This window comes from Oncorhynchus masou, chromosome 19 (genome assembly GCF_036934945.1).
Source record: "Oncorhynchus masou masou isolate Uvic2021 chromosome 19, UVic_Omas_1.1, whole genome shotgun sequence".
Classification (NCBI taxonomy): domain Eukaryota; kingdom Metazoa; phylum Chordata; class Actinopteri; order Salmoniformes; family Salmonidae; genus Oncorhynchus; species Oncorhynchus masou.
The window spans coordinates 41,092,302-41,164,390 of record NC_088230.1 but is presented as its reverse complement, the minus strand read 5'-3'; the positions used below and the strand labels follow the sequence as shown (position 1 = coordinate 41,164,390).

Below are 72,089 nucleotides of genomic sequence, written 5' to 3'. Positions count from 1 at the left end.
TGTACTGTTATAGGAGAGGTGGGATACTGTACTGTTAGAGGAGAGGTGGGATACTGTACTGTTAGAGGAGAGGTGGGATACTGTACTGTTAGAGGAGAGGGGGATACTGGTTAGGAGAGGTGGGATACTGTATAGGGAGAGGTGGGATACTGTACTGTTATAGGAGAGGTGGGATACTGTACTGTTATAGGAGAGGTGGGATACTGTACTGTTAGAGGAGAGGTGGGATACTGTACTGTTATAGGAGAGGTGGGATACTGGGATACTGTTATGGGATACTGTACTGAGTACTGTTATAGGAGAGGTGGGATACTGTTATAGGAGAGGTGGGATACTGTACTGTTATAGGAGAGGTGGGATACTGTACTGTTATAGGAGAGGTGGGATACTGTACTGTTATAGGAGAGGTGGGATACTGTACTGTTAGAGGAGAGGTGGGATACTGTACTGTTATAGGAGGAGAGGTGGGATACTGTACTGTTAGAGGAGAGGTGGGATACTGTACTATTAGGAGAGGTGGGATACTGTACTGTTAGAGGAGAGGTGGGATACTGTACTGTTATAGGAGAGGTGGGATACTGTACTGTTATAGGAGAGGTGGGATACTGTACTGTTATAGGAGAGGTGGGATACTGTACTGTTATAGGAGAGGTGGGATACTGTTATAGGAGAGGTGGGATACTGTACTGTTAGAGGAGAGGTGGGATACTGTACTGTTATAGGAGAGGTGGGATACTGTACTGTTATAGGAGAGGTGGGATACTGTACTGTTAGAGGAGAGGTGGGATACTGTACTGTTATAGGAGAGGTGGGATACTGTACTGTTATAGGAGAGGTGGGATACTGTACTGTTAGAGGAGAGGTGGGATACTGTACTGTTAGAGGAGAGGTGGGATACTGTTATAGGAGAGGTGGGATACTGTTATAGGAGAGGTGGGATACTGTACTGTTATAGGAGAGGTGGGATACTGTACTGTTATAGGAGAGGTGGGATACTGTACTGTTAGAGGAGAGGTGGGATACTGTACTGTTATAGGAGAGGTGGGATACTGTACTGTTAGAGGAGAGGTGGGATACTGTACTGTTATAGGAGAGGTGGGATACTGTACTGTTATAGGAGAGGTGGGATACTGTACTGTTATAGGAGAGGTGGGATACTGTTATAGGAGAGGTGGGATACTGTACTGTTATAGGAGAGGTGGGATACTGTACTGTTATAGGAGAGGTGGGATACTGTACTGTTATAGGAGAGGTGGGATACTGTACTGTTATAGGAGAGGTGGGATACTGTACTGTTATAGGAGAGGTGGGATACTGTACTGTTAGAGGAGAGGTGGGATACTGTACTGTTATAGGAGAGGTGGGATACTGTTAGAGGAGAGGTGGGATACTGTACTGTTATAGGAGAGGTGGGATACTGTATACTGGGATACTGTACTGTTATAGGAGAGGTGGGATACTGTACTGTTATAGGAGAGGTGGGATACTGTTATAGGAGAGGTGGGATACTGTTATTAGGAGAGGTGGGATACTGTACTGTTAGAGGAGGGTGGGATACTGTTATAGGAGAGGTGGGATACTGTACTGTTATAGGAGAGGTGGGATACTGTACTGTTATAGGAGAGGTGGGATACTGTACTGTTATAGGAGAGGTGGGATACTGTACTGTTATAGGAGAGGTGGGATACTGTTATAGGACTGTTATAGGAGAGGTGGGATACTGTACTGTTAGGGAGAGGTGGGATACTGTACTGTTAGAGGAGAGGTGGGATACTGTTATAGGAGAGGTGGGATACTGTTATAGGAGAGGTGGGATACTGTACTGTTATAGGAGAGGTGGGATACTGTACTGTTAGAGGAGAGGTGGGATACTGTACTGTTAGAGGAGAGGTGGGATACTGTACTGTTATAGGAGAGGTGGGATACTGTACTGTTAGAGGAGAGGTGGGATACTGTACTGTTAGAGGAGAGGTGGGATACTGTACTGTTATAGGAGAGGTGGGATACTGTTATAGGAGAGGTGGGATACTGTACTGTTAGAGGAGAGGTGGGATACTGTACTGTTAGAGGAGAGGTGGGATACTGTTAGAGGAGAGGTGGGATACTGTACTGTTATAGGAGAGGTGGGATACTGTACTGTTAGAGGAGAGGTGGGATACTGTACTGTTATAGGAGAGGTGGGATACTGTACTGTTATAGGAGAGGTGGGATACTGTACTGTTATAGGAGAGGTGGGATACTGTACTGTTAGAGGAGAGGTGGGATACTGTTATAGGAGAGGTGGGATACTGTACTGTTATAGGAGAGGTGGGATACTGTACTGTTATAGGAGAGGTGGGATACTGTACTGTTAGAGGAGAGGTGGGATACTGTACTGTTATAGGAGAGGTGGGATACTGTACTGTTATAGGAGAGGTGGGATACTGTACTGTTATAGGAGAGGTGGGATACTGTACTGTTATAGGAGAGGTGGGATACTGTACTGTTAGAGGAGAGGTGGGATACTGTACTGTTATAGGAGGGTGGGATACTGTACTGTTATAGGGAGAGGTGGGATACTGTACTGTTATAGGAGAGGTGGGATACTGTACTGTTATAGGAGAGGTGGGATACTGTACTGTTAGAGGAGAGGTGGGATACTGTACTGTTATAGGAGAGGTGGGATACTGTACTGTTAGAGGAGAGGTGGGATACTGTACTGTTATAGGAGAGGTGGGATACTGTACTGTTAGAGGAGAGGTGGGATACTGTACTGTTATAGGAGAGGTGGGATACTGTACTGTTATAGGAGAGGTGGGATACTGTTACTGTACTGTTATAGGAGAGGTGGGATACTGTACTGTTATAGGAGAGGTGGGATACTGTACTGTTATAGGAGAGGTGGGATACTGTACTGTTATAGGAGAGGTGGGATACTGTACTGTTAGAGGAGAGGTGGGATACTGTTATAGGAGAGGTGGGATACTGTACTGTTATAGGAGAGGTGGGATACTGTACTGTTAGAGGAGAGGTGGGATACTGTACTGTTATAGGAGAGGTGGGATACTGTACTGTTATAGGAGAGGTGGGATACTGTACTGTTATAGGAGAGGTGGGATACTGTACTGTTAGAGGAGAGGTGGGATACTGTACTGTTATAGGAGAGGTGGGATACTGTACTGTTAGAGGAGAGGTGGGATACTGTACTGTTAGGAGGTGGGATACTGTACTGTTAGAGGAGAGGTGGGATACTGTTATAGGAGAGGTGGGATACTGTACTGTTATAGGAGAGGTGGGATACTGTACTGTTAGAGGAGAGGTGGGATACTGTACTGTTATAGGAGAGGTGGGATACTGTACTGTTATAGGAGAGGTGGGATACTGTACTGTTATAGGAGAGGTGGGATACTGTACTGTTATAGGAGAGGTGGGATACTGGTGGGATACTGTACTGTTATAGGAGAGGTGGGATACTGTACTGTTATAGGAGAGGTGGGATACTGTACTGTTATAGGAGAGGTGGGATACTGTACTGTTATAGGAGAGGTGGGATACTGTACTGTTATAGGAGAGGTGGGATACTGTTGTTAGAGAGAGGTGGGATACTGTACTGTTAGAGGAGAGGTGGGATACTGTTGTTATAGGAGAGGTGGGATACTGTACTGTTATAGGAGAGGTGGGATACTGTACTGTTATAGGAGAGGTGGGATACTGTACTGTTAGAGGAGAGGTGGGATACTGTACTGTTATAGGAGAGGTGGGATACTGTACTGTTATAGGAGAGGTGGGATACTGTACTGTTATAGGAGAGGTGGGATACTGTACTGTTATAGGAGAGGTGGGATACTGTACTGTTATAGGAGAGGTGGGATACTGTACTGTTATAGGAGAGGTGGGATACTGTAGGAGAGGTGGGATACTGTTGTTATAGGAGAGGTGGGATACTGTACTGTTATAGGAGAGGTGGGATACTGTACTGTTATAGGAGAGGTGGGATACTGTACTGTTATAGGAGAGGTGGGATACTGTACTGTTATAGGAGAGGTGGGATACTGTACTGTTATAGGAGAGGTGGGATACTGTACTGTTATAGGAGAGGTGGGATACTGTACTGTTATAGGAGAGGTGGGATACTGTACTGTTATAGGAGAGGTGGGATACTGTACTGTTATAGGAGAGGTGGGATACTGTACTGTTATAGGAGAGGTGGGATACTGTACTGTTATAGGAGAGGTGGGATACTGTACTGTTATAGGAGAGGTGGGATACTGTACTGTTATAGGAGAGGTGGGATACTGTACTGTTAGAGGAGAGGTGGGATACTGTACTGTTATAGGAGAGGTGGGATACTGTACTGTTATAGGAGAGGTGGGATACTGTACTGTTAGAGGAGAGGTGGGATACTGTACTGTTATAGGAGAGGTGGGATACTGTACTGTTATAGGAGAGGTGGGATACTGTACTGTTAGAGGAGAGGTGGGATACTGTACTGTTAGGAGGAGAGGTGGGATACTGTACTGTTATAGGAGAGGTGGGATACTGTACTGTTATAGGAGAGGTGGGATACTGTACTGTTATAGGAGAGGTGGGATACTGTACTGTTATAGGAGAGGTGGGATACTGTACTGTTAGAGGAGAGGTGGGATACTGTACTGTTAGAGGAGAGGTGGGATACTGTACTGTTATAGGAGAGGTGGGATACTGTACTGTTATAGGAGAGGTGGGATACTGTACTGTTATAGGAGAGGTGGGATACTGTACTGTTATAGGAGAGGTGGGATACTGTACTGTTATAGGAGAGGTGGGATACTGTACTGTTATAGGAGAGGTGGGATACTGTACTGTTAGAGGAGAGGTGGGATACTGTACTGTTAGAGGAGAGGTGGGATACTGTACTGTTAGAGGAGAGGGGGGATACTGTACTGTTAGGAGGATACTGTACTGTTAGGAGTGGGATACTGTACTGTTATAGGAGAGGTGGGATACTGTACTGTTATAGGAGAGGTGGGATACTGTACTGTTAGAGGAGGTGGGATACTGTTAGGGAGAGGTGTACTGTTATAGGAGAGGTGGGATACTGTATAGGAGAGGTGGGATACTGTACTGTTATAGGAGAGGTGGGATACTGTTAGGAGAGGTGGGATACTGTACTGTTAGAGGAGAGGTGGGATACTGTACTGTTATAGGAGAGGTGGGATACTGTACTGTTAGAGGAGGTGGGATACTGTACTGTTATAGGAGAGGTGGGATACTGTACTGTTATAGGAGAGGTGGGATACTGTACTGTTAGAGGAGAGGTGGGATACTGTACTGTTATAGGAGAGGTGGGATACTGTACTGTTATAGGAGAGGTGGGATACTGTACTGTTATAGGAGAGGTGGGATACTGTACTGTTATAGGAGAGGTGGGATACTGTACTGTTATAGGAGAGGTGGGATACTGTACTGTTATAGGAGAGGTGGGATACTGTACTGTTATAGGAGAGGTGGGATACTGTACTGTTAGAGGAGAGGTGGGATACTGTACTGTTATAGGAGAGGTGGGATACTGTACTGTTATAGGAGAGGTGGGATACTGTACTGTTAGAGGAGAGGTGGGATACTGTACTGTTATAGGAGAGGTGGGATACTGTACTGTTATAGGAGAGGTGGGATACTGTACTGTTAGAGGAGAGGTGGGATACTGTACTGTTATAGGAGAGGTGGGATACTGTACTGTTAGAGGAGAGGTGGGATACTGTACTGTTAGAGGAGAGGTGGGATACTGTACTGTTATAGGAGAGGTGGGATACTGTACTGTTATAGGAGAGGTGGGATACTGTACTGTTAGAGGAGAGGTGGGATACTGTACTGTTATAGGAGAGGTGGGATACTGTACTGTTATAGGAGAGGTGGGATACTGTACTGTTAGAGGAGAGGTGGGATACTGTACTGTTATAGGAGAGGTGGGATACTGTACTGTTATAGGAGAGGTGGGATACTGTTACTGTACTACTGTTAGGGAGAGGTGGGATACTGTACTGTTATAGGAGAGGTGGGATACTGTACTGTTATAGGAGAGGTGGGATACTGTACTGTTAGAGGAGAGGTGGGATACTGTACTGTTAGAGGAGAGGTGGGATACTGTACTGTTATAGGAGGAGAGGTGGGATACTGTACTGTTAGAGGAGAGGTGGGATACTGTACTGTTATAGGAGAGGTGGGATACTGTACTGTTATAGGAGAGGTGGGATACTGTACTGTTAGAGGAGAGGTGGGATACTGTACTGTTAGAGGAGAGGTGGGATACTGTACTGTTAGGAGAGGTGGGATGTACTGTTATAGGAGAGGTGGGATACTGTACTGTTATAGGAGAGGTGGGATACTGTACTGTTAGAGGAGGTGGGATACTGGTGGGATACTGTACTGTTATAGGAGAGGTGGGATACTGTACTGTTATAGGAGAGGTGGGATACTGTACTGTTAGAGGAGAGGTGGGATACTGTTATAGGAGAGGTGGGATACTGTACTGTTAGAGGAGAGGTGGGATACTGTACTGTTATAGGAGAGGTGGGATACTGTACTGTTATAGGAGAGGTGGGATACTGTACTGTTATAGGAGAGGTGGGATACTGTACTGTTATAGGAGAGGTGGGATACTGTACTGTTATAGGAGAGGTGGGATACTGTTATAGAGAGGTGGGATACTGTACTGTTAGAGGAGAGGTGGGATACTGTACTGTTATAGGAGAGGTGGGATACTGTACTGTTATAGGAGAGGTGGGATACTGTACTGTTAGGGAGAGGTGGGATACTGTACTGTTATAGGAGAGGTGGGATACTGTACTGTTAGAGGAGAGGTGGGATACTGTACTGTTATAGGAGAGGTGGGATACTGTACTGTTATAGGAGAGGTGGGATACTGTACTGTTATAGGAGAGGTGGGATACTGTACTGTTAGAGGAGAGGTGGGATACTGTACTGTTAGAGGAGAGGTGGGATACTGTACTGTTAGAGGAGAGGTGGGATACTGTACTGTTATAGGAGAGGTGGGATACTGTACTGTTATAGGAGAGGTGGGATACTGTACTGTTATAGGAGAGGTGGGATACTGTACTGTTAGAGGAGAGGTGGGATACTGTACTGTTATAGGAGAGGTGGGATACTGTACTGTTATAGGAGAGGTGGGATACTGTACTGTTAGAGGAGAGGTGGGATACTGTACTGTTAGGGAGAGGTGGGATACTGTACTGTTATAGGAGAGGTGGGATACTGTACTGTTATAGGAGAGGTGGGATACTGTACTGTTATAGGAGAGGTGGGATACTGTACTGTTATAGGAGAGGTGGGATACTGTACTGTTATAGGAGAGGTGGGATACTGTACTGTTATAGGAGAGGTGGGATACTGTACTGTTATAGGAGAGGTGGGATACTGTACTGTTATAGGAGAGGTGGGATACTGTACTGTTATAGGAGAGGTGGGATACTGTACTGTTATAGGAGAGGTGGGATACTGTGTTAGAGGAGAGGTGGGATACTGTACTGTTATAGGAGAGGTGGGATACTGTACTGTTATAGGAGAGGTGGGATACTGTACTGTTATAGGAGAGGTGGGATACTGTACTGTTATAGGAGAGGTGGGATACTGTACTGTTAGAGGAGAGGTGGGATACTGTACTGTTATGGGAGGAGAGGAGAGGTGGGATACTGTACTGTTAGAGGAGAGGTGGGATACTGTACTGTTAGAGGAGAGGTGGGATACTGTACTGTTATAGGAGAGGTGGGATACTGTACTGTTATAGGAGAGGTGGGATACTGTACTGTTATAGGAGAGGTGGGATACTGTACTGTTATAGGAGAGGTGGGATACTGTACTGTTATAGGAGAGGTGGGATACTGTACTGTTATAGGAGAGGTGGGATACTGTACTGTTATAGGAGAGGTGGGATACTGTACTGTTATAGGAGAGGTGGGATACTGTACTGTTATAGGAGAGGTGGGATACTGTACTGTTATAGGAGAGGTGGGATACTGTACTGTTAGAGGAGAGGTGGGATACTGTACTGTTATAGGAGAGGTGGGAGTTATAGGAGAGTGGGATACTGTACTGTTATAGGAGAGGTGGGATACTGTACTGTTAGAGGAGAGGTGGGATACTGTACTGTTATGGGATACTGTACTGTTATAGGAGAGGTGGGATACTGTACTGTTATAGGAGAGGTGGGATACTGTACTGTTATAGGAGAGGTGGGATACTGTACTGTTATAGGAGAGGTGGGATACTGTACTGTTATAGGAGGTGGGATACTGTACTGTTATAGGAGAGGTGGGATACTGTACTGTTATAGGAGAGGTGGGATACTGTACTGTTATAGGAGAGGTGGGATACTGTACTGTTACTGTTATAGGAGAGGTGGGATACTGTACTGTTATAGGAGAGGTGGGATACTGTACTGTTATAGGAGAGGTGGGATACTGTACTGTTATAGGAGAGGTGGGATACTGTACTGTTAGAGGAGAGGTGGGATACTGTACTGTTAGAGGAGAGGTGGGATACTGTACTGTTATAGGAGAGGTGGGATACTGTACTGTTATAGGAGAGGTGGGATACTGTACTGTTATAGGAGAGGTGGGATACTGTACTGTTATAGGAGAGGTGGGATACTGTACTGTTATAGGAGAGGTGGGATACTGTACTGTTAGAGGAGAGGTGGGATACTGTACTGTTATAGGAGAGGTGGGATACTGTACTGTTAGAGGAGAGGTGGGATACTGTTAGAGGAGAGGTGGGATACTGTACTGTTATAGGAGAGGTGGGATACTGTACTGTTATAGGAGAGGTGGGATACTGTACTGTTAGAGGAGAGGTGGGATACTGTACTGTTATAGGAGAGGTGGGATACTGTACTGTTATAGGAGAGGTGGGATACTGTTATAGGAGAGGTGGGATACTGTTATAGGAGAGGTGGGATACTGTACTGTTATAGGAGATACTGTACTGTTATAGGATGGGATACTGTACTGTTATAGGAGAGGTGGGATACTGTACTGTTATAGGAGAGGTGGGATACTGTACTGTTATAGGAGGAGGGTGGGATACTGTACTGTTATAGGAGAGGTGGGATACTGTACTGTTAGAGGAGAGGTGGGATACTGTACTGTTATAGGAGAGGTGGGATACTGTACTGTTATAGGAGAGGTGGGATACTGTACTGTTAGAGGAGAGGTGGGATACTGTACTGTTATAGGAGAGGTGGGATACTGTACTGTTAGAGGAGAGGTGGGATACTGTACTGTTATAGGAGAGGTGGGATACTGTACTGTTATAGGGAGAGGTGGGATACTGTACTGTTACTGTACTGTTATAGGAGAGGGATACTGGTTATAGGATACTGTACTGTTATAGGAGAGGTGGGATACTGTACTGTTATAGGAGAGGTGGGACACTGTTAGGGACTACTGTACTGTTATAGGAGAGGTGGGATACTGTACTGTTATAGGAGAGGTGGGATACTGTACTGTTATAGGAGAGGTGGGATACTGTACTGTTATAGGAGAGGTGGGATACTGTACTGTTAGAGGAGAGGTGGGATACTGTACTGTTATAGGAGAGGTGGGATACTGTACTGTTATAGTACTGTTAGGAGGGTGGGATACTGTACTGTTATAGGAGAGGTGGGATACTGTACTGTTATGGGAGTTAGAGAGAGGTGGGATACTGTACTGTTATAGGAGAGGTGGGATACTGTACTGTTATAGGAGAGGTGGGATACTGTACTGTTATAGGAGAGGTGGGATACTGTACTGTTATAGGAGAGGTGGGATACTGTACTGTTATAGGAGAGGTGGGATACTGTACTGTTAGAGGAGAGGTGGGATACTGTACTGTTATAGGAGAGGTGGGATACTGTACTGTTATAGGAGAGGTGGGATACTGTACTGTTATAGGAGAGGTGGGATACTGTACTGTTATAGGAGAGGTGGGATACTGTACTGTTAGAGGAGAGGTGGGATACTGTACTGTTATAGGAGAGGTGGGATACTGTACTGTTAGAGGAGAGGTGGGATACTGTACTGTTAGAGGAGAGGTGGGATACTGTACTGTTATAGGAGAGGTGGGAGTTAGAGGAGAGGTGGGATACTGTACTGTTATAGATGGGATACTGTACTGTTATAGGAGAGGTGGGATACTGTACTGTTATAGGAGAGGTGGGATACTGTACTGTTATAGGAGAGGTGGGATACTGTACTGTTATAGGAGAGGTGGGATACTGTACTGTTATAGGAGAGGTGGGATACTGTACTGTTAGAGGAGAGGTGGGATACTGTACTGTTATAGGAGAGGTGGGATACTGTACTGTTATAGGAGAGGTGGGATACTGTACTGTTATAGGAGAGGGGGATAGGACTGTTACTGTACTGTTATAGGAGAGGTGGGATACTGTACTGTTATAGGAGAGGTGGGATACTGTACTGTTATAGGAGAGGTGGGATACTGTACTGTTATAGGAGAGGTGGGATACTGTACTGTTATAGGAGAGGTGGGATACTGTACTGTTATAGGAGAGGTGGGATACTGTGGGATACTGTACTGTTATAGGAGAGGTGGGATACTGTACTGTTAGAGGAGAGGTGGATACTGTACTGTTATAGGAGAGGTGGGATACTGTACTGTTATAGGAGGAGAGGTGGGATACTGTACTGTTATAGGAGAGGTGGGATACTGTACTGTTATAGGAGAGGTGGGATACTGTACTGTTATAGGAGAGGTGGGATACTGTACTGTTATAGGAGAGGTGGGATACTGTACTGTTATAGGAGAGGTGGGATACTGTACTGTTATAGGAGAGGTGGGATACTGTACTGTTAGAGGAGAGGTGGGATACTGAGGTGGGATACTGTACTGTTAGAGGAGAGGTGGGATACTGTACTGTTAGGAGAGGTGGGATACTGTACTGTTAGAGGAGAGGTGGGATACTGTACTGTTATAGGAGAGGTGGGATACTGTACTGTTATAGGAGAGGTGGGATACTGTACTAGGAGAGGTGGGATACTGTACTGTTATAGGAGAGGTGGGATACTGTACTGTTATAGGAGAGGTGGGATACTGTACTGTTATAGGAGAGGTGGGATACTGTACTGTTATAGGAGAGGTGGGATACTGTACTGTTATAGGAGAGGTGGGATACTGTACTGTTATAGGAGAGGTGGGATACTGTACTGTTATAGGAGAGGTGGGATACTGTACTGTTAGAGGAGAGGTGGGATACTGTACTGTTATAGGAGAGGTGGGATACTGTACTGTTATAGGAGAGGGGGATACTGTACTGTTATAGGAGAGGTGGGATACTGTACTGTTAGAGGAGAGGTGGGATACTGTACTGTTAGAGGAGAGTAGGGAGAGGTGGGATACTGTACTGTTATAGGAGGAGGTGGGATACTGTACTGTTATAGGAGAGGTGGGATACTGTACTGTTATAGGAGAGGTGGGATACTGTACTGTTATAGGAGAGGTGGGATACTGTTATAGGAGAGGTGGGATACTGTACTGTTATAGGGTGGGATACTGTTAGGTGGGATACTGTACTGTTATAGGAGAGGTGGGATACTGTACTGTTATAGGAGAGGTGGGATGCTGTACTGTTAGGGAGAGGTGGGATACTGTACTGTTATAGGACTGTACTGTTAGGAGAGGTGGGATACTGTACTGTTATAGGAGAGGTGGGATACTGTACTGTTAGAGGAGAGGTGGGATACTGTACTGTTATAGGAGGTGGGATACTGTACTGTTATAGGAGAGGTGGGATACTGTACTGTTATAGGAGAGGTGGGATACTGTACTGTTATAGGAGAGGTGGGATACTGTACTGTTATAGGAGAGGTGGGATACTGTACTGTTATAGGAGAGGTGGGATACTGTACTGTTATAGGAGAGGTGGGATACTGTACTGTTATAGGAGAGGTGGGATACTGTTATAGGAGAGGTGGGATACTGTACTGTTATAGGAGAGGTGGGATACTGTACTGTTATAGGAGAGGTGGGATACTGTACTGTTATAGGAGAGGTGGGATACTGTACTGTTATAGGAGAGGTGGGATACTGTACTGTTAGAGGAGAGGTGGGATACTGTACTGTTATAGGAGAGGTGGGATACTGTACTGTTATAGGAGAGGTGGGATACTGTACTGTTATAGGAGAGGTGGATACTGTACTGTTATAGGAGAGGTGGGATACTGTACTGTTATAGGAGAGGTGGGATACTGTACTGTTATAGGAGAGGTGGGATACTGTACTGTTATAGGAGAGGTGGGATACTGTTGTTATAGGAGAGGTGGGATACTGTACTGTTAGAGGAGAGGTGGGATACTGTACTGTTATAGGAGAGGTGGGATACTGTACTGTTATAGGAGAGGTGGGATACTGTACTGTTATAGGAGAGGTGGGATACTGTACTGTTATAGGAGAGGTGGGATACTGTGTTATAGGAGAGGTGGGATGGGATACTGTTATAGGAGAGGTGGGACTGTTATAGGAGAGGTGGGATACTGTACTGTTATAGGAGAGGTGGGATACTGTACTGTTATAGGAGAGGTGGGATACTGTACTGTTATAGGAGAGGTGGGATACTGTACTGTTATAGGAGAGGTGGGATACTGTTATAGGAGAGGTGGGATACTGTACTGTTATAGGAGAGGTGGGATACTGTTATAGGAGAGGTGGGATACTGTACTGTTATAGGAGAGGTGGGATACTGTACTGTTATAGGAGAGGTGGGATACTGTACTGTTATAGGAGAGGTGGGATACTGTACTGTTATAGGAGAGGTGGGATACTGTACTGTTATAGGAGAGGTGGGATACTGTACTGTTATAGGAGAGGTGGGATACTGTACTGTTATAGGAGAGGTGGGATACTGTACTGTTATAGGAGAGGTGGGATACTGTACTGTTATAGGAGAGGTGGGATACTGTACTGTTATAGGAGAGGTGGGATACTGTTATAGGAGAGGTGGGATACTGTACTGTTATAGGAGAGGTGGGATACTGTACTGTTATAGGAGAGGTGGGATACTGTACTGTTATAGGAGAGGTGGGATACTGTTATAGGAGAGGTGGGATACTGTACTGTTATAGGAGAGGTGGGATACTGTACTGTTATAGGAGAGGTGGGATACTGTACTGTTATAGGAGAGGTGGGATACTGTACTGTTATAGGAGAGGTGGGATACTGTACTGTTATAGGAGAGGTGGGATACTGTACTGTTATAGGAGAGGTGGGATACTGTACTGTTATAGGAGAGGTGGGATACTGTACTGTTATAGGAGAGGTGGGATACTGTACTGTTATAGGAGAGGTGGGATACTGTACTGTTAGAGGAGAGGTGGGATACTGTTATAGGAGAGGTGGGATACTGTACTGTTATAGGAGAGGTGGGATACTGTTATAGGAGAGGTGGGATACTGTACTGTTATAGGAGAGGTGGGATACTGTACTGTTAGAGGAGAGGTGGGATACTGTACTGTTATAGGAGAGGTGGGATACTGTACTGTTATAGGAGAGGTGGGATACTGTACTGTTATAGGAGAGGTGGGATACTGTACTGGGATTGTACTGTTATAGGAGAGGTGGGATACTGTACTGTTATAGGAGAGGTGGGATACTGTACTGTTATAGGAGAGGTGGGATACTGTACTGTTATAGGAGAGGTGGGATACTGTACTGTTATAGGAGAGGTGGGATACTGTTACTGTTATAGGAGAGGTGGGATACTGTACTGTTATAGGAGAGGTGGGATACTGTACTGTTATAGGAGAGGTGGGATACTGTACTGTTATAGGAGAGGTGGGATACTGTACTGTTATAGGAGAGGTGGGATACTGTACTGTTATAGGAGAGGTGGGATACTGTTACTGTTATAGGAGAGGTGGGATACTGTTATAGGAGAGGTGGGATACTGTTAGAGGAGAGGTGGGATACTGTTGTTATAGGAGAGGTGGGATACTGTACTGTTATATAGGAGAGGTGGGATACTGTACTGTTATAGGAGAGGTGGGATACTGTACTGTTATAGGAGAGGTGGGATACTGTACTGTTATAGGAGAGGTGGGATACTGTTATAGGAGAGGTGGGATACTGTACTGTTATAGGAGAGGTGGGATACTGTACTGTTATAGGAGATACTGGAGAGGGATACTGTACTGTTATAGGAGAGGTGGGATACTGTACTGTTATAGGAGAGGTGGGATACTGTACTGTTATAGGAGAGGTGGGATACTGTACTGTTATAGGAGAGGTGGGATACTGTACTGTTATAGGAGAGGTGGGATACTGTACTGTTATAGGAGAGGTGGGATACTGTACTGTTATAGGAGAGGTGGGATACTGTTAGAGGAGAGGTGGGATACTGTTATAGGAGAGGTGGGATACTGTACTGTTAGAGGAGAGGTGGGATACTGGGAGAGGTGGGATACTGTTAGAGGAGAGGTGGGATACTGTTATAGGAGAGGTGGGATACTGTACTGTTATAGGAGAGGTGGGATACTGTACTGTTATAGGAGAGGTGGGATACTGTTAGAGGAGAGGTGGGATACTGTACTGTTATAGGAGAGGTGGGATACTGTACTGTTATAGGAGAGGTGGGATACTGTACTGTTATAGGAGAGGTGGGATACTGTACTGTTATAGGAGAGGTGGGATACTGTACTGTTATAGGAGAGGTGGGATACTGTACTGTTATAGGAGAGGTGGGATACTGTTATAGGAGAGGTGGGATACTGTACTGTGGGATAGAGGAGAGGTGGGATACTGTACTGTTATAGGAGAGGTGGGATACTGTACTGTTATAGGAGAGGTGGGATACTGTACTGTTATAGGAGAGGTGGGATACTGTACTGTTATAGGAGAGGTGGGATACTGTACTGTTATAGGAGAGGTGGGATACTGTACTGTTATAGGAGAGGTGGGATACTGTTACTGTTATAGGAGAGGTGGGATACTGTACTGTTAGAGGAGAGGTGGGATACTGTACTGTTAGAGGAGAGGTGGGATACTGTACTGTTATAGGAGAGGTGGGATACTGTACTGTTAGAGGAGAGGTGGGATACTGTACTGTTATAGGAGAGGTGGGATACTGTACTGTTATAGGAGAGGTGGGATACTGTACTGTTATAGGAGAGGTGGGATACTGTACTGTTATAGGAGAGGTGGGATACTGTACTGTTAGAGGAGAGGTGGGATACTGTTACTGTTATAGGAGAGGTGGGATACTGTACTGTTATAGGAGAGGTGGGATACTGTACTGTTATAGGAGAGGTGGGATACTGTACTGTTATAGGAGAGGTGGGATACTGTACTGTTATAGGAGAGGTGGGATACTGTACTGTTATAGGAGAGGTGGGATACTGTACTGTTATAGGAGAGGTGGGATACTGTTATAGGAGAGGTGGGATACTGTTATAGGAGAGGTGGGGACTGTTATAGGTGGGATACTGTACTGTTAGAGGAGAGGTGGGATACTGTACTGTTATAGGAGAGGTGGGATACTGTACTGTTATAGGAGAGGTGGGATACTGTACTGTTATAGGAGAGGTGGGATACTGTACTGTTAGAGGAGAGGTGGGATACTGTACTGTTATAGGAGAGGTGGGATACTGTACTGTTAGAGGAGAGGTGGGATACTGTACTGTTAGAGGAGAGGTGGGATACTGTACTGTTAGAGGAGAGGTGGGATACTGTACTGTTATAGGAGAGGTGGGATACTGTACTGTTAGGAGAGGTGGGATACTGTTGTTATAGGAGAGGTGGGATACTGTACTGTTATAGGAGAGGTGGGATACTGTACTGTTATAGGAGAGGTGGGATACTGTTATAGGAGAGGTGGGATACTGTTATAGGAGAGGTGGGATACTGTTATAGGAGAGGTGGGATACTGTTATAGGAGAGGTGGGATACTGTACTGTTATAGGAGAGGTGGGATACTGTTATAGGAGAGGTGGGATACTGTTATAGGAGAGGTGGGATACTGTTATAGGAGAGGTGGGATACTGTACTGTTAGAGGAGAGGTGGGATACTGTACTGTTATAGGAGAGGTGGGATACTGTACTGTTATAGGAGAGGTGGGATACTGACTGTTATAGGAGAGGTGGGATACTGTACTGTTATAGGAGAGGTGGGATACTGTTACTGTTATAGGAGAGGTGGGATACTGTACTGTTATAGGAGAGGTGGGATACTGTACTGTTATAGGAGAGGTGGGATACTGTACTGTTATAGGAGAGGTGGGATACTGTACTGTTAGAGGAGAGGTGGGATACTGTACTGTTATAGGAGAGGTGGGATACTGTACTGTTAGAGGAGAGGTGGGATACTGTACTGTTATAGGAGAGGTGGGATACTGTACTGTTATAGGAGAGGTGGGATACTGTTATAGGAGAGGTGGGATACTGTACTGTTATAGGAGAGGTGGGATACTGTACTGTTATAGGAGAGGTGGGATACTGTATAGGAGAGGTGGGATACTGTTAGAGGAGAGGTGGGATACTGTTATAGGAGAGGTGGGATACTGTACTGTTAGAGGAGAGGTGGGATACTGTACTGTTAGAGGAGAGGTGGGATACTGTACTGTTATAGGAGAGGTGGGATACTGTACTGTTATAGGAGAGGTGGGATACTGTACTGTTATAGGAGAGGATACTGTTATAGGAGAGGTGGGATACTGTACTGTTAGAGGAGAGGTGGGATACTGTACTGTTATAGGAGAGGTGGGATACTGTACTGTTATAGGAGAGGTGGGATACTGTTAGAGGAGAGGTGGGATACTGTACTGTTATAGGAGAGGTGGGATACTGTACTGTTATAGGAGAGGTGGGATACTGTACTGTTAGAGGAGAGGTGGGATACTGTACTGTTAGAGGAGAGGTGGGATACTGTACTGTTATAGGAGAGGTGGGATACTGTACTGTTATAGGAGAGGTGGGATACTGTACTGTTATAGGAGAGGTGGGATACTGTACTGTTAGAGGAGAGGTGGGATACTGTACTGTTAGAGGAGAGGTGGGATACTGTACTGTTATAGGAGAGGTGGGATACTGTACTGTTATAGTGGGATACTGTACTGTTATAGGAGAGGTGGGATACTGTACTGTTATAGGAGAGGTGGGATACTGTACTGTTAGGAGAGGTGGGATACTGTACTGTTAGAGGAGAGGTGGGATACTGTACTGTTATAGGAGAGGTGGGATACTGTACTGTTATAGGAGAGGTGGGATACTGTACTGTTAGAGGAGAGGTGGGATACTGTACTGTTATAGGAGGTGGGATACTGTACTGTTATAGGAGAGGTGGGATACTGTACTGTTATAGGAGAGGTGGGATACTGTACTGTTATAGGAGAGGTGGGATACTGTACTGTTATAGGAGAGGTGGGATACTGTACTGTTATAGGAGAGGTGGGATACTGTACTGTTAGAGGAGAGGTGGGATACTGTACTGTTAGAGGAGAGGTGGGATACTGTACTGTTATAGGAGAGGTGGGATACTGTACTGTTATAGGAGAGGTGGGATACTGTACTGTTATAGGAGAGGTGGGATACTGTACTGTTATAGGAGAGGTGGGATACTGTACTGTTAGAGGAGAGGTGGGATACTGTACTGTTATAGGAGAGGTGGGATACTGTACTGTTATAGGAGAGGTGGGATACTGTACTGTTATAGGAGAGGTGGGATACTGTACTGTTATAGGAGAGGTGGGATACTGTACTGTTATAGGAGAGGTGGGATACTGTACTGTTATAGGAGAGGTGGGATACTGTACTGTTAGGAGAGGTGGGATACTGTACTGTTATAGGAGAGGTGGGATACTGTACTGTTATAGGAGAGGTGGGATACTGTACTGTTATAGGAGAGGTGGGATACTGTACTGTTATAGGAGAGGTGGGATACTGTACTGTTATAGGAGAGGTGGGATACTGTACTGTTATAGGAGAGGTGGGATACTGTACTGTTATAGGAGAGGTGGGATACTGTACTGTTAGAGGAGAGGTGGGATACTGTACTGTTATAGGAGAGGTGGGATACTGTACTGTTATAGGAGAGGTGGGATACTGTACTGTTAGAGGAGAGGTGGGATACTGTACTGTTAGAGGAGAGGTGGGATACTGTACTGTTAGAGGAGAGGTGGGATACTGTACTGTTAGAGAGGTGGGATACTGTACTGTTATAGGAGAGGTGGGATACTGTACTGTTATAGGAGAGGTGGGATACTGTACTGTTAGAGGAGAGGTGGGATACTGTACTGTTAGAGGAGAGGTGGGATACTGTACTGTTATAGGAGAGGTGGGATACTGTACTGTTATAGGAGATACTGTACTGGTGGGATACTGTACTGTTATAGGAGAGGTGGGATACTGTACTGTTATAGGAGAGGTGGGATACTGTACTGTTATAGGAGAGGTGGGATACTGTACTGTTATAGGAGAGGTGGGATACTGTACTGTTAGAGGAGAGGTGGGATACTGTACTGTTATAGGAGAGGTGGGATACTGTTATAGGAGAGGTGTACTACTGTTAGGGAGAGGTGGGATACTGTACTGTTATAGGAGAGGTGGGATACTGTACTGTTATAGGAGAGGTGGGATACTGTACTGTTATAGGAGAGGTGGGATACTGTACTGTTATAGGAGAGGTGGGATACTGTACTGTTATAGGAGAGGTGGGATACTGTACTGTTATAGGAGAGGTGGGATACTGTACTGGGATACTGTACTGTTAGAGGAGAGGTGGGATACTGTACTGTTATAGGAGAGGTGGGATACTGTACTGTTAGAGGAGAGGTGGGATACTGTACTGTTAGAGGAGAGGTGGGATACTGTACTGTGGGATGGGATACTGTACTGTTATAGGAGAGGTGGGATACTGTACTGTTATAGGAGAGGTGGGATACTGTACTGTTATAGGAGAGGTGGGATACTGTACTGTTATAGGAGAGGTGGGATACTGTACTGTTATAGGAGAGGTGGGATACTGTACTGTTATAGGAGAGGTGGGATACTGTACTGTTATAGGAGAGGTGGGATACTGTACTGTTATAGGAGAGGTGGGATACTGTACTGTTATAGGAGAGGTGGGATACTGTACTGTTATAGGAGAGGTGGGATACTGTACTGTTATAGGAGAGGTGGGATACTGTACTGTTATAGGAGAGGTGGGATACTGTACTGTTATAGGAGAGGTGGGATGGTGTACTGTTATAGGAGAGGTGGGATACTGTACTGTTATAGGAGAGGTGGGATACTGTACTGTTATAGGAGAGGTGGGATACTGTACTGTTATAGGAGAGGTGGGATACTGTACTGTTATAGGAGAGGTGGGATACTGTACTGTTATAGGAGAGGTGGGTATGTTACTGTACTGTTATAGGAGAGGTGGGATACTGTACTGTTATAGGAGAGGTGGGATACTGTACTGTTATAGGAGAGGTGGGATACTGTACTGTTATAGGAGAGGTGGGATACTGTACTGTTATAGGAGAGGTGGGATACTGTACTGTTATAGGAGAGGTGGGATACTGTACTGTTATAGGAGAGGTGGGATACTGTACTGTTATAGGAGAGGTGGGATATACTGTACTGTTATAGGAGAGGTGGGATACTGTACTGTTATAGGAGAGGTGGGATACTGTACTGTTATAGGAGAGGTGGGATACTGTACTGTTATAGGAGAGGTGGGATACTGTACTGTTATAGGAGAGGTGGGATACTGTACTGTTATAGGAGAGGTGGGATACTGTACTGTTAGAGGAGAGGTGGGATACTGTACTGTTAGAGGAGAGGTGGGATACTGTACTGTTAGAGGAGAGGTGGGATACTGTACTGTTATAGGAGAGGTGGGATACTGTACTGTTAGAGGAGAGGTGGGATACTGTACTGTTATAGGAGAGGTGGGATACTGTTAGAGGAGAGGTGGGATACTGTTATAGGAGAGGTGGGATACTGTACTGTTAGAGGAGAGGTGGGATACTGTACTGTTATAGGAGAGGTGGGAGGAGAGGTGGGATACTGTACTGTTATAGGAGAGGTGGGATACTGTACTGTTATAGGAGAGGTGGGATACTGTACTGTTATAGGAGAGGTGGGATACTGTACTGTTATAGGAGAGGTGGGATACTGTACTGTTATAGGAGAGGTGGGATACTGTACTGTTATAGGAGAGGTGGGATACTGTTAGAGGAGAGGTGGGATACTGTTATAGGAGAGGTGGGATACTGTACTGTTATAGGAGAGGTGGGATACTGTACTGTTATAGGAGAGGTGGGATACTGTACTGTTATAGGAGAGGTGGGATACTGTACTGTTATAGGAGAGGTGGGATACTGTTATAGGAGAGGTGGGATACTGTACTGTTATAGGAGAGGTGGGATACTGTACTGTTATAGGAGAGGTGGGATACTGTACTGTTAGAGGAGAGGTGGGATACTGTACTGTTATAGGAGAGGTGGGATACTGTACTGTTATAGGAGAGGTGGGATACTGTACTGTTATAGGAGAGGTGGGATACTGTACTGTTATAGGAGAGGTGGGATACTGTACTGTTATAGGAGAGGTGGGATACTGTACTGTTATAGGAGAGGTGGGATACTGTACTGTTATAGGAGAGGTGGGATACTGTACTGTTATAGGAGAGGTGGGATACTGTACTGTTATAGGAGAGGTGGGATACTGTACTGTTACTAGGAGAGGTAGGAGAGGTGGGATACTGTACTGTTAGAGGAGAGGTGGGATGGTGTACTGTTATAGGAGAGGTGGGATACTGTACTGTTATAGGAGAGGTGGGATACTGTACTGTTATAGGAGAGGTGGGATACTGTACTGTTATAGGAGAGGTGGGATACTGTACTGTTATAGGAGAGGTGGGATACTGTACTGTTATAGGAGAGGTGGGATACTGTACTGTTATAGGAGAGGTGGGATACTGTACTGTTATAGGAGGTGGGATACTGTACTGTTAGAGGGATGGGATACTGTACTGTTATAGGAGAGGTGGGATACTGTACTGTTAGAGGAGAGGTGGGATACTGTACTGTTATAGGAGAGGTGGGATACTGTACTGTTATAGGAGAGGTGGGATACTGTACTGTTATAGGAGAGGTGGGATACTGTACTGTTATAGGAGAGGTGGGATACTGTACTGTTATAGGAGAGGTGGGATACTGTACTGTTATATACTGGTTAGAGGAGAGGTGGGATACTGTACTGTTATAGGAGAGGTGGGATACTGTACTGTTATGGGAGGTTATAGGAGGGTGGGATACTGTACTGTTATAGGAGAGGTGGGATGGTGTACTGTTATAGGAGAGGTGGGATACTGTACTGTTATAGGAGAGGTGGGATACTGTACTGTTATAGGAGAGGTGGGATACTGTACTGTTATAGGAGAGGTGGGATACTGTACTGTTAGAGGAGAGGTGGGATACTGTACTGTTATAGGAGATGGGATACTGTACTGTTATAGGAGAGGTGGGATACTGTACTGTTATAGGAGAGGTGGGATACTGTACTGTTATAGGAGAGGTGGGATACTGTACTGTTATAGGAGAGGTGGGATGGTGTACTGTTATAGGAGGAGGATACTGTACTGGATATACTGTACTGTTAGAGGAGAGGTGGGATACTGTACTGTTATAGGAGAGGTGGGATACTGTACTGTTATAGGAGAGGTGGGATACTGTACTGTTATAGGAGGGGATACTGTACTGTTATAGGAGATGGGTACTGTTAGGGAGTACTGTTATGGGATACTGGAGGAGGTGGGATACTGTACTGTTATAGGAGAGGTGGGATACTGTACTGTTATAGGAGAGGTGGGATACTGTACTGTTAGAGGAGAGGTGGGATACTGTTATAGGAGAGGTGGGACACTGTTAGAGGAGAGGTGGGATACTGTACTGTTATAGGAGAGGTGGGATACTGTTAGAGGAGAGGTGGGATACTGTATAGGAGAGGTGGGATACTGTTATAGGAGAGGTGGGATACTGTTAGAGGAGAGGTGGGATACTGTACTGTTATAGGAGAGGTGGGATACTGTTAGAGGAGAGGTGGGATACTGTACTGTTATAGGAGAGGTGGGATACTGTTATAGGAGAGGTGGGATACTGTACTGTTATAGGAGAGGTGGGATACTGTACTGTTAGAGGAGAGGTGGGATACTGTTAGAGGAGAGGTGGGATACTGTACTGTTATAGGAGAGGTGGGATACTGTACTGTTATAGGAGAGGTGGGATGGTGTACTGTTATAGGAGAGGTGGGATACTGTACTGTTAGAGGAGAGGTGGGATACTGTACTGTTATAGGAGAGGTGGGATACTGTACTGTTATAGGAGAGGTGGGATGGTGTACTGTTATAGGAGAGGTGGGATACTGTACTGTTAGAGGAGAGGTGGGATACTGTACTGTTATAGGAGAGGTGTGATACTGTACTGTTAGAGGAGAGGTGGGATACTGTACTGTTATAGGAGAGGTGGGATACTGTACTGTTATAGGAGAGGTCGGATACTGTACTGTTATAGGAGAGGTGGGATACTGTACTGTTAGAGGAGAGGTGGGATACTGTACTGTTATAGGAGAGGTGGGATACTGTTAGAGGAGAGGTGGGATACTGTACTGTTAGAGGAGAGGTGGGATACTGTACTGTTAGAGGAGAGGTGGGATACTGTACTGTTATAGGAGAGGTGGGATACTGTTAGAGGAGAGGTGGGATACTGTACTGTTATAGGAGAGGTGGGATACTGTACTGTTATAGGAGAGGTGGGATACTGTACTGTTAGAGGAGAGGTGGGATACTGTACTGTTATAGGAGAGGTGGGATACTGTACTGTTATAGGAGAGGTGGGATACTGTACTGTTATAGGAGAGGTGGGATACTGTACTGTTATAGGAGAGGTGGGATACTGTACTGTTATAGGAGAGGTGGGATGGTGTACTGTTATAGTAGAGGTGGGATACTGTACTGTTATAGGAGAGGTGGGATACTGTACTGTTATAGGAGAGGTGGGATACTGTACTGTTAGAGGAGAGGTGGGATACTGTACTGTTATAGGAGAGGTGGGATGGTGTACTGAGAGAAAGGTTTTCTGAACAGACATTTTGTTCGTCCCCACGAGGTCAAATGCTATTTCTAGGTGGTCGAGGGTTCGTTGTAGAGTTAGGAGCTAGGTTTTTTCGTGTAAGGTTAGGGTAAGTGTAAGGGTAAGAGTACTGGTTAGGGGTTAAGGAAAATAGGATTTTGAATGGCACTGAATTGTGTGTCCATACAAGTTCAGCTGTACAAGACTGTGTGCATGTGTGAGTGTCCATAAGCTCACAAATATGTGTATAAAAACTATTGGGGTACCATAGACAATTCAATCCCTGAGTGAAAATCATTTCTAATTCACATTCAGAAACGGTTCAGGACTCAATAATGAAAATATGCAAAAAAGCTCCAAACTAATTTCTCTGTGATTTAGAATATAATCATTAGTGGGAATGAGAGTGGCTCTGCCTCCGGCTCTGTGTGGGGAGATTACGCTTTAACCCACTGAGTAGCGGAAACACACACCGAAGTGTTAATTCTGATGGAAGTAGTAATTACAGATGTATTGCCTGTTCCAGGCTGTGATGACACACAAAATTGATGTATTTAGATCTATAAAATATTATACACATATATTTTACATTACACTATTATACATATATTTTACATTACACTATTATTATTTTATTTTAGACATAAACTTTATATTATACTATTATTGTAAATCAGAAAAAAACAGAGGCTGGTTTCTCTAAAGACCTGAAAGCTGAAATGAGAAGTATAGACGGTCTAATTATCTATAGAAGACGGGGGTTTCATTATCTATAGAAGACAGGGGTCTAATTATCTATAGAAGACAGGACTAATTATATATAGAAGACGGGGTCTAATTATCTATAGAAGACAGGACTAATTATATATAGAAGACGGGGTCTAATTATCTATAGAAGACAGGACTAATTATATATAGAAGACGGGGTCTAATTATCTATAGAAGACAGGACTAATTATCTATAGAAGACGGGGGTCTAATTATCTATAGAAGACAGGACTAATTATATATAGAAGACGGGGTCTAATTATCTATAGAAGACAGGACTAATTATCTATAGAAGAGGGGGGACTAATTATCTACAGAAGATGGGGGTCTAATTATCTATAGAAGACGGGGGTCTAATTATCTATAGAAGATGGGGGTCTAATTATCTATAGAAGACGGGGGTCTAATTATCTATAGAAAAGGGGGGTCTAATTATCTATTGAAGACAGGGGTCTAATTATCTATTGAAGACGGGGGTCTAATTATCTATAGAAGACGGGGGTCTAATTATCTATAGAAAAGAGGCGTCTAATTATCTATAGAAGACGGGGGTCTAAATATCTATTGAAGACGGGGGTCTAATTATCTATAGAAGACGGGGGTCTAATTATCTATTGAAGCCGGGGGGTCTAATTAGATAATGGTGGCAGCTTCTCATATCAAATCAACACTGCACTGACCTGCTGAGGGTGTAATACTGCCATCTACTGGTCATGTTTAAAGTTAAAATGTGTCTTCTGCACCTTGAATCAATCCAATAAAACGGAAATCGTTTTTAATGAATCAATCAAGTTATCCATTTAATTTTGTATTTGTTTAATGTGTCTACAACATTTATTGATCTTGAATCACATCACAAGGTTTGCATATTGGGGCTGCAGGTTAGCCTAGTGGTTAGAGCATTGGACTAGTAACTAAAAGGTTGCAAGATTGATCCCTGAGCTGACAAGGTAAAAATATGACGTTCTGCCCCTGAACAAGGCAGTTAACCCACTGTTCCCAGGCCAGTTAACCCACTGTTCCTAGACCAGTTAACCCACTGTTCCCAGGCCAGTTAACCCACTGTTCCCAGGCCAGTTAACCCACTGTTCCCAGGCCAGTTAACCCACTGTTCCCAGGCCAGTTAACCCACTGTTCCCAGACCAGTTAACCCACTGTTCCTAGGCCAGTTAACCCACTGTTCCTAGGCCAGTTAACCCACTGTTCCCAGGCCAGTTAACCCACTGTTCCTAGGCCAGTTAACCCACTGTTCCCAGGCCAGTTAACCCACTGTTCCTAGGCCAGTTAACCCACTGTTCCTATACCAGTTAACCCACTGTTCCCAGGCCAGTTAACCCACTGTTCCTAGGTCATCATTATAAATAATGTTTTGTTTTTAACTGCCTTGCCTAGTTAAATAAAGGTTAAAAAAATGTGATTGCAAATCCACCAGTTGAGAAAGGCATTTTCTCATTCCGCTAAGGATCTTCATTTTCCTGCAGGAAAACCAATTTCTTCATTTTATCTATCGAGGGGAAAATAGGTCACAGGTAGGCCTGACTAGACATACACACGCTGTCCGAGCATACATGACACGCTAGCTCGCTAATATTTCCTTGATGTAACAGTATAACTTTAGACCGTCCCCTCGCCCATAACCAGGGACCCTCTGCACACATCAACAACAGTCACCCACGAAGCATCGTTACCTGGCCAAGATAAAGCAAAGCAATTCGACAGTTCGACACATACAACAACACAGAGTTACACATGGAATAAACAAAACATATGGTCAATAATAGAGTAGAAAAAATATAAAACTAAAAGTCTATATACAGTGAGAGTGCAAATGAGGTAAGATAAGGGAGTTAAGGCAATAAATAGGCCATGGTGGTGAAGTAATTACAACACTAGAATAATAGATGTGCAGAAGATGAATGTGCAAGTAGAGATACTGGGGTGCAAAGGAGCAAGATAAATACAGTGTGGGGATGAGGTAGGTAGATGGGCTGTGTACAGATGAGCTATGTACAGGTGCAGTGATCTGTGAGCTGCTCTGACAGCTGGTGCTTAAAGCTAGTGAGGGAGATATGAGTCTCCAGCTTCAGTGATTTTTGCAGTTCGTTCCAGTCATTGGCAGCAGAGAACTGGAAGGAAAGGCGAAAGTGAGTGAAATATACCTGCTTGAGCGCGTGCTACGGGTGCTGCTATGGTGACCAGTGAGCTGAGATAAGGCAGGGCTTTACTAAGCAAAGACTTGTAGATGACCTGGAGTCAGTGGTTTGGTGACGAGTTTGAAGCGAGGGCCAACTACCAAGAGCGTACAGGTCGCAGTGGTGGGTAGTGTATCTGGTTTTGGTAACAAAACAGATGGCACTGTGATAGACTGCATCCAATTTGTTGAGTAGAGTGTTGGAGGCTATTTTACAGATGACATCGCCGAAGTCAAGGATCGGTAGGATGGTCAGTTTTACTGATAACAGGCCCTCCGATTTGACACACTGAACTCTATCTGAGAAGTAGTTGGTGAACCAGGCGAGGCAATCATTTGAGAAACCAAGGCTGTCGAGTCTGCCGATGAGGATGTGGTGATTGACAGAGTCGAAAGCCTTGGTCAGATCAATGAACACGGCTGCACAGTAATGTTTCTTATCGATGGCGGTTAAGATATCGTTTAGGACCTTGAGCGTGGCTGAGGTGCACCCATGACCAGCTCTGAAACCAGATTGCATAGCAGAGAAGGTATGGTGAGATTCGAAATGGTCGGTAATCTGTTTGTTGACTTGGCTTTTGAAGACCTTAGAAAGGCATGATAGGATAGATATAGGTCTGTAGCAGTTTGGGTCAAGAGTGTCCCCCCCTTTGAAGAGGGGGATGACCGCAGCTGCTTTCCAATCTTTGGGAATCTCAGACGACACGAAAGAGAGGTTGAACCAAGGCTGTCGAGTCTGCCAATAAGAATAAAATTTGATCATATTACTCCAGTGCTAGCCTCTCTACACTGGCTTCCTGTCAAAGCAAGGGCTGATTTCAAGGTTTTACTGCTAACCTACAAAGCATTACATGGGCTTGCTCTTACCTATCTCTCTGATTTGGTCCTGCCGTACATACCTACACGTACGCTACGGTCACAAGATGCAGGTTTCCTAATTGTCCCTAGAATTTCTAAGCAAACAGCTAGAGGCAGGGCTTTCTCCTATAGAGCTCCATTTTTATGGAACGGTCTGCCTACCCATGTCAGAGACGCAAACTCGGTCTCAACCTTTAAGTCTTTACTGAAGACTCATCTCTTCAGTGGGTCATATGATTGAGTGTAGTCTGGCCCAGGAGTGGGAAGGTGAACGGAAAGGCTCTGGAGCAACGAACCGCCCTTGCTGTCTCTGCCTGGCCGGTTCCCCTCTTTCCACTGGGATTCTCTGCCTCTAACCCTATTACAGGGGCTGAGTCACTGGCTTACTGGGGCTCTCTCATGCCGTCCCTGGAAGGGGTGCGTCACCTGAGTGGGTTGATTCACTGATGTGGTCATCCTGTCTGGGTTGGCGCCCCCCGTTGGGTTGTGTCATGGCGGAGATCTTTGTGGGCTATACTCAGCCTTGTCTCAGGATGGTAAGTTGGTGGTTGAAGATATCCCTCTAGTGGTGTGGGGGCTGTGCTTTGGTAAAGTGGGTGGGGTTATATCCTTCCTGTTTGGCCCTGTCTGGGGGTGTCCTCTGATGGGGCCACAGTGTCTCCTGACCCCTCCTGTTTCAGCATCCAGTATTTATGCTGCAGTAGTTTATGTGTCGGGGGGCTAGGGTCAGTTTGTTATATCTGGAGTACTTCTCCTGTCCTATTCGGTGTCCTGTGTGAATCAAAGTGTGCGTTCTCTAATTCTCTCCTTCTCTCTTTCTATCTCTCTCTCGGAGGACCTGAGCCCTAGGACCATGCCCCAGGACTACCTGACATGATGACTCCTTGCTGTCCCCAGTCCACCTGGCCGTGCTGCTGATCCAGTTTCAACTGTTCTGCCTTATTATTATTCGACCATGCTGGTCATTTATGAACATTTGAACATCTTGGCCATGTTCTGTTATAATCTCTACCCGGCACAGCCAGAAGAGGACTGGCCACCCCACATAGCCTGGTTCCTCTCTAGGTTTCTTCCTAGGTTTTGGCCTTTCTAGGGAGTTTTTCCTAGCCACCGTGCTTCTACACCTGCATTGCTTGCTGTTTGGGGTTTTAGGCTGTGTTTCTGTACAGCACTTTGAGATATCAGCTGATGTACGAAGGGCTATATAAATAAATTTGATTTGATTTTGGTGATTGACAGAGTCGAAAGCCTTGGCCAGGTCGATGAATACGGCTGCACAGTAATGTCTCTTATCGATGGCGGTTAAGATATTGTTTGAGTGTGGCTGAGGTGCACCCATGACCAGCTCTGAAACCAGATTGTGTAGATTGTGTAGCGGAGAAGGTACGTTGGGATTCGAAATGGCCGGTAATCTGTTTGTTAACTTGGCTTTCGAAGACCTTAGAAAGACAGGGTAGGATAGATAGAGGTCTGTAGCAGTTTGGGTCCAGAGTGTCACCCCCTTTGAAGAGGGGGATGACCGCGGCATCTTTCCAATCTTTGGATTTATAATCAGCTATAACGGGGCGGCCATTTTTGTTAGTTCCTTTGTCCATCACTCATTTCAAGACTTCATCTCTTTACGGAGCCAAGTACGTATAATTTACAGTTCATATATTTTATTTTCTGGGTGGGAAAGAGGTACGAGTCTCTTATTACATTTTCTTTGGAGTTTGGTCCTCCATTTTTCTGTGTTTACCCTCCGCCATGTTTGTTTTAACTGCGTTGTAAAAATAATAAGAATATTCATTTTTTAACCCTCCTCTCTTGTGTTCGTTTCATGTTAATTAATTCTGTGTTCCCGGTCCAAAATGGCCGCCCCGTTATAGCTGATTATAAGTCCATAATAATACATATATTATCACCTAATGTTGTGTTAGATCTTTTTATCAACTTAAGTTCTTCTGAACATTACACATTTTGAACTTCTATTTGCTATTTATGGCCTGTAGGCCTCATTGACCTGAGCTCATTCAACTTGTTTTTGAGTTAAAAAAAAGCATATATGGATTATTTTGACTAACTTATATTCAGATGAAACACATTGTGGTATTGATCGCAGACTACTTTGTGTCAAAGTTTAACAAGGACTCTCTCCTCCTCACCAGTGTCATGATCAAAGATATGATCAAGAGCCTCACATACAGTATATTGTTTGGTCATTGTGCTGCCACAGAATGAATTGTGAGCAAGACCTCAAACAGCTTTATATATCAGAGCTGGAGAAAAGTTCTATATATTATTGAAACAATGTTGCGATTGTTTGTGAGAATGCCAACAGGTGTGGTTCCCGTGGGGGGAAGATTCTATTGGGGAAAGGTTCCACTGGGGGTTGCCATGGAAGCCAAGAAGGGGAGTGAGGTGTGTGTGTTTTTGTGTGTGTGCGTGCTCAAATAAAATAAAAAAAGACATGCATGTTGGGTTCTGGGAGAGGAAACGTGTCCATCTGCCTGAACTCAATTTTATACACTAATTGTAGTCTCACCCATTAATTTCTAATGACTGGTCATTTTTGACCGAGAACAACACAGGTGTACAAAAGTTAAATAAAACACCCAAAGTGTAATGAAAATCTTCAAAATGTATTTTGTGTGTTCAGATGCCCTGTGTGGACAAAGTCATGGAACCTTATGACGATCAGATTAAATGAACTACATTTATCAGAGAGAGAACTTCGGTCCAATTCAACCGGAACACAGCTGTCATCCAGGCAAATGGTGGCTATTTGAAGATTCTAAAATATAAAATATATTTTGCTTTGTTTAACACTTATTTTGGTCACTATAAGTCCATATGTGTTTTTCATAGTTTTGATGTACAATGTAGAAAATAGTAAGAATAAAGAAAACCCCATGAATGAGTATGTGTTCTGAAACTTTTGCCTGGTAGTGTGGCTATAGCATTAAGATTTCCCTTCACTGGAACTAAGGGGCCCAAACCAAGACAAACAGCCTCAGACCATTATTCCTCCTCCACCAAACTTTACAGTTGGCACTATGCATTCGGGCAGGTAGTGTTCTCCTGGCATCGCCATATCCAGATTTAATCTGTCGGACTGCCAGATGGTGAAGCGTGATTCATCAGTCCAGAGTCCAATGGCGGCGAGCTTTCCACCACTCCAGTGTTGTAACCGAAGAGAGACTCATTTTACTTCAGCACTCCCCTTCTGTGAGCTTGTGTGTCCTACCACTTTGAGCTGTTGTAGCTCCTAGACGTTGCCATTTACGGTTGACCGGGGAAGCTCTAGCAGGGCCCAAATGTATTGAAAAGGTGGCATACTATGACGGTGCCACGTTGAAGGTCACTGAGCTCTTCAGTACGGGTAATTCTACTGCCAATGTTTGTCTATGGAGACTGCATGAGTGTGTGCTTGATTTTTACACACCTGTCAGCAACGGGTGTTGCGGAAAATTCCAAATCCACTCATTTTAAGGGGTGTCCACATACTTTTGTGTATATATATATTTATTTATTATGAATGCCCTAATTGAAAGTTGCTCTGCATGAGAGCCTCTGCTGAATGACTAACATGTACAATGCGCCAATGCAGGGCCACGTTCAGTAGGTAGACGTTGCAGAAATGTTTCACGAATGAAGTTGACAGGATTGCTAATTCCTAATGTGACAGGATTGCTAATTGCTCGTGTCAGAGCGTGGTGTTCGCTGTGCTCGTATCTAAACCAGCACAGCGTTGTGTCCTGTTTAACGGACGAAATCTGCATCCAGACGGACACGCCCATTCCCCCAGGTTCCGTCTCTCTCCACCCCACTGCACTGAGACGCGGACCGACGTCATCCGTCCTGGTTTGTAGCAGTCTGGGAATCATCTGCTCATCGCAGCAAGTCTACTCTCTCAATTATAAACCAAACCGCAACAGGTTCAGAACGACATCAGTGTTCTAGTTTGGGAATTAAGGAATAACGTCGTCAAAGGAGGGATTTGTCCTAAACTAGGAAGATGATGAAACGAGCAGCTCCTGAAGCTGCCGCTACCCTCCTTTGCATTGAACGGTAAGCGAAGTGCAGTATAATATAGACAGGGTTTAAAAGAAAACCCGGGTTAAGGATTTTTTTAAACAATAGACATTTGCCCGTATGCCTATAACATTCCTTTGTATGTCGTATAGGCCTACATCCCGGTCAGTGTTTCTAAAATTCAACTTATACAGGTTATTATTTAGAAAAGATAAGCCTATACTATAGACTACTGAATGTCAACCTCTAGACTATACTATAGACTACTGAATGTCAACCTCTCTAGACTATACTATAGACTACTGAATGTCAACCTCTCTAGACTATACTATAGACTACTGAATGTCAACCTCTAGACTATACTATAGACTACTGAATGTCAACCTCTAGACTATACTATAGACTACTGAATGTCAACCTCTCTAGACTATACTATAGACTACTGAATGTCAACCTCTCTAGACTATACTATAGACTACTGAATGTCAACCTCTCTAGACTATACTATAGACTACTGAATGTCAACCTCTAGACTATACTATAGACTACTGAATGTCAACCTCTCTAGACTATACTATAGACTACTGAATGTCAACCTCTCTAGACTATACTATAGACTACTGAATGTCAACCTCTCTAGACTATAGTATAGACTACTGAATGTCAACCTCTAGACTATACTATAGACTACTGAATGTCAACCTCTAGACTATACTATAGACTACTGAATGTCAACCTCTCTAGACTATACTATAGACTACTGAATGTCAACCTCTAGACTATACTATAGACTACTGAATGTCAACCTCTAGACTATGCTATAGACTACTGAATGTCAACCTCTAGACTATACTATAGACTACTGAATGTCAACCTCTCTAGACTATACTATAGACTACTGAATGTCAACCTCTCTAGACTATACTATAGACTACTGAATGTCAACCTCTAGACTATACTATAGACGACTGAATGTCAGCCTCTCTAGACTATACTATAGACTACTGAATGTCAACCTCTAGACTATACTATAGACTACTGAATGTCAACCTCTCTAGACTATAGTATAGACCACTGAATGTCAACCCCTCTAGACTATACTATAGACTACTATAGACTACTGTCAACACAGAGAGAGAGAGAAGGACACCACTATGTCCCCTGAGGGTTAGCCTCTACTGTCAACACAGAGAGAGAAGGACACCGCTATGTCCCCTGAGGGTTATCCTCTACTGTCAACACAGAGAGAGAGAGAAGGACACCACTATGTCCCCTGAGGGTTATCCTCTACTGTCAACACAGAGAGAGAAGGACACCACTATGTCCCCTGAGGGTTAGCCTCTACTGTCAACACAGAGAGAGAAGGACACCACTAAGTACCCTGAGGGTTAGCCTCTACTATCAACACAGAGAGAGAAGGACACCACTATGTCCCCTGAGGATTAGCCTCTACTGTCAACACATAGAGAGAGAGAGAAGGACACCACTATGTACCCTGAGGGTTAGCCTCTACTGTCAACACACAGAGAGAGAGAGAAGGACACCACTATGTACCCTGAGGGTTAGCCTCTACTGTCAACACACAGAGAGAGAGAGAAGGACACCACTATGTCCCCTGAGGGTTAGCCTCTACTGTCAACACAGAGAGAGAAGGACACCACTATGTACCCTGAGGGTTATCCTCTACTGTCAACACAGAGAGAGAAGGACACCACTATGTCCCCTGAGGGTTATCCTCTACTGTCAACACAGAGAGAGAAGGACACCACTATGTCCCCTGAGGGTTAGCCTCTACTGTCAACACAGAGAGAGAAGGACACCACTATGTCCCCTGAGGGTTATCCTCTACTGTCAACACAGAGAGAGAAGGACACCACTATGTCCCCTGAGGATTAGCCTCTACTGTCAACACAGAGAGAGAAGGACACCGCTATGTACCCTGAGGGTTATCCTCTACTGTCAACACAGAGAGAGAAGGACACCACTATGTCCCCTGAGGATTAGCCTCTACTGTCAACACAGAGAGAGAAGGACACCGCTATGTACCCTGAGGGTTAGCCTCTACTGTCAACACAGAGAGAGAAGGACACCGCTATGTACCCTGAGGGTTATCTTCTACTGTCACCACAGAGAGAGAGAAGGACACCACTAAGTACCCTGAGGGTTAGCCTCTACTGTCAACACAGAGAGAGAAGGACACCGCTATGTCCCCTGAGGGTTAGCCTCTACTGTCAACACAGAGAGAGAAGGACACCACTATGTCCCCTGAGGGTTAGCCTCTACTGTCAACACAGAGAGAGAAGGACACCACTATGTCCCCTGAGGATTAGCCTCTACTGTCAACACAGAGAGAGAAGGACACCATTATGTCCCCTGAGGATTAGCCTCTACTGTCAACACAGAGAGAGAAGGACACCGCTATGTCCCCTGAGGATTAGCCTCTACTGTCAACACAGAGAGAGAAGGACACCGCTATGTACCCTGAGGGTTATCCTCTACTGTCAACACAGAGAGAGAAGGACACCACTATGTCCCCTGAGGATTAGCCTCTACTGTCAACACAGAGAGAGAAGGACACCGCTATGTACCCTGAGGGTTAGCCTCTACTGTCAACACAGAGAGAGAAGGACACCGCTATGTACCCTGAGGGTTATCTTCTACTGTCACCACAGAGAGAGAGAAGGACACCACTAAGTACCCTGAGGGTTAGCCTCTACTGTCAACACAGAGAGAGAAGGACACCGCTATGTCCCCTGAGGGTTAGCCTCTACTGTCAACACACAGAGAGAGAAGGACACCACTAAGTACCCTGAGGGTTATCCTCTACTGTCAACACAGAGAGAGAAGGACACCACTATGTCCCCTGAGGATTAGCCTCTACTGTCAACACAGAGAGAGAAGGACACCACTATGTCCCCTGAGGATTAGCCTCTACTGTCAACACAGAGAGAGAAGGACACCACTATGTCCCCTGAGGATTAGCCTCTACTGTCAACACAGAGAGAGAAGGACACCACTATGTCCCCTGAGGATTAGCCTCTACTGTCAACACACAGAGAGAAGGACACCACTATGTCCCCTGAGGATTAGCCTCTACTGTCAACACAGAGAGAGAAGGACACCACTATGTCCCCTGAGGGTTATCCTCTACTGTCAACACAGAGAGAGAAGGACACCACTATGTCCCCTGAGTGTTTAGCCTCTACTGTCAACACAGAGAGAGAAGGACACCACTATGTCCCCTGAGGGTTTAGCCTCTACTGTCAACACACAGAGAGAAGGACACCACTATGTCCCCTGAGGGTTAGCCTCTACTGTCAACACAGAGAGAGAAGGACACCACTATGTCCCCTGAGGATTAGCCTCTACTGTCAACACAGAGAGAGAAGGACACCACTATGTCCCCTGAGGATTAGCCTCTACTGTCAACACAGAGAGAGAAGGACACCACTATGTCCCCTGAGGATTAGCCTCTACTGTCAACACATAGAGAGAAGGACACCACTATGTCCCCTGAGCGTTATCCTCTACTGTCAACACAGAGAGAGAAGGACACCGCTATGTCCCCTGAGGGTTTAGCCTCTACTGTCAACACAGAGAGAGAAGGACACCACTATGTCCCCTGAGGGTTATCCTCTACTGTCAACACAGAGAGAGAAGGACACCACTATGTCCCCTGAGGATTAGCCTCTACTGTCAACACAGAGAGAGAAGGACACCACTATGTCCCCTGAGGGTTAGCCTCTACTGTCAACACAGAGAGAGAAGGACACCACTATGTCCCCTGAGGGTTAGCCTCTACTGTCAACACAGAGAGAGAAGGACACCACTATGTCCCCTGGGGTTTATCCTCTACTGTCAACACACAGAGAGAAGGACACCGCTATGTACCCTGGGGGTTAGCCTCTACTGTCAACACAGAGAGAGAAGGACACCGCTATGTACCCTGAGGGTTATCCTCTACTGTCAACACAGAGAGAGAAGGACACCACTATGTCCCCTGAGGGTTAGCCTCTACTGTCAACACAGAGAGAGAAGGACACCACTATGTCCCCTGGGGTTTATCCTCTACTGTCAACACACAGAGAGAAGGACACCGCTATGTCCCCTGAGGGTTATCCTCTACTGTCAACACACAGAGAGAGAGAGAAGGACACCACTATGTCCCCTGAGGGTTAGCCTCTACTGTCAACACAGAGAGAGAGAAGGACACCACTCTGTACCCTGAGGGTTATCCTCTACTGTCAACACACAGAGAGAGAAGGACACCACTAAGTACCCTGAGGGTTATCCTCTACTGTCAACACAGAGAGAGAAGGACACCACTATGTCCCCTGAGGGTTAGCCTCTACTGTCAACACACAGAGAGAGAGAGAAGGACACCACTATGTACCCTGAGGGTTAGCCTCTACTGTCAACACATAGAGAGAGAAGGACACCACTATGTACCCTGAGGGTTAGCCTCTACTGTCAACACACAGAGAGAGAGAGAAGGACACCACTATGTACCCTGAGGGTTAGCCTCTACTGTCAACACATAGAGAGAGATGGACACCACTATGTCCCCTGAGGGTTAGCCTCTACTGTCAACACAGAGAGAGAAGGACACCGCTATGTCCCCCGTGGGTTAGCCTCTACTGTCAACACAGAGAGAGAAGGACACCGCTATGTCCCCTGAGGGTTAGCCTCTACTGTCAACACAGAGAGAGAAGGACACCGCTATGTCCCCTGAGGGTTAGCCTCTACTGTCAACACAGAGAGAGAAGGACACCACTATGTCCCCTGAGGGTTAGCCTCTACTGTCAACACAGAGAGAGAAGAACACCACTATGTCCCCTGAGGGTTAGCCTCTACTGTCAACACAGAGAGAGAAGGACACCGCTATGTACCCTGAGGGTTATCCTCTACTGTCAACACAGAGAGAGAAGGACACCACTATGTCCCCTGAGGATTAGCCTCTACTGTCAACACAGAGAGAGAAGGACACCGCTATGTACCCTGAGGGTTATCTTCTACTGTCATCACAGAGAGGGAGAAGGACACCACTAAGTACCCTGAGGGTTATCCTCTACTGTCAACACAGAGAGAGAGAAGGACACCACTATGTCCCCTGAGGATTAGCCTCTACTGTCAACACAGAGAGAGAAGGACACCGCTATGTACCCTGAGGGTTATCTTCTACTGTCATCACAGAGAGAGAGAAGGACACCACTATGTCCCCTGAGGGTTAGCCTCTACTGTCAACACAGAGAGAGAAGGACACCGCTATGTTCCCTGGGGTTTAGCCTCTACTGTCAACACACAGAGAGAAGGACACAACTATGTCCCCTGAGTGTTTAGCCTCTACTGTCAACACAGAGAGAGAGAAGGACACCACTATGTCCCCTGAGGGTTATCCTCTACTGTCAACACAGAGAGAGAGAAGGACACCACTATGTCCCCTGAGGGTTAGCCTCTACTGTCAACACAGAGAGAGAAGGACACCACTATGTCCCCTGAGGGTTAGCCTCTACTGTCAACACAGAGAGGGAGAAGGACACCACTAAGTACCCTGAGGGTTAGCCTCTACTGTCAACACAGAGAGAGAAGGGCACCACTATGTCCCCTGAGGGTTAGCCTCTACTGTCAACACACAGAGAGAAGGACACCACTATGTCCCCTGAGGGTTATCCTCTACTGTCAACACATAGAGAGAAGGACACCACTATGTCCCCTGAGGGTTATCCTCTACTGTCAACACAGAGAGGGAGAAGGACACCACTAAGTACCCTGAGGGTTAGCCTCTACTGTCAACACAGAGAGAGAAGGACACCACTATGTCCCCTGAGGGTTAGCCTCTACTGTCAACACAGAGAGAGAAGGACACCACTATGTCCCCTGAGGGTTAGCCTCTACTGTCAACACACAGAGAGAAGGACACCACTATGTCCCCTGAGGGTTATCCTCTACTGTCAACACAGAGAGGGAGAAGGACACCACTAAGTACCCTGAGGGTTAGCCTCTACTGTCAACACAGAGAGAGAAGGACACCACTATGTCCCCTGAGGGTTAGCCTCTACTGTCAACACAGAGAGAGAAGGACACCGCTATGTCCCCTGAGGGTTAGCCTCTACTGTCAACACATAGAGAGAGAAGGACACCACTATGTCCCCTGAGGGTTATCCTCTACTGTCAACACAGAGAGAGAGAATGGGGGGTAGTTGGAAAAGAGAGTTCATGTCTATAGCTTTCCTCCCAAGTTAAAATAGAACTTCAATACCGCTCTGTTGGACATTCTCTGGTAAAATAGCCTCTTAGTGTTGTGTACTGTACCTTTAGTATTAACGGTAGACCTCTGTGTAACTGTAGAGCTCTGTGTAACTATAGACCACTGTGTAACTATAGACCACTGTGTAACTATAGACCACTGTGTAACGGTAGACCTCTGTGTAACTATAATAGTAACGGTAGACCACTGTGTAACTATAATAGTAACGATAGACCACTGTGTAACTATAGACCACTGTGTAATGGTAGACCACTGTGTAATGGTAGACCACTGTGTAACTATAGACCTCTGTGTAACTATAGACCTCTGTGTAACTATAGACCACTGTGTAACGGTAGACCTCTGTGTAACTATAGACCTCTGTGTAACTGTAGACCACTGTGTAACTATAGACCACTGTGTAACTATAGACCACTGTGTAACTATAGACCACTGTGTAACTGTAGACCTCTGTGTAACGGTAGACCTCTGTGTAACTATAATAGTAACGGTAGACCACTGTGTAACTATAATAGTAACGATAGACCACTGTGTAACTATAGACCACTGTGTAACTATAATAGTAACGGTAGACCACTGTGTAACTCCAGTAGTAACGGTAGACCACTGTGTAACTGTAGACCACTGTGTAACTATAGACCTCTGTGTAACTGTAGACGTCTGTGTAACTGTAGACCTCTGTGTAACGGCAGACCACTGTGTAACGGTAGACCACTGTGTAACGGTAGACCTCTGTGTAACTGTAGACCACTGTGTAACTGTAGACCACTGTGTAACTATAGACCTCTGTGTAACTATAGACCTCTGTGTAACTATAGACCTCTGTGTAACAGTAGACCACTGTGTAACTATAGACCTCTGTGTAACTATAGACCACTGTGTAACTATAGACCTCTGTGTAACTATAGACCACTGTGTAATGGTAGACCACTGTGTAACTATAGACCTCTGTGTAACTATAGACCTCTGTGTAACTATAGACCACTGTGTAACGGTAGACCTCTGTGTAACTATAGACCTCTGTGTAACTATAGACCACTGTGTAACTATAGACCACTGTGTAACTATAGACCACTGTGTAACTATAGACCACTGTGTAACTGTAGACCTCTGTGTAACGGTAGACCTCTGTGTAACTATAATAGTAACGGTAGACCACTGTGTAACTATAATAGTAACTATAGACCTCTGTGTAACTATAGACCACTGTGTAACTGTAGACCTCTGTGTAACTATAGACCTCTGTGTAACTATAGACCTCTGTGTAACTATAGACCACTGTGTAACTGTAGACCACTGTGTAACTATAGACCTCTGTGTAACTATAGACCTCTGTGTAACTGTAGACGTCTGTGTAACTGTAGACCTCTGTGTAACGGCAGACCACTGTGTAACGGTAGACCACTGTGTAACGGTAGACCTCTGTGTAACTGTAGACCACTGTGTAACTGTAGACCACTGTGTAACTATAGACCTCTGTGTAACTATAGACCTCTGTGTAACTATAGACCTCTGTGTAACTATAGACCTCTGTGTAACAGTAGACCACTGTGTAACTATAGACCTCTGTGTAACTATAGACCACTGTGTAACTATAGACCTCTGTGTAACTATAGACCTCTGTGTAACTGTAGACCTCTGTGTAACTGTAGACCTCTGTGTAACTATAGACCACTGTGTAACTATAGACCTCTGTGTAACTATAGACCACTGTGTAACTATAGACCACTGTGTAACTATAGACCACTGTGTAACTATAGACCTCTGTGTAACTATAGACCTCTGTGTAACTGTAGACCACTGTGTAACTATAGACCACTGTGTAACTATAGACCTCTGTGTAACTATAGACCACTGTGTAACGGTAGACCTCTGTGTAACTATAGACCTCTGTGTAATTATAGACCACTGTGTAACTATAGACCACTGTGTAACGGTAGACCTCTGTGTAACTATAGACCTCTGTGTAACTGTAGACCACTGTGTAACTATAGACCACTGTGTAACTATAGACCACTGTGTAACTATAGACCACTGTGTAACTGTAGACCTCTGTGTAACGGTAGACCTCTGTGTAACTATAATAGTAACGGTAGACCACTGTGTAACTATAATAGTAACGATAGACCACTGTGTAACTATAGACCACTGTGTAACTATAATAGTAACGGTAGACCACTGTGTAACTCCAGTAGTAACTGTAGACCTCTGTGTAACTATAGACCTCTGTGTAACTATAGACCTCTGTGTAACTATAGACCACTGTGTAACTGTAGACCACTGTGTAACTATAGACCTCTGTGTAACTATAGACCTCTGTGTAACTGTAGACGTCTGTGTAACTGTAGACCTCTGTGTAACGGCAGACCACTGTGTAACGGTAGACCACTGTGTAACGGTAGACCTCTGTGTAACTGTAGACCACTGTGTAACTGTAGACCACTGTGTAACTGTAGACCACTGTGTAACTATAGACCTCTGTGTAACTATAGACCTCTGTGTAACTATAGACCTCTGTGTAACAGTAGACCACTGTGTAACTATAGACCTCTGTGTAACTATAGACCACTGTGTAACTATAGACCTCTGTGTAACTATAGACCACTGTGTAATGGTAGACCACTGTGTAACTATAGACCTCTGTGTAACTATAGACCTCTGTGTAACTATAGACCACTGTGTAACGGTAGACCTCTGTGTAACTATAGACCTCTGTGTAACTATAGACCACTGTGTAACTATAGACCACTGTGTAACTATAGACCACTGTGTAACTATAGACCACTGTGTAACTGTAGACCTCTGTGTAACGGTAGACCTCTGTGTAACTATAATAGTAACGGTAGACCACTGTGTAACTATAATAGTAACTATAGACCTCTGTGTAACTATAGACCACTGTGTAACTGTAGACCTCTGTGTAACTATAGACGTCTGTGTAACTGTAGACCTCTGTGTAACGGCAGACCACTGTGTAACGGTAGACCTCTGTGTAACTGTAGACCACTGTGTAACTGTAGACCACTGTGTAACTATAGACCTCTGTGTAACTATAGACCTCTGTGTAACTATAGACCTCTGTGTAACTATAGACCTCTGTGTAACTATAGACCACTGTGTAACTATAGACCTCTGTGTAACTATAGACCTCTGTGTAACTGTAGACCTCTGTGTAACTGTAGACCTCTGTGTAACTATAGACCACTGTGTAACTATAGACCTCTGTGTAACTATAGACCACTGTGTAACTATAGACCACTGTGTAACTATAGACCACTGTGTAACTATAGACCTCTGTGTAACTATAGACCTCTGTGTAACTGTAGACCACCGTGTAACTATAGACCACTGTGTAACTATAGACCTCTGTGTAACTATAGACCACTGTGTAACGGTAGACCTCTGTGTAACTATAGACCTCTGTGTAATTATAGACCACTGTGTAACTATAGACCACTGTGTAACGGTAGACCTCTGTGTAACTATAGACCTCTGTGTAACTGTAGACCACTGTGTAACTATAGACCACTGTGTAACTATAGACCACTGTGTAACTATAGACCACTGTGTAACTGTAGACCTCTGTGTAACGGTAGACCTCTGTGTAACTATAATAGTAACCCACTGTGTAACTATAATAGTAACGATAGACCACTGTGTAACTATAGACCACTGTGTAACTATAATAGTAACGGTAGACCACTGTGTAACTCCAGTAGTAACGGTAGACCACTGTGTAACTGTAGACCACTGTGTAACTATAGACCTCTGTGTAACTGTAGACGTCTGTGTAACTGTAGACCTCTGTGTAACGGCAGACCACTGTGTAACGGTAGACCACTGTGTAACGGTAGACCTCTGTGTAACTGTAGACCACTGTGTAACTGTAGACCACTGTGTAACTATAGACCTCTGTGTAACTATAGACCTCTGTGTAACAGTAGACCACTGTGTAACTATAGACCTCTGTGTAACTATAGACCACTGTGTAACTATAGACCTCTGTGTAACTATAGACCACTGTGTAATGGTAGACCACTGTGTAACTATAGACCTCTGTGTAACTATAGACCTCTGTGTAACTATAGACCACTGTGTAACGGTAGACCTCTGTGTAACTATAGACCTCTGTGTAACTATAGACCTCTGTGTAACTATAGACCACTGTGTAACTATAGACCACTGTGTATCTTTTGACCACTGTGTAACTATAGACCACTGTGTAACTGTAGACCTCTGTGTAACGGTAGACCTCTGTGTAACTATAATAGTAACGGTAGACCACTGTGTAACTATAATAGTAACTATAGACCTCTGTGTAACTATAGACCACTGTGTAACTGTAGACCTCTGTGTAACTATAGACCTCTGTGTAACTATAGACCTCTGTGTAACTATAGACCACTGTGTAACTGTAGACCACTGTGTAACTATAGACCTCTGTGTAACTATAGACCTCTGTGTAACTGTAGACGTCTGTGTAACTGTAGACCTCTGTGTAACGGCAGACCACTGTGTAACGGTAGACCACTGTGTAACGGTAGACCTCTGTGTAACTGTAGACCACTGTGTAACTGTAGACCACTGTGTAACTATAGACCTCTGTGTAACTATAGACCTCTGTGTAACTATAGACCTCTGTGTAACAGTAGACCACTGTGTAACTATAGACCTCTGTGTAACTATAGACCACTGTGTAACTATAGACCTCTGTGTAACTATAGACCTCTGTGTAACTGTAGACCTCTGTGTAACTGTAGACCTCTGTGTAACTATAGACCACTGTGTAACTATAGACCTCTGTGTAACTATAGACCACTGTGTAACGGTAGACCACTGTGTAACTATAGACCTCTGTGTAACTATAGACCTCTGTGTAACTGTAGACCACTGTGTAACTATAGACCACTGTGTATCTATAGACCTCTGTGTAACTATAGACCACTGTGTAACGGTAGACCTCTGTGTAACTATAGACCTCTGTGTAACTATAGACCACTGTGTAACTATAATAGTAACGGTAGACCTCTGTGTAACTATAATAGTAACGGTAGACCTCTGTGTAACTGTAGACCACTGTGTAACTATAGACCTCTGTGTAACTGTAGACCTCTGTGTAACTGTAGACCTCTGTGTAACTGTAGACCTCTGTGTAACTGTAGACCTCTGTGTAACTATAATAGTAACGGTAGACCTCTGTGTAACTATAATAGTAATGGTAGACCTCTGTGTAACTATAAGGACGCTCCCAGCTGTGTAACTATAATAGCTAACGGTAGACCACTGGCTCCAGTAGCTCAGGGCCACTCAGTCATGTGATCTATCTGGACTATCATGTTAATGTGTGAAAACATGGTATATCTACAAGACATCTCAGGGCTCAGGGCTCCCAGTTCAGGGCTCCCAGCTCAGGGCTCCCAGCTCAGGGCTCCCAGTTCAGGGCTCCCAGTTCAGGGCTCCCAGCTCAGGGCTCCCAGCTCAGGGCTCAGGGCTCCCAGCTCAGGGCTCAGGGCTCCCAGCTCAGGGCTCCCAGCTCAGGGCTCCAGAGAGAAAGGTAATGTAGGTAACCCATTCCACAGTTGACCCAGAAAAGCGATCGGAGAGAGAAGTGCAGGATACCTAGTCCCATCTGTGCTATAAAGCAGAAGGAGGAAGATGTGTGTGTGTGTGTGAGAGAGAGATTGCATGTGTGTGTGTGCCTATTCAGCTGTTCATCACACACACAGACCTCTTTCTACTCTAGCTATGTGGTGTTTCCTGGGCTGTCTCTCTAAAGGCATCAGCATGCTTCAGTTCCACTGGTGCCTAGCCGCAACCAGCTAGCCTAGCCGAACCCAGCTAGCCTAGCCGAACCCAGAGAGCCTAGCCAAACTCAGCTAGCCTAGCCGAACTCAGCTAGCCTAGCCGAACCCAGCTAGCCTAGCCGAACCCAGCTAGCCTAGCCGAACCCAGAGAGCCTAGCCAAACTCAGCTAGCCTAGCCGAACTCAGCTAGCCTAGCCGAACCCAGCTAGCCTAGCCGAACCCAGCTAGCCTAGCCGAACCCAGAGAGCCTAGCCAAACTCAGCCCGCCTGAGAGCACCCTACTGCGGACCTCTACCCAGCTAGCCTAGCCGAACCCAGAGAGCCTAGCCGAACCCAGCTAGCCTAGCCGAACCCAGCTAGCCTAGCCGAACCCAGAGAGCCTAGCCGAACCCAACGAGTGTGCTCACATACTCCCTTAAAAGACCTAAGCTTGAAAAACAAGAGATCTTATTTTTGACATTTTGCATACAGTGCATCCGGAAAGTTTTCAGACCCCTTCTTCCACTGTATTCTACAGCTTTATTCTAAACATGACTGTTTTTTTCCATCAATCTACACACAATACCCCATAATGGCTCAATACCCCATAATGACTCAATACCCCATAATGACTCAATACCCCATAATGACTCAATACCCCATAATGACTCAATACCCCATAATGACTCAATACCCCATAATTACTCAATGACTCAATACCCCATAATGACACAATACCCCATAATGACACAATACCCCATAATGACACAATACCCCATAATGACTCAATACCCCATAATGACTCAATGCCCCATAATGACTCAATGCCCCAACATGACTCAATGCCCCAACATGACTCAATGCCCCAACATGACTCAATGCCCCATAATGACTCAATGCCCCATAATGACACAATACCCCATAATGACTCAATACCCCATAATGACTCAATACCCCAACTTGACTCAATACCCCAACTTGACTCAATGCCCCATAATGACACAATACCCCATAATGACACAATACCCCATAATGACACAATTCCCCATAATGACTCTATCGTTCCCATAGCAACGATTAAAACATTCCCAAACCAGAAACTGTGGATTGATGGCAGCATTCGCGTGAAACTGAAAGCGCGAACCACTGCTTTTAATCTGGGCAAGGTGACCAGAAACATGACCGAATACAAACAGTGCAGCTATTCCCTCCGCAAGGTAATCAAACAAGCTAAGCGTCAGTATAGAGACAAAGTAGAATCTCAATTCAATGGCTCAGACACAAGAGGCATGTGGCAGGGTCTACAGTCAATCACGGACTACAAGAAGAAATCCAGCCCAGTCACGGACCAGGATGTCTTGCTCCCAGGCAGACTAAATAACTTTTTTGCACGCTTTGAGGACAATACAGTGCCACTGACACGGCCTGCAATGGAAACATGCGGTCTCTCCTTCACTGCGGCCGAGGTGAGTAAAACATTTAAACGTGTTAACCCTCGCAAGGCTGCAGGCCCAGACGGCATCCCCAGCCGTGCCCTCAGAGCATGAGCAGACCAGCTGGCTGGTGTGTTTACGGACATATTCAATCAATCCCTATCCCAGTCTGCTGTCCCCACATGCTTCAAGAGGGCCACCATTGTTCCTGTTCCCAAGAAAGCGAAGGTAACTGAGCTAAATGACTACCGCCCCGTAGCACTCACTTCCATCATCATGAAGTGCTTTGAGAGACTAGTCAAGGACCATATCACCTCCACCCTACCTGACACACTTGACCCACTCCAATTTGCTTACCGCCCAAATAGATCCACAGACGACGCAATCTCAACCACACTGCACACGGCCCAAACCCATCTGGACAAGAGGAATACCTACGTGAGAATGCTGTTCATCAACTACAGCTCGGCATTCAACACCATAGTACCTTCCAAGCTCGTCACCAAGCTCGAGACCCTGGGTCTCAACCCCGCCCTGTGCAACTGGGTACTGGACTTCCTGACGGGCCGCCCCCAGGTGGTGAGGGTAGGCAACAACATCTCCACCCCGCTGATCCTCAACAAGGGTGCGTTCTGAGCCCTCTCCTGTACTCCCTGTTCACCCACGACTGCGTGGCCACGCACGCCTCCAACTCAATCATCAAGTTTGCGGACGACACAACAGTGGTAAGCTTGATTACCAACAACGACGAGACGGCCTACAGGGAGGAGGTGAGGGCCCTCGGAGTGTAGTGTCAGGAAAATAACCTCCCACTCAACGTCAACAAAACTAAGGAGATGATTGTGGACTTCAGGAAACAGCAGAGGGAACACCCCCCTATCCACATCGATGGAACAGTAGTGGAGAGGGTAGTAAGTTTTAAGTTCCTCGGCATACACATCACAGACAAACTGAATTGGTCCACCCACACAGACAGCGTCGTGAAGAAGGCGCAGCAGCGCCTCTTCAACCTCAGAAGGTTGAAGAAATTCGGCTTGTCACCAAAAGCATTCACAAACTTCTACAGATGCACAATGGAGAGCATCCTGGCGGGCTGTATCACCGGCTGGTACGGCAACTGCTCCGCCCACAACCGTAAGGCTCTCCAGAGGGTAGTGAGGTCTGCACAACGCATCACCGGGGGCAAACTACCTGCCCTCCAGGACGCCTACAGCACCCGATGTCACAGGAAGGCCATAAAGATCATCAAGGACAACAACCACCCGAGCCACTGCCTGTTCACCCCGCTATCATCCAGAAGGCGAGCTCAGTACAGGTGCATCAAAGCTGGGACCGAGAAACTGAAAAACAGCTTCTATCTCAAGGCCATCAGACTGTTAAACAGCCACCACTAACATTGAGTGGCTGCTGCCAACACACTGACTCAACTCCAGCCACTTTAATAATGGGAATTGATGGGAAATGATGTAAAATATATCATTAGCCACTTTAAACAATGCTACCTAATATAATGTTTACATACCCTACGATTTGATTTAATACCCCATAATGACTGGCAGCGATTACAGCCTCGAGTCTTCTTGGGTATGACGCTACAAGCTTGTCACACCTGTATTTTGGGAGTTTTTCCCATTAAACTCTGCAGATCCTCTCATGCTCTGTCGGGTTGGATGGGGGGGCTTCTCTTCACAGCTAATTTCAGGTCTCTCCAGAGGTGTTCGATCGGATTCAAGTCTGGGCTCTGGCTGGGGCTGCTCAAGGACATTCAGAGACTTGTCCCGAAGCCAATCCTGCGTTGTCTTGGCTGTGTGCTTAAGGTTGTTGAGTTGTTGGAAGGTGAACCTACGCCCCAATCAGAGAACCTGCTCCAGAGCACTCAGGACTTTCATCAAGGATCTCTCTGTACTTTGCTCTGTTCATCTTTCCCTCGATCCTGACTGGTCTCCCAGTCCCTGCCGCTGAAAAACATCCCCACAGCATGATGCTGCCACCACCATGCTTAACCGTATGGATGGTGCCAGGTTTCCTCCAGATGTGACGCTTGGTCTGGTTTCATCAGACCAGAGAATCCTGTTTCTCATGATCTGAGTCCTTTAGGTGCCTTTTGGCAAACTCCAAGCGGGCTGTCATGTATATTACTGAGGAGTGTCTTCCGTCTGGCCTCTCTACCATAAAGACCTGGTCGGTGGAGTGCTGCATAGATGGTTGTCCCTCTGTAAGGTTCTCCTATCTCTACAGAGGAACTCTGGAGCTCTGTTAGAGTGACCATCGGGTTCTTGGTCACCTCCCTGACCAAGGCCCTTCTCCCCCGATTTCTCAGTTTGGCCAAGTGGCCAATCATTTCCTTATTCATTTCTAGCCAGATGTAAAACATTCCTGTTTTGACAAATTTCATATAGTGGGTTAGGTCTGCTCTATACCAAATTAGCATACTCCCTGAGTCGCTTCCCTGTTTCCACACCACACAACTACCACACCTGTTAGTTTGGTGGATGGGACTACCAGCTCTCTGTAACCTAGAGGGCAACCAGTGGGTCCATCTCCTCTATACCACCCACCTGGTAGTGTGGTGGATGGGACTACCAGCTCTCTGTAACCTAGAGTGCAACCAGTGGGTCCATCTCCTCTATACCATGTTTCTGGTAAGATGACAATGTGGATGGGATTTCTTTGAAGTCCAGCTCTCTGTAACCAAAGGACATGACCTCTGGGTCCATTCCAGGATGCTATACCACCCACCTGGTTTTGTGTGGATGGGTCTTGGACCATTTCTCTGTAACCTGGAGGACAACCAGTGGGTCCATCTCCTCTTATACCACCCACCTGGTATTAGTGGTGGATGGGACTGTCCAGCTGGGGCTTTGTAACCTAGGGTGCATTAGTGGGGGTCCATCTCCTCTATACCATGGTTCTTGTAGGATGACAATGTCTGTATTTCTGATTTCTTTGAAGTCCAGGTTCCTGCTCTTTAGGCCAAAGGCAGATGACCTCAGGCCTTGTATATTCCAGGATGCGAGAGTACGTTTTTTTCGTGTTCCATAGTGTCTAGTGTTTTCGTGTGGTTTAGTCTTGGACCATTTCAGTAGGTGTGAGCAGAGCATGTTGAGCATCTGATACATACCTCTTAGGTTGCAAGATGGTGCTTAGACGGGTGTATTAGTGGGGGTTGGGACTGTCTCAGGATGGGGCTTTGACGGGTGCATTAGTGGGGGTTGGGACTGTCTCAGGATGGGGCTTTGACGGGTGTATTAGTGGGGGTTGGGACTGTCTCAGGATGGGGCTTGGACTGGTGTATTAGTGGAGGTTGGGACTGTTGCTCTGCTCACAGCCTGGGCATATGTGCGGGCTTCATTTTCAAATGAAATTGTATTTTTCACATGCGCTTAATACAACAGTTGTAGACCTTACCGTAAAATGCTTATTTACAAGGTCCTCGCTGCTCACTCTCTCTCTCTCTCTCGGTCTCTCTCTCTCTGTCTGTCTGTCCCTCTCTCTGTCTGTGTGTGTCTCTCTCTCTGGCTAACGCTGGCTAATTCCAGACACAAATGAGAGAACAGCTCACTCCTACCATTTTACTCACCCTAGCAGAGATGTTTAGGCTGTTTCTATGTTATCCAGAATAGAGGTCGACCGATTATGTTTTCTCAACGCCGATTTATTGGAGGACCAAAAAAGCCGATACCAATTAATCAGCCGATTCTTTTTATAAAAAATAAATAAAAAATGTAACTTTTTTTTGTATTAATGACAATTACAAGAATACTGAATGAACGCTTATTTTAACTTAATATATTACATCATTAAAAGCAATTTAGCCTCAAATAAATAATGAAACATGTTCAATTTGGTTTAAATAATGCAAAAACAAAGTGTTGGAGAAGAAAGTAAAAGTGCAATATGTGCCATGTAAGAAAGCTAACGTTTAAGTTCCTTGCTCAGAACATGAGAACATATGAAAGCTGGTGGTTCCTTTTAACATGAGTCTTCAATATTCCCAGATATGAAGATTTAGGTTGTAGTTATTATAGGAATTATAGGACTATTTCTCTCAAAACCATTGGTATTTCATTAACCTTTGACTATTGGATGTTCTTATAGGCACTTTAGTATTGCCAGTGTAACAGTATAGCTTCCGTCCCTCTCCTCGTTCCTCCCTGGGCTCGAACCAGCAACACAATGACAACAGCCACCATCGAAGCAGCGTTACCCATGCAGAGCAAGGGGAACAACCACTCCAGGTCTCAGAGCGAGTGACGTTTGAAACGCTATTAACGCGCGATAACTAGCTAGCCATTTCACTTCTGTTACACCAACCTCATCTCAGGAGTTGATAGACTTGAAGTCATAAACAGCGCAATCGTTGATGCACAATGAAAAGCTGCTGGCAAAACGCACAAAAGTGCTGTTTGAATGAATGTTTACACGCCTGCTTCTGCCTACCATCGCTCAGTCAGATACTTAGATACTTGTATGCTCAGTCAGATTATATGAAACGCAGGACACGCTAGATAATATCTAGTAATATCATCAACCATGTGTAGTTAACTAGTGATTATGATTGATTTTTACAAGATAGGTTTAATGCTAGCTAGCAACTTAACTTGGCTTACTGCGTAACAGGCAGTCTCCTTGTGGAGTACAACGAGAGAGAGGCAGGTGGTTATTGCGTTGGACTAGTTAACTGTAAGGGTGCAAGATTGGATCCCCCGAGCTGACAAGGTACAAATCAGTCGTTCTGCCCCTGAACAGGCAGTTAACCCACTGTTCCCAGGCCAGTTAACCCACTGTTCCTAGGCCAGTTAACCCACTGTTCCCAGGCCAGTTAACCCACTGTTCCTAGGCCAGTTAATCCACTGTTCCTAGGCCAGTTAACCCACTGTTCCTAGGCCAGTTAACCCACTGTTCCCAGGCCAGTTAACCCACTGTTCCTAGGCCAGTTAACCCACTGTTCCTAGGCCAGTTAACCCACTGTTCCTAGGCCAGTTAATCCACTGTTCCCAGGCCAGTTAACCCACTGTTCCTAGGCCAGTTAACCCACTGTTCCCAGGCCAGTTAACCCACTGTTCCTAGGCCAGTTAACCCACCGTTCCTAGGCCAGTTAACCCACTGTTCCTAGGCCAGTTAACCCACTGTTCCTAGGCCAGTTAACCCACCGTTCCTAGGCCAGTTAACCCACTGTTCCTAGGCCAGTTAACCCACTGTTCCTAGGCCAGTTAATCCACTGTTCCCAGGCCAGTTAACCCACTGTTCCTAGGCCAGTTAACCCACTGTTCCTAGGCCAGCCAGTTAACCCACTGTTCCTAGGCCAGTTAACCCACTGTTCCCAGGCCAGTTAACCCACTGTTTCGAGGCCAGTTAACCCACTGTTCCTAGGCCAGTTAACCCACTGTTCCTAGGCCAGTTAACCCACTGTTCCTAGACCAGTTAACCCACTGTTCCTAGGCCAGTTAACCCACTGTTCCTAGGCCAGTTAACCCACTGTTCCTAGGCCAGTTAATCCACTGTTCCTAGGCCAGTTAACCCACTGTTCCTAGGCCAGCCAGTTAACCCACTGTTCCTAGGCCAGTTAACCCACTGTTCCCAGGCCAGTTAACCCACTGTTCCTAGGCCAGTTAACCCACTGTTCCCAGGCCAGTTAACCCACTGTTCCTAGGCCAGTTAACCCACTGTTCCTAGGCCAGTTAACCCACTGTTCCTAGGCCAGTTAACCCACTGTTCCCAGGCCAGTTAACCCACTGTTCCTAGGCCAGTTAACCCACTGTTCCTAGGCCAGTTAACCCACTGTTCCTAGGCCAGTTAACCCACTGTTCCTAGACCAGTTAACCCACTGTTCCTAGGCCAGTTAACCCACTGTTCCTAGGCCAGTTAACCCACTGTTCCTAGGCCAGTTAATCCACTGTTCCCAGGCCAGTTAACCCACTGTTCCTAGGCCAGTTAACCCACTGTTCCTAGGCCAGCCAGTTAACCCACTGTTCCTAGGCCAGTTAACCCACTGTTCCCAGGCCAGTTAACCCACTGTTCCTAGGCCAGTTAACCCACTGTTCCCAGGCCAGTTAACCCACTGTTCCTAGGCCAGTTAACCCACTGTTCCTAGGCCAGTTAACCCACTGTTCCCAGGCCAGTTAACCCACTGTTTCTACGCCAGTTAACCCACTGTTCCCAGGCCAGTTAACCCACTGTTTCTACGCCAGTTAACCCACTGTTCCTAGGCCAGTTAACCCACTGTTCCTAGGCCAGTTAACCCACTGTTCCTAGGCCAGTTAATCCACTGTTCCCAGGCCAGTTAACCCACTGTTCCCAGGCCAGTTAACCCACTGTTCCTAGGCCGTCATTGAAAATAAGAATGTGTTCTTAACTGACTTGCCTGGTTAAATAGTTAGTTAGGTTAAATAAAGATTACATAAAGGTGTAAAAAAACGTTTATTTTTAAATTTTTATAATCGACAAAATCGGTGTCCAAAAATACAGATTACCGATTGGTATGAAAATGTAAATAATCCTCCATTACGATTAATCGGTACACTCAGACGAGAGTAGCTGGTTCGATTCCAGGCTGTATGACAACCGGTCGTGATTGATCTTATAGGCCGACACACAATAGGCCCAGCGTCGTCCGGGTTTGGTTGCAAGATTGGATCCCCCGAGCTGACAAGGTGAAAACCTGTTCTGCCCCTGAACAGGCAGTTAACCCACTGTTCCTAGGCCGTCATTGTAAATAAGAATTTGTTCTTAACTGACTTGCCTGGTTAAATAAATAAACAATTATATTTTGAGTGCCAAATAACAGTTTAGTTTATTCTGTGTTTCTGTTTAATTTTCCCAATTTGTCAAATAGGAGGTTTTCTGTATGTAACAATTCTCTCCTTCTTCTCTCTCTTCTCCCTTCTCTCCAGATGTCTGTGAGTTAGCCAGCTGAATAGAGGTTCTCCCTGTAGCCGTTGGTGCTCCCGCTAAGAACGGTAAGAACAATTACTTTGTGTGTCTGTGTGCTTTCCAGTGCTGTTTTGCTAAGATTTTGTGACCAAGATTGAAGGATGGATGGAGAGAGAATAAATGAGATGGTAGGAGAGAGGGAGATGAAGAAATGGACCAGAGCGAGGTGATGCTGTTTTTCTACCTGTTTGCAAAAACAGAACAGTCAATACAGAGTGCTCTGTTGAGTCAGCTCTTTCTGTCTTGGCTCGCTCGCTCTCTCTCTTCATTCAGCTCTCTCTCTTCATTCAGCTCTCTCTCTTCATTCAGCTCTCTCTCTTCATTCAGCTCTCTCTCTTCATTCAGCTCTCTCTCTCTCTCTCTCATTCAGCTCTCTCTCTCTCTCTTCATTCAGCTCTCTCTCTCTCTCTCTTCATTCAGCTCTCTCTCTCTCTCTCTTCATTCAGCTCTCTCTCTCTCTTCATTTCAGCTCTCTCTCTCTCTTCATTCAGCTCTCTCTCTCTTCATTCAGCTCTCTCTCTCTTCATTCAGCTCTCTCTCTCTCTTCATTCAGCTCTCTCTCTCTTCATTCAGCTCTCTCTCTCTCTTCATTCAGCTCTCTCTCTCTCTCTCATTCTCTCTCTCTCTCTCTTCATTCAGCTCTCTCTCTCTTCATTCAGCTCTCTCTCTCTCTTCATTCAGCTCTCTCTCTCTTCATTCAGCTCTCTCTCTCTTCATTCAGCTCTCTCTCTCTCTCTTCATTCAGCTCTCTCTCTCTCTTCATTCAGCTCTCTCTCTCTCTCATTCAGCTCTCTCTCTCTCTCTCATTCAGCTCTCTCTCTCTCTTCATTCAGCTCTCTCTCTCTTCATTCAGCTCTCTCTCTCTTCATTCAGCTCTCTCTCTCTCTTCATTCAGCTCTCTCTCTCTTCATTCAACTCTCTCTCTCTCATTCAGCTCTCTCTCTCTCTTCATTCTGCTCTCTCGCTCTCTCTCATTCAGCTCTCTCTCTCTCTTCATTCAGCTCTCTCTCTCTCTTCTTTCAGCTCTCTCTCTCTCTCATCAGCTCTCTCTCTCTCTCATTCAGCTCTCTCACTCTATCTACAGTCAGCTCTCTCTCTTCTTCAGTCAGCTCTCTCTCCCTCTTCTCTCTTTCAGTCACCTCTCCTTCTCTCTCTCTTCATTCAGCTTTCTCTCTCTTCATTCAGCTCTCTCTCTCTCTTCAGTCAGCTCTCTCTCTCTCTTCTTTCAGTCTCTCTCTCTCTCTCTCTCTCTCTCTCTTCATTCAGCTCTCTCACTCTATCTACAGTCAATCTCTCTCTCTCTTCAGTCAGCTCTCTCTCTCTCTCTCTCTCTTCATTCACCTCTCCTTCTCTCTTCAGTCACCTTCCTTTCTCTCTCTTCATTCAGCTTTCTCTCTCTTCATTCAGATTTCTCTCTCTTCATTCAGCTTTCTCTCTCTTCATTCAGATCTCTCTTCATTCAGCTCTCTCTGTCTCAATTCAATTTGCTTTATTGGCATGATTTTAACAATGTGCATTTTGCCAAAGCTTATCTTGGAGATTTACAATATTAACATAATTAAATTAATAATAATCAAAATTGTCAATGGGACAACAGTAAGAGCAATAACCAAGGGTCAAAATAACCATACATTGAACAATAACAATAAGCATACAGTAGAGGACATGTGCAGGTTGATTGGTCTGTCAGAAACTGTCCCTCATCTTATGTCAGGTAGCAATGTAGTGCGCTGCAAACCCACAGCTCTCTGACTCCTCCCCCAACAGGACGGGTAGCCTGTCCTCATCAGGACGGGTAGCCTGTCCTCATGGAAAATCTTGAATAAGGGTTTCAAATTTGGGGAAATGACCATCTCTAATTGCTTTATATTTTTGACATTTTGTCAGGAAATGACACTCTAAGTGTTTTGTCTGCTGTGGTGCAGCCCTTTCCCCTATAGGTTTTCCTGTTGTGCAGTGGTGCAGTGGTTAAACACAGCCTTTCCTCTACAGGGAGCCAGGTTTTCCTGTTGTGAAGTGGTATAGTGGTTGCACAGCCTTTCCTCTACAGGGAGCCAGGTTTTCCTGTGTCTACCCTTCTCAATGGCAAGGCTGTTCTCACTGGGAGCCAGGTTTTCCTGTTGTGCAGTGGTGCAGTGGTTAAACGTTGTCCTGTTGTGCAAGTGGTTTTTTTCCTAAGGTTTTGTTGTGCATCAGTAACCATGGTTTTTCCTGATCAGTAACCATGGTCAAATAGTTTTGTAATTTGATTAATTCTGATTGATTGGATGTTCTGGTCCTGAGGCTTCAGTGTGTTAGTAGAACAGGTTAGTGAACTCAGCCCCAGGACCAGCTGGATGAGGGGACTGAGGCTTCAGTGTGTTAGTAGAACAGGTTTGTGAACTCTGCCCCAGGACCAGCTGGATGAGGGGACTGAGGCTTCAGTGTGTTAGTAGAACAGGTTAGTGAACTCTGCCCCAGGACCAGCTGGATGAGGGGACTGAGGCTTCAGTGTGTTAGTAGAACAGGTTAGTGAACTCTGCCCCAGGACCAGCTGGATGAGGGGACTGAGGCTTCAGTGTGTTAGTAGAACTTCAGTGTGTTAGTAGAACAGGTTAGTGAACTCAGCCCCAGGACCAGCTGGATGAGGGGACTGAGTGTGTTAGTAGAACAGGTTAGTGAACTGAACTCAGCCCCAGGCTTCAGTGTGTTAGGAGAACAGGTTAGTGAACTCAGGACCAGCTGGATGAGGGGACTGAGGCTTCAGTGTGTTAGGAGAACAGGTTAGTGAACTCAGGACCAGCTGGATGAGGGGACTGAGGCTTCAGTGTGTCAGGACCAGCTGGATGAGGGGACTCTTTTCTTTGCTCAGCTCTTGACATTGCAGGGCTTGGCAATGATATGAGAGGGGGTCACTGTATTTTAGATGTTTCCAAAACTTAATTGCTCTTTTTTGAGTTTTTATTATTAGTGGATATTGGCTTAATTCTGCCCTGCATGCATTGTTTGTAGTTTTCTTCTGGACATGTAGGATAATCTTACAGAACTCTGCATGCAGGGTTTCAATGGGGTGTGTTTCCTATTTGGTGAAATCTTGTTTTGCAAGTGGACTCCACACCTCGCTGCCATAAAGTACAATTGGTTCAAATACACATTCAATTAGTTTTAGCCGAATTTGCATTTGAATTTGAATTGGGTTTTTTAATGGCGTAGAATGCCCTGTGTGCTTTCTCTCTCAGTTCATTCACTGTTCATTCACTGAATCAGTTGTCCAGCTGATCAGTTTAGAACACCTACTCATTAAAGGGTTTTCCATTATTTTGATTATTTTCTACATTTTAGAGTAATAGTGAAGACATCAACACTATGAAATAAGTTTTAAAATATAAAATATATTTTGTTTTTGAGATTCTATAAATAGCCAACCTTTGCCTTGATGACAGCTTTGCACACTCTTGGCATTCTCTCAACCAGCTTCATGAAGTAGTCATCTGGAATGCATTTCAGTTAACAGGTGTGCTTTCCTAACCTCGCTAGCGTCCCACTTGACCAAAAGCATAAGAATCTATTATCTGATGATAGCACAACAGTAAAAAAAGAGAGTAGCATATTTCAACCCTGCAGGCGCTACACAAAACGCAGAAATAAAATATAAAACATACATTACCTTTGACGAGCTTCTTTTGTTGGCACTCCAATATGTCCCATAAACATCACAATTGGTCCTTTTGTTTGATTAATTCCATCCATATATATCCAAAATGTCCATTTATTTGGTGCGTTTGATTAAAAAAAAACAGCTTCCAATTTGCGCAACGTTACTACAAAATATCTCCTGTAATATACCTGTAAACTTTGCCAAAACATTTCAAAATACTTTTGTAATACAACTTCAGGTATTTTTAAACGTTAATAATCGATCAAATTGAAGACGGGTCTATCTGTGTTCAATACAGGAAGACAAAAAACCAGCCTTACCTTTTCAAGTCTTGCGCAACTCTCAAGAGTGTTACCCAGTTCCTAGATGGCCGTATTTCTTCATTGCACAAAGGAATAACCTCAACCAAATTCCAAAGACTGGTGACTTCCAGTGGAAGCGGTAGGAACTGCAAACAAGTGCCTAAGAAATACCGTTTCCCAATGAGAACACACTGAACAGACAGAGACTTCCAAAAAACATCTGAATGGTTAGTCCTCGGGGTTTTGCCTGCTACATAAGTTCTGTTAGACTCACAGACATGATTCAAACAGTTTTAGAAACTTCAGAGTGTTTTCTATCCAAATCTACGAATAATATGCATATCTTATAGTTGAAATTGTGCATGCTATTTATCCAAAAGTGAAAATGCTGCCCCCTATACCTCAAGAAGTTAACACCTTTCTGGCGCAGGGGTCCCGCTAGTGACCCACCTCGACAACATCCAGTGAAATTGCAGAGCGCCAAATTCAAAATATAGAAAACATAATATTAAACCTTCATGATAATACAGGTGTCATACATGAATCTTTAGCTTAGAATCTTGGTAATCGAACCGCCGGATTTCAAAAAGGCGAAAGCACAGCGTTCGATTATCTGAGGTCAGTGCCCACAACAGCATATTATCCAAACAAGCACAGGGGTCACAAAATCCCATATAGCAATAAAATAAGTCACTTACCTTTGACGATCTTCCTCTGATCGCAACCACAAGAGTCCCAGGAATACAATGAACCTGCCAAATCAGTTCTGTTATACTCACATAATTTTAACAGTTTTAGAAACTTTAGAGTGTTTTCTATCCAATACTGCAATGCATATTCATATCCTAGTTTCTGGGCCTGAGTAACAGGCAGTTTACTTTGGACACCTCAGTCATCCAAAATTCTGAATATTGCCCCCTATCCCTAACAAGTTTTAAGTTAATTTGTGGAATTGATTTTCTTCTTAATGCGTTTGACACTAAGTTTTGTTGTGACAAGGTAGGGGTGGTATACAGAATATAGCCCTATTTGGTAAAAGACCAAGTCCATATTATTGCAAGAACAGCTCAAATAAGCAAAGAGAAACGACAGTCCATCATTACCTTAAGACATGAAGGTCAGTCAATACGGAACATTTCAAGAACTTTGAACGTTTCTTCAAGTGCAGTCGCAAAAACCATCAAGCGCTATGATGAAACTGGCTTTCATGTGGACCACCACAGGAATGGAAGACCCAGAGTTACCTCCGCTACAGAGGATAAGTTCATTAGAGTTACCAGCCTCAGAAATGTCATCCCAAATAAATACTTCACAGAGTTCAAGTAATAGACACATCTCAACATCAACTGTTCAGAGGAGACTGTGTGAATCATGCCTTCAATGGTTGAATTGCTGCGAAGAAACCACTACTAAAGACACCAATAATAAGAAGAGACTTCCTTTTGCCAAGAAACACAAGCAATGGACAATCCCTGTTGGAAATGTGTCCTTTGGTCTGTAGTCCAAATTGGAGAGGAGGAGGTGTGATGGTGTGGGGGTGCTTTGCTGGTGACACTGTTTTTCAACAGCACAATCACCCAAAACACACCTCCAGACTGTGTAAGGGCTATTTGACCAAGAAGGAGAGTGATGGAGTGCAGATCACTTGGCCTCCACAACCCCAAATTGAGATGGTTTGGGATGAGTTGGACCGCAGAGTGAAGGAGAAGCAGCCAACAAGTCCCAATGGGAGCTGAGTGATGGGGAGTCCCGTAGAGAGCTGAGTGATTGGGAGTCCCGTAGGGAGCTGAGTGATTGGGAGTCCCGCAGGGAGCTGAGTGATTGGGAGTCCCGCAGGGAGCTGAGTGATTGGGAGTCCCGCAGGGAGCTGAGTGATTGGGAGTCCCGCAGGGAGCTCCCGCAGGGAGCTGAGTGATTGGGAGTCCCGCAGGGAGCTGAGTGATTGGGAGTCCCGCAGGGAGCTGAGTGATTGGGAGTCCCGCAGGGAGCTGAGTGATTCCCGCAGGGAGCTGAGTGATTGGGAGTCCCGCCTGAGTGATTGGGAGTCCGCAGGGAGCTGAGTGATTGGGAGTCCCGGGGAGCTGGTGATTGGGAGTCCCGCAGGGAGCTGAGTGATTGGGAGTCCCGCAGGGAGCTGAGTGATTGGGAGTCCGCAGGGAGCTGAGTGATTGGGAGTCCCGCAGGGAGCTGATTGGGAGTCCCGCAGGGAGCTGAGGTGATTGGGAGTCCCGCAGGGAGCTGAGTGATTGGGAGTCCCGCAGGGAGCTGAGTGATTGGGAGTCCCGCAGGGAGCTGAGTGATTGGGAGATGCAGGGAGATTGGGAGTCCCGCAGGAGATGAGTGATTGGGAGTCCCGCAGGGAGATTAGTGATGGGGCCCATTGGCGCCCAGCCCTGACGTCTCCACTGCACCGCGTGCGTCACAACCCTCCAGCGGCCGTGTCCTCAAAAATGCAGTTCTGTAAATGCAAAGAGAAAGGATGCAAACTAGTCACCTTTCGGCGCAATTCACCGTTTTGAATCCAAAATAGGTGATCTAAGTGATTGTGTAGATCCGATTCCAAAAGTTTGGGGAGGGGGGTTTGGATCACTGCTGGTACAGCCAGTCATCAGCCAGTCATCAGCCAGTCATAACAACAGAATGCAGCATGTGACTGAAGAAAGAAGAGACTACCAGTTTGAGTTTGAGTTTGAGTTTATTTTTATTTTTACAGGGACAGTGCACATTAATCAACGTTTCAGTAAAAGTGCCGGTTTTAGCCAGCTGGCTAATTTTCAACCGCAGTCCCTGGGCAGGTTATTAAAAACAATTACAATATAGACAATAGCAACATAGGACACGCAAGACGTAGCATACAGACAGAGCAACATAGAGCAAAAAGCAGCAAGACAAAATTCATAAAAGCAACAAAGTGTTTCCACACCTCACAAGCTACAGACAACAGACAACATGGAAAGCGGCAACACACAGCTAGGGACCATGTTCACAAATCTGATTGACCTTTAGCCATGTCTTCAAGCATTTTGTGAAAGTGTGATATGTGGTGCAGTTATGTGTGTCTGATGGCAGTGTATTCCAGACATGGGAAGCTCTCACAGAGAATGCAGATTTACTAAAGGTGCTTTTCCTTAGGGGAACTATACAGTCACCTCTCATGGCAGACCTTGTGGATCTGCTGCCATATGTCTGGGTTTTCTGTTTAACAAAAATATTGAGCGGAGGGGGAGCCAGGCCATTAAGGATCTTGAATACAAGACATGCGTCGGTGTATTGCACAAGATTTTCCCAACTCAAGAGCTCATGCTTTCTAAGGATGTGACAATGATGATGGCTATTGGGCTTCCTATCAAGCACTTTGAGAGCCTGTTTGTAGACAGACTGAATAGGTCTCTAGTTTACTAGTAGTAATAGTTTACTAGTTACAGCATGCACTCTGGTAAGGCAGCTTGTCAGTTACAGCAGCGCTGTACGATAAAATAGAAGTAACACGTGAGAAGCCTGACCACGGAGACGGGGTGAGAAGGTGAGAAGCCTGACCACGGAGACGGGGTGAGAAGGTGAGAAGCCTGACCACGGAGACGGGGTGAGAAGGTGAGAAGCCTGACCACGGAGACGGAGTGAGAAGGTGAGAAGCCTGACCACGGAGACGGAGTGAGAAGGTGAGAAGCCTGACCACGGAGACGGGGTGAGAAGGTGAGAAGCCTGACCACGGAGACGGAGTGAGAAGGTGAGAAGCCTGACCACGGAGACTGTTTGAGAAGGTGAGGAGTCTGACCACAGAGACGGGGTGAGAAGGTGAGGAGTCTGACCACAGAGACGGGGTGAGAAGGTGAGAAGCCTGACCACGGAGACGGAGTGAGAAGGTGAGAAGCCTGACCACGGAGACTGGGTGAGAAGGTGAGAAGCCTGACCACGGAGACGGGGTGAGAAGGTGAGAAGCCTGACCACGGAGACTGGGTGAGAAGGTGAGAAGGTGAGGAGCCTGACCACGGAGACGGAGTGAGAAGGTGAGAAGCCTGACCACGGAGACGGAGTGAGAAGGTGAGAAGCCTGACCCAAGACGCCTGACCACGGAGACGGAGTGAGAAGGTGAGAAGCCTGACCACGGAGACGGAGTGAGAAGGTGAGAAGCCTGACCACGGAGACTGGGTGAGAAGGTGAGAAGCCTGACCACGGAGACTGGGTGAGAAGGTGAGAAGCCTGACCACGGAGACGGGTGAGAAGGTGAGAAGCCTGACCACGGAGACTGGGTGAGAAGGTGAGAAGCCTGACCACGGAGACGGGGTGAGAAGGTGAGAAGCCTGACCACGGAGACGGAAGGTGAAGCCTGACCACGGAGGGGTGAGACTGTGAGAAGGTGAGAAGCCTGACCACGAACGGGTGAGAAGGTGAAGCCTGACCACGGAGATGGGGTGAGAAGGTGAGAAGCCTGACCACGGAGACTGGGTGAGACCACGGTGAAGCCTGACCACGGAGACTGGGTGAGAAGGTGAGAAGCCTGACCACGGAGACTGGGTGAGAAGGTGAGAAGCCTGACCACGGAGACGGGTGAGAAGGTGAGAAGCCTGACCACGGAGACTGGGTGAGAAGGTGAGAAGCCTGACCACGGAGACGGGGTGAGAAGGTGAGAAGCCTGACCACGGAGACTGGGTGAGAAGGTGAGAAGCCTGACCACGGAGACTGTTTGAGAAGGTGAGAAGCCTGACCACGGAGACGGGGTGAGAAGGTGTGAGGCCTGACCACGGAGATGGGGTGAGAAGGTGAGAAGCCTGACCACGGAGACTGTTTGAGAAGGTGAGGAGTCTGACCACAGGAGACGGGGTGAGAAGGTGAGAAGCCTGACCATGGAGACGGGGTGAGAAGGTGAGAAGCCTGACCATGGAGACGGGGTGAGAAGGTGAGAAGCCTGACCACGGAGACTGGGTGAGAAGGTGAGAAGCCTGACCACGGAGATAGGGTGAGAAGGTGAGAAGCCTGACCACGGAGACGGGGTGAGAAGGTGAGAAGCCTGACCACGGAGACGGGGTGAGAAGGTGAGAAGCCTGACCACGGAGACGGGTGAGAAGGTGAGAAGCCTGACCACGGAGACTGGGTGAGAAGGTGAGAAGCCTGACCACGGAGACGGGGTGAGAAGGTGAGAAGCCTGACCACGGAGACGGGGTGAGAAGGTGAGAAGCCTGACCACGGAGACTGGGTGAGAAGGTGAGAAGCCTGACCACGGAGACGGGGTGAGAAGGTGAGAAGCCTGACCACGGAGACGGGGTGAGAAGGTGAGAAGCCTGACCACGGAGACTGGGTGAGAAGGTGAGAAGCCTGACCACGGAGACGGGGTGAGAAGGTGAGAAGCCTGACCACGGAGACGGGGTGAGAAGGTGAGAAGCCTGACCACGGAGACGGGGTGAGAAGCCTGACCACGGAGGTGATGATGAAGCGTACTTTTGGAGCTGTCACCGAAAAACTGGCATTTGGAAAGTTTGAGGTGAGAGAGACAGTGTGGTGGAGCAATTATTAGCATTGTTAAGTATCTTGCTCGCTGGATCGAATTCTCTGATAGCTAGCCAGAGAAATGTTGAGCAACAATAGCAAACTCATCTGATCAAATAATTGAGTTTATGTTGTGAAAATTAGCTTGTTAATTAAGTCAGACAGCTAACATTAACTAGCTAGTGTTCCTTGCCGGTGTTGTGCCGAAAAGCTTCCCCCTGCCAGAATCCCCCCTTCCTTGGCGTAAATGCACATGCACTCAATTCTTCATTGCTGCGACTTGCTTGCTATTTGGGAATTCTGAACACGTTAGGCTGCATTTCATTAAATTTTTTATGTCGGTTTGATCGCGTGGAGCGCTATTAATGTCTTCAGTTTTTGGGTTGGCTATTTGTTTCAAGTGTATTACTCTATCAATAAACCTCTCTGACTTAATTTGTCATCTCTCCCATGTCTTATTCGACTTGTTCTGAAATGATTATTGCTTGCCTACATTTGACTCCCTCCTCTATGTTTAATATAACACACATATATCAATTATTCATTTTGATTGCCTATCTGTTCTATAGAAAGTATTTGACTCTATGTGCCAGAAAGTATTTGGCTCTAGTCACAAAATTAAGGAAATTAGGTGTGGGGAGGATTTTGGGGAAACCCTTGTATCTTGGGACTGCAAGGCCTGGCATACTTCTGAATTATTTTGGTAGCTCATGTTAAAATTCTACTGCTTATACAAATGCATACCTGTTAAATTGTGCCTTTTTAGAAGTGAACAAGCAATTACCCATTTAGTGTCTTCCTCATTATTGTCCACCTCGCCACAGAAATGGCACAGTTGGCTCAGGTCATCTAGCAAAACATAATGTCAAATAGTCTATACATCTTTACATGTATTTTTCAGAGCGAACAGGGAACAAGGGAAAAATATAGGTTTCTTGAAGCAGAATGATTTAAATACATGTGTTTTAGTGGCCATCTAGTCAGAAGTTGGATCCAAGATAACCTTGAAAGATCCATATAAATGTTGTTTTTATCCACAATTATATTAAATTAGAAATTGAACATACCAGTGTTTTGGAGGAGACTGACTGCGATGTCTAATCTCAAGATGTTAACATCTTTGTCCGTATTTGAAAAGACAATCGACTCCCCAGCAAACTGGGGAAAAGGATTTGATGGGCATTTCAGTGTTCCCCAACAAAATGTTCCCCTTCAAATTCTAATTCACAGGGACACAACGACACAGTTGTGTTTGGCCTTTTAGTCAGTATACTTTCAGTAGGGTAATTACTCTCATACTTACGTTCAAGGCAAAGACCCCACAAGGAGTAACATCTTGTCCACATGGGTGAGGAAGGGGACCACACGCCCATCTGGAGATATTGCACCCCTTCTCTCTCAGGAATGATCTGAACATCTATGTTAATAGAAGTACATTCTTTGGAATTACTTTATTGATTACAATGTAGAGATTAATAACAGTATAGCATTTCAAAGACTTTATTGATTCCATTGTATTTAAAAAATAAATAAAAGCAGTTTATCTTGTCACCCCCTGGCATCTTTTACCTTTCTGGAGTTCTCCCCAATTGGGTTGAGGAACAGAGCCTTCCTGCCCCATTGGGTTGAGGAACAGAGCCTTACTGCCCCATTGGGTTGAGGAACAGAGCCTTACTGCCCCATTGGGTTGAGGAACAGAGCCTTACTGCCCCATTGGCTTGAGGAACAGAGCCTTACTGCCCCATTGGGTTGAGGAACAGAGCCTTACTGCCCCATTGGGTTGAGGAACAGAGCCTTACTCCCCCATTGGGTTGAGGAACAGAGCCTTACTGCCCCACTGGGTTGAGGAACAGAGCCTTACTGCCCCATTGGTTCAAGGAACAGAGCCTTACTGCCCCATTGGGTTGAGGAACAGAGCCTTACTGCCCCATTGGGTTGAGGAACAGAGCCTTACTGCCCCATTGGGTTGAGGAACAGAGCCTTACTGCCCCATTGGTTCAAGGAACAGAGCCTTACTCCCCCATTGGGTTGAGGAACAGAGCCTTACTGCCCCATTGGCTTGAGGAACAGAGCCTTACTGCCCCATTGGGTTGAGGAACAGAGCCTTACTGCCCCATTGGGTTGAGGAACAGAGCCTTACTGCCCCATTGGGTTGAGGAACAGAGCCTTACTGCCCCACTGGGTTGAGGAACAGAGCCTTACTGCCCCATTGGGCTTCAGGAACAGGGCCTTACTCCCCATTGGGTTGAGGAACAGAGCCTTACTGCCCCATTGGGTTGAAGAACAGAGCCTTACTGCTCATTGGGTTGAGGAACAGGGCCTTACTGCCCCATTGGGTTGAGGAACAGAGCCTTACTGCCCCATTGGGTTGAAGAACAGAGCCTTACTGCCCCATTGGGTTGAGGAACAGAGCCTTACTGCCCCATTGGGTTGAGGAACAGAGCCTTACTCCCCATTGGGTTGAGGAACAGAGCCTTACTGCCCCATCACATTCACACATAAATACAAATAAAAACATGGAGGACCACACATTCTCCCGTCAAGTTCGCTTTTTATGAATCCCAAAGTAAGCTTAGAAAGTGGTCTTCTTTGTATAAATGTTTATAAATGAGGCCCCTGGTCAGTAATTGGGAGTCTAGTGGATTTGATGGTCCTTTATAGCTTTTTCTAATCCATTAAACTTCTCGTGAATTTGGCTTTGTTCTACATTTGTGTCAATTTGAACAGTGTTGTAGTTTTTTAAAATCGGTTGTCCATATGTCACCATTTTGTATCGCTAATTCCTTGTTTAGATTTGATTTTTTTCTCCCAATTTTGCCAAAGTTGTTTGTTTTTATGGCCTCAATTAGTGTCAGCTGCTTGCTGTTGTACTGTTGTACTGTGCTTTTCTTGGTTCTCAGTGTTTATGGAGTTTTAAAGTCTCACAGTAATGAGACTTTTCACAATAATGAGTCTCTCTCTCTGTCTCAGCTCTCTCTCTCTGTCTCAGCTCTCTCACTCTCGCTCTTTGTCTCAGCTCTCTCTCTCTCTGTCTCAGCTATCTCTCTCTGTCTCGCTCTCGCTCTCTGTCTCAGCTCTCGCTCTTTGTCTCAGCTCTCTCTCTCTGTCTCAGCTATCTCCCTCTCTCTGTCTCAGCTCTCTCTCTGTCTCAGCTCTCTCTCTGTCTCAGCTCTCTCGCTCTCGCTCTCTGTCTCAGCTATCTCTCTCTCTGTCTCAGCTCTCTCTCTCTGTCTCAGCTCTCTCGCTCTCGCTCTGTCTCAGCTCTCGCTCTTTGTCTCAGCTCTCTCTGTCTCAGCTCTCTCTCTCTGTCCCAGCTGTTTCTGTCTCAGCTCTCTCTCTCTCTGTCTCAGCTCTCTCGCTCTCACTCTCTCAGCTCTTCTTTCTCTCAGCTCTCTCTCTGTCTGTCTCAGCTGTTTCTGTCTCAGCTCTCTCTCTCTCTCTGTCTCAGCTCTCTCGCTCTCACTCTCTCAGCTCTCGCTCTTTGTCTCAGCTTTCTCTCTCTGTCTCAGCTCTCTCTCTGTCTCAGCTGTTTCTGTCTCAGCTCTCTCTGTCTCAGCTCTCTCTCGTTTCTGTCTCAGCTCTCTCTCTCTCTGTCTCAGCTCTCTCTCTCTCGCTCTCACTCTCTCAGCTCTTTGTCTCAGCTCTCTCTCTCTGTCTCAGCTCAGCTGTCTCAGCTCTCTCTCTGTCTCAGCTCTCTCTGTCTCAGCTGTTTCTGTCTCAGCTCTCTCAGCTGTTTCTGTCTCAGCTCTCTCTCTCTGTCTCAGCTCTCTCTCTCAGCTCTCTGCTCAGCTCTCTCTCAGCTCTCTCTGTCTCAGCTCTCTCTCACTCAGCTCTCTCTTGCTCAGCTCTCTCTCGCTCAGCTCATTCTGTCTCTGTCTCAGCTCTTTCTGTCTCTGTCTCGGCTCTCCCTGTCTCAGCTCTCTCTCAGCTCTCGCTCAGCTCTCTCTCTCTGCTCTCTGTCTCAGCTCTTTCTGTCTCAGCTCTCTCTCTCTGTCTCAGCTCTCTCTCTCTGTCTCAGCTGTTTCTGTCTCAGCTCTCTCTCTCTCTGTCTCAGCTCTCTCGCTCTCACTCTCTCAGCTCTTGCTCTTTGTCTCAGCTCTCTCTCTCTGTCTCAGCTCTCTCTGTCTCAGCTGTTTCTCGCTGTCTCAGCTCTCTCTCTCTCTGTCTCAGCTCTCTCTCTCTCTGTCTCAGCTGTTTCTGTCTCAGCTCTCTCTGACTCAGATCTCTCTCTCTCAGCTCTCTGTCTCTCAGCTCTCTGTATCTCAGCTCTATCTCGCTCAGCTCTCTCTCACTCAGCTCTCTCTTGCTCAGCTCTCTCTCGCTCAGCTCATTCTGTCTCTGTCTCAGCTCTTTCTGTCTCTGTCTCGGCTCTCCCTGTCTCAGCTCTCTCTCTGCTCTCTGTCTCAGCTCTTTCTGTCTCAGCTCTCTCTCGCTCTCTCTCAGCTCTCCCTCTCTCTCTTAGCTCTTTCTCACTCTCTCTCAGCTCTCTCCCGCTCTCTCTCAGCTCTCTCTCAGCTTTCGTTCTCTCTTGCTCTCTCTCGGTTTCAGCTCTCTCTCTCTCGGCCCCTCTTAGCTCTCTCTCTCTCTGTCTCTGTCTCAGAGAGGAAAGGAGGGGATGGAGGATAGAGTAGAGTAAAGGAGACTGCAGATGCCATAATGTCTCTGTTCCCCTCTTCTCTCTCACAGCTATGGCTACAGCTTCTTTTTCATGGCCTGTCCTCTTCTTCTTCATACATCTCATTTATCCAAAGTCTTCCTTTAGGTCTCATACGAGCTTCTCATTGGATGGTTCTGTGATGTATGAGGAGGAGAACAGAACAGAGAGCTTTCGGCAGGCAGTTAAGAGGCTTTTCTCTCTACAGATTCAGGCTTAGTTGGTTACTTATCCGTGATTGGTTAAACATGCTGAAAAAGAGAGTTGGTCATGTCCATAGGGTTTCCACTGTTTCTGTGAAAGCAACAATCCCAGTCATGTTGAAAGATTATTTCAATTTATACTAATAGCTATGAGAAACTGAAAATTCTGTTCCCATTGATAATCCCTGATATGTTTCTACAAGTTGATTGGAGTCAACCTGTGGTAAATTCACTGGTTTGCAGATGACACAACAGTAGTAGGCCTGATTACCATTAATGACGAGACAGCCTACGGGGAGGAAGTGAGGGCCCTTGTAGTGTTGTGCCAGGAAAATAACATCTCGCCCAACGTCAACAAAACAAAGGAGCTGTGGACTTCGGGAAAACCCCCTGTTCACATCAATGGGACCGATTCGATGGATAAGCTTCAAGTTCCTTGGCGTATACATTTCTGACAAACTGAAATGTTCCACCCACACAGACAGTGTGGTGAAGAAGGCGCAACATTGCATCTTCAACCTCAGGAGGCTGAAGAAAATTGTCTTGGCACCTAAAACTCTCAAAACACTTTTACAGATTCACAACTCAGAGCAACCTGTCGGGCTGTATCACCTACTGGTACGGCAACTGCACTGCCCGCAACAGCAGGGCTCACCAGAGGGTGATACGGTCTGCCCAAAGCATCACCGGGGGCAAACAACCTTCCCTGCAGGACACCTACAGCACCTGCTGTCACAGGAAGACCAAAACGATCATCAAGGACAACAACCACCCGAGCCACTGCCTGTTCACCCTGCTGTCATCCAGAAGGCGAGGTCAGTACAGGTGCATCAAAGCTGGGACCGTGAGACCGAAAAACTGCTTCTCTCCCATCAGACTGTTAAACAGCCATCACTAGCACATTAGGGTAGCAGCCTCTATATACATAGACTTGAAGTCACTGGCCACTAATAATGGAAAACTAGTCACTTTAATAATAATGTTTACATATTTTCCATTTACCCATCTCATATGTGTATATACTGTATTCTATTTTACAGTCTATATATTTATGTATTACATCAGCACTGCAGATCTCTCCCTGTCCTCTTCCGTGCCTTGATTCTATTACTGCTGATGATATCTGGATATGTGCATGTACACCCTGACCCATCTACTGTTGGTAGCCCCAATTCTGACTTGTGCTCTGATATCTGCTTCATTGATTTCTACTCTCGTAAAAGCCTGGGTTTTCTGCACGTTAACACTAGAAGCGTATTACCTAAAATGGATCAATTGAACGTTTGGGTTCCCAGCTCCAATCCAGGTGTGTTGGTCATTACTGAGATGTGGTTAAGGAAGAGTGTTTTGAATACTGATGTTAACCTTCCTGGTTATAACCTTTTTTCAGCAAGACAAATCCTCCAAAGTTGGCCCCTTACACCTGAATGTATCCTGCTCAGTGACCTAAACTGGGACTTAAACCACCTGACCAAGTCCCAAAGCAATGGGACTCTCTAAATCTTTCTCAGATTATTACCAATCCCACAAGGTATGACTCCAAACACCCAGAAAAGGCTACTCTCCTCGATGTTGTCTTCACAAATAATCCTGATAGGTATCAGTCTGGTGTTTTCCGTAATGACCTTATTATTAACCTGTTTGACCTGTGTTACAGCCTGTTCTGGCTACTAAGTGAAATGACCTGTCCTGTTTCGTCATAGAAGCTAAAAAACTTTAATGACTACTACTTTAACAAGCCTTCATGACCTCTGTAAAATGGTATAGAATCAGCGTGAACCCCTCTGTCGAAGACGCTTGGACCTTCTTTTTTATATTGTCAGTGGTATTGTTAACAAACACGCCACCTTAAAGAAAATGATAATTAAATTCAGGTTCAGTCCTTGGTTCAACCATAATCTTACAGAATCAATAATTACATAAAGGCTCAGTCCACGCATACATATGACTGGCTCTTGTTCAGGCAGCCAAAGTTAGTTACTTTAAGGAGCAGGTCTCTCTCTGTTGGTCTAACCCCAAGAAGTTCTGGAGAACAATTAAAGACCTTTAGAAATAAACCCTCCTCCTCACAGCTGACCATTTCCTTGAATGTTGAGGATGTGGTTGTTATTGACAAGAAGCACATAGCTGAGCTCTTTAATCACCACTTCATTAAATCGGGATTAGTATTTGACTCGGCCACGCCTCCTTGCCCGTCCAACATTTCCTCATCTCCCTTCTAATGTGAGTAGCCCAAATGCTCCTCCCTCTTTTGCTACAACGTTTCTTCCTGCAGACACCGAGGTGCTGAAGGAGACCCTTTTCTTCTTTAAAACCTCTTGAAACTAGGGGGCACTATTTTCATTTTTGGAAAAATAATGTTCCCAAAGTAAGTGGGCTATTTTGACAGGACAAGATGATAGAATATGCATATAATTGACAGATTAGGATAAAATACACTCTAAAGTTTCCAAAACTGTAAAAATATTGTCTGTGAGTATAACAGAACTGATATTGCAGGTGAAAGCCTGAGAAAAATCCAATCGGGAAGTGACTCATGTTTTGAAAGATTTGCGTTCTGATGCGTCCCTATTGAGCAGTGAATGGGCTATCAACCAGATTCATTTTCCTACGTATTCCCCAAGGTATCTACAGCATTTTGACGTAGTTTCACGCCTTTATGTTGAATAATGAGCGTAAACGACTACATTGCGTAAGTGTCCGGCTGAGGGCTCTCAGAGTAATTCTTGCGTAGACAGAGGAAGCTATTTTTCCTCCCGATCTTACTGAAAATACAGCTGTCCCAGTTGATATATTATCGAATAGATATTTGAAAAACACCTTGAGGATTGATTATAAACAACATTTGCCATGTTTCTGTCGATATTATGGAGCTAATTTGGAATATTTTTCGCCGCAATTTCCGGTCGAATTCTCAGCCATGCGTGAAGAACTAACAGAGTTATTTCGGCTACAAAAATAATATTTTTGGAAAAAAGGAACATTTGCTATCTAACTGGGAGTCTCGTGAGTGAAAACATCCGAAGCTCATCAAAGGTAAAAGATTTAATTTAATTGCTTTTCTGATTTTTGTGACATGGTTGTCTGCTGCTAGCTAGGCATAGTGCTATGCTAGGCTGTCGATAAACTTACACAAATGCTTGTCTTGCTTTGGCATAATTTCAAAATCTAAGATGAAACAAACAAAATGCTATTTTCTAGTAATATTTTTTGTCCGTTGCATTATTATTATTATTATTATCAGATTTTAACAAATTATTAATAACAATAACAATAATAACAAATAAATAAATTCCAGAAAATTATGTCATGGCTTTAGAAGCACCTGATCTGTACCAGCAATAGTATGCCAGTATAAACACCATAGGACCACGCAGCCATCATACTGCAACATCAGCCAATATCTCTGAAAATAATTTGTAAATCTCCATAAATCTGGTTCATCCTTGGGAGCAATTTCCAAACACCTGAAGGTGCCACATTCATCTGTACAAACAATAGTACGCAAGTATGAACACCATGGGACCACGCAGTCGTCATACTGCTCAGGAAGGAGACGCGTTCTGTCTCCTAGAGATGAAGGTACTTTGGTGTGAAATGTGCAAATTAATCCCAGAACAACAGCAAAGGACCTTGTGAAGATGCTGGAGGAAACGGGTACAAAAGTATCTATATCCACAGTCAAATTAGTCCTATATCGACATAACCTGAAAGGCCCCTCAGCAAGGAAGAAGCAACTGCTCCAAACCGCCATAAAAAAGGCAGACTACCATTTGCAACTGCACATGGGGAAAAAGATCTGACTTTTTTGGAGAAATGTCCTCTGGTCTGATGAAACAGAAAATCTAACTGTTTGGCCATAATGACCATCGTTATGTTTGGAGGAAAAAGGGGGAGGCTTGCAAGCCGGAGAACACCATCCCAACTGTGAAGCACGGGGGTGGCAGCATAATGTTGTGCGGGTGCTTCGCTGCAGGAGGCACTGGTGCACTTAACAAAATGGATGGCTTCATGAGGAAAGAAAATGTGGATATATTGAAGCAACATCTCAAGACATCCGTCAGGAAGTTAAAACTTATTTGCAAATGGTTCTTCCAAATGGACAAAGACCCCAAACATACTTCCAAAGTTGTGGCAAAATGGCTTAAGTACAACAAAGTCAAGGTATTGAAGTGGCCATCACAAAGCCATGACCTCAATCCTATAGAACATTTGTGGGCAGAACTGAAAAAGTGTGTGCGAGCAAGGAGACCTACAAACCTGACTCAGTTACACCAGCTCTGTCAGGAGGAATGGGCCAGAATTCACCTAATTTATTATGGGACGCTTGTGGAAGGCTACCCAATACGTTTGACTCAAGTTAAACAATTTAAAGGCAATACTACCAAATACTATTTGAGTGTATGTAAACTTCTTACCCACTGGGAATGTGATGAAAGAAATTAAAGTTGAAATAAATCAATCTCTCTACTATTATTCTGACATTTCACATTCTTAAAATAAATTGGTGATCCTAACTGACCTGAGACAGGGACTTTTTACTAGGATATTAAATGTCAGGAATGGTCAAATACTGAGTTGAAATATATTTGGCTAAGGTGTATGTAAACCTCCGACTTCAACTATATATGACAAATACGATTTGATGGAATGTTATAGACAGACTTCTAAGGGGGGGGACAGTTTATGGAATTCACCTTTGAACTAAAAGCACTGAGTCAGCAGATCACAGAGGCCTTCTCTTTAGAGCTAACAAAAGCAGATATAAGATTGGAGTTCAAACGAATGTGTACAAGACGACAACTGACAAAACCTTTGGCAGTATAGACAACAGAGAGGATGGGAGGTATTACCTGAGAGGGTCGGTTCCTAGATGGTTTGGGTCTATTATCCCTGTAGACCATCTTTTGTTTCCAAAAAGTTTGAATTAAAGTTTTACAAACAGAGCGGCAATAGTATTTAAGCCAGGTATGAAGTGCTAAGAGGCTGCTGTAGCCGCGACCCAGTGGCGGCACGGGGCCAGAGATAACTGGCTACTTCTCAGATCCGGTCAGGGTGTTGATTAGCTCTAGAAAATCCTGTTTCATTTCTCTGACCCTCTTTTTGATGGCATTTGATCCCACTACGTCAGCAGCAGGATGATGATGTAGGACGGACGGAAGAAATCCTGTGATATCCTTCATCGAAGTCCACCCCCCCTCCGGGAAGCGTAGAGGATGAAGGAGCAGGAACCTCTGGAAGCAGGTGGGTGAAACTGTTGGTCAACAGGGTGGGATCACCCAAAGTCATTTCAGACCACTGCCTTGTGCTGGGCTTACGGTGTGTGTCATACCTCAGTACCTCCACTGTGTGGCAGGATCAGTAGCTGCTCTTAAAGTGTCCTTGCTCCTTTTTTTCTTCAAGGGGGGGGGGGGGGGTAGGATAGGTGCAGCTCCCACATGGGATGAAACGGTCTCTGGAGGCGGCAGTTTCCCCAGAATGGCAGAAAGTGGTAGATGCCATTTTGGAAAAACTCCATGCATAGGTTGGTGAGGAATCAGCTGAAAGTCAAACAATCCACACAGTGTGATAGTTAGTTAGTTAGATTGAATCACACAGTTGTATGCAGTAAGCCAGAACCCAACCACAGACTAGAACCCAGCCAGCACTAGGACCCAAAATAAACACAACGAAGTTCACAAAACTGGCCAGCATAACAACAGCAAGGAGAGAGTGGTGACTTCCTCAATGTGATTAAATGGTGGGGCCCATCAAAACAGCAATGCAACAGAGGCCGAATTACCAGTATGATAGCCAGGAGAGAAGCACCTTGGAGGGGGTAGTTACCAGTACAGGCCGGTGGAATGGAGAGAAGCACCTTGGAGGGGGTAGTTACCAGTACAGGCCGGTGGAAAGGAGAGAACCACCTTGGAGGGGGTAGTTTCCAGTACAGGCCGGTGGAAAGGAGAGAAGCACCTTGGAGGGGGTAGTTACCAGTACAGGCCGGTGGAAAGGAGAGAAGCACCTTGGAGGGGGTAGTTACCAGGACAGTCCGGTGGAAAGGAGAGAGAACCACCTTGGAGGGGGTAGTTTCCAGTACAGGCCAGTGGAAAGGAGAGAAGCACCTTGGAGGGGGTAGTTACCAGTACAGGCCGGTGGAAAGGAGAGAAGCACCTTGGAGGGGGTAGTTACCAGTACAGGCCGGTGGAATGGAGAGAGAACCACCTTGGAGGGGGTAGTTACCAGTACAGGCCGGTGGAAAGGAGAGAACCACCTTGGAGGGGGTAGTTACCAGTACAGGCCGGTGGAATGGAGAGAAGCACCTTGGAGGGGGTAGTTACCAGTACAGGCCGGTGGAATGGAGAGAAGCACCTTGGAGGGGGTAGTTACCAGTACAGGCCGGTGGAATGGAGAGAGAACCACCTTGGAGGGGGTAGTTACCAGTACAGGCCGGTGGAAAGGAGAGAACCACCTTGGAGGGGGTAGTTACCAGTACAGGCC

General features: G+C 45.6%; 1 long non-coding RNA gene across 1 annotated transcript; it reads left to right on the top strand.

The window, feature by feature from the left end:
• Positions 1 to 30,753: 30,753 nt before the first annotated feature.
• LOC135505613 (uncharacterized) lies at positions 30,754 to 70,847 on the top strand. Its single transcript, XR_010450302.1, has 3 exons — positions 30,754 to 30,948; positions 51,290 to 51,355; positions 70,744 to 70,847. It is a non-coding gene; the product is annotated as an uncharacterized LOC135505613 (long non-coding RNA).
• The last annotated feature ends 1,242 nt before the right edge of the window (positions 70,848 to 72,089 follow it).